The following is a 72,089-nucleotide window of genomic DNA, read 5'->3' as shown; positions in this document are numbered from 1 at the left end:
GTAGACTTTTAAACTAGAAAAGATTTTTAGCAACCATCCAGAACACCCTTGCAACATCCCTGGGGTATTTTTCCCAAACAACGACATAACTCGCGGCTGAACTATCATAGTACGATGCATTGTTTGGTAAAAGAACAATGTATTGACGAGTGTTTTCCAAAACCGTTATTGCTTTGTCGCATATCCATCATTTGAACCACATTAGAAATATCGTAAAACGTCCATAATGACACTCTAAATGGGGTGGAGTAACAACTTCTCTAGAGAAAACAAAACATAACTTTTTCCTGCAAATTGTATTGTTTTACACGCACACGTATATATAAAAAACAATATTAAGCTTTGCTAAAAACATTCATTCGTTTTCCATATTAATCAAAATATATGTAAATGGCACATATAGGGTCAATGTTTCCTTCACAAATATTATGAATATTACATATTCTATTCTAAAACACAAAACAACTAACAAAAAGCACATTCTAATCTAACTTACAGTAGGCTATTTATTAAGAAATTTCAAACATTCTACTAATTATTATAATTATTGTTATTATTAGTATTGTTACCCAAGATATTGTTTTTTAATTTATTTAATTTTTTTGAAAAGTCTTTTACAGATTTGACTTTCAAACCACTGCAGAAATGTTCAAACCAATAGGCTCATGTCATATGCAGAGGGCTACATATACATTTCTCAATAAATAGCTTACAATAAATTAAAACACAAGCTATTTTCACAAGTTTTGGAGACGTAACGTAAATTCTGCTTTTCAAATAATAGGTCATCTACAGCTTTCGTCATGAGCCACAGCTCGAATGGAGCGCAACTGTCAATATGAAGATCGCTAAAACTGAGCTGTAAAAATTACTTTGAAAGTAAATTACACCTAAGAGAGATGACTTAAAAAAAATATATATATATCATTCCAAATTTAAACATTGGACCAGTCAAAATGAATATAGCATAGGGGGGATATCTGGGAATAGCACACAGCCAGGAACTATGCTTCTAACTACAGCTCTAAAGGTGTAGTTGCAAGCGTACAAGTTTGCGATGCAGTTTGCAAATGATGGAATGATGGATTTGGAAAAACGGCAAATCAAGGAAATATGTTTGTAATGACGGAACTTGCGACCTTAATTGGCTAACAATGGCTTTCTGAAACACATCCCAGATCATCAAAACAACCACAAAGAACATCTTAGAACCCCCCAGGTCAATCCTAACATCCACCTAACACACTCTAGCAACCACTCAATACTAGGGTTATCCTGACCAGTTTTTTTTTGCCCTTGAGTCTGAGTCATTATATTTTTGTTAGTATCTAATGATACCGAAACCCAATACGATACTTCTATAATACATAAAAAAGAATAAAGAAGAGTGAAGAAACAGATCCAGGATGTTCCTTATTTTTTATTTCATCCTTAACATTCAACAACTCTGTTAACACAAATAGCACTTCTGTGAGGTAGCTTAAACAATCAAGTAATAAATAACATCAATTCTTCACTTTTGGACTTTAGTGCAACAGAAAATATAAAACAAATCTAATGTAAAAACAAACAGCACCTTAACGTCCGATTCTGATTGAGTCTGAAACAGCGGGATCAGGCCCGATTTCCAATTACATGATTACTGAGGATGTACCGATCAGGTACAGTAAACTCTAGTGCACTAATTCATATACCCAACACATCAACTAGGCCACCGTAGCAGCCATCCCCAAGATCCTAGTAATCACTCAGTACAATACATCCCTGCAACCACCCAGTAGAGTACACAGTATCAAACACATAGAGCACTCCAGCAAACTACACAGATGATCCTATAGCAACCACCCAGAAAGGAGGAACAATACTACAATTAACTTCTTCACTTGTATGCACAATTCGAATTAACTTCTTTAAGAAACACTCTCAAAAGTGTGAAAGGAGTAAGATAAAACAAAACCCATTCAAGCAGTGCTGAAAGCTGAGCATTGTCCTGTTCAAACTTGAAGCAACAAGCCAATTAGGGTGGAGCAGCTTTTATTATTGCGGCCACTTTTGTGTCGAATCAGCCCCCGCGGTATGAGGATGTGGGATGGTGTGTCCTGATTGTCTGTCTGTGTCAGCACAGTTCAAATGCCACTTTCAATCTGAAGGCTTTATTTCGCATTCCACATTCACTCTGGGCCATTATAAACCTCTTAAACCCGTCCCAAAATCTCCTGCCTCTAAACTTAAGTACATGTTTATGTCCTGTGCAAGTGGCCAGTGAGACATGGTTGGAGTTCCAAAACACTTAGCCTCATTTGATGAAGAAGAACGTAAACAAGGGAAAAAGGAATCAATCGTTTACCCATAAGCAACATAGCTAACATTCCAACTGTAAATCAAGCGCTCGCAATTAAACAATAAAATCCACATTAATCAAAAATAATAGATGCAGCCACAAACATGTGCTATCCAAACTAATGCCATTCCAGTGCCTTTAGTGATCTTTGTAGTATTTCAATGGCATTTCAAAGAGAGTGAAACCTTATCATTGAATCATTCAATAAGCTTTGTAAAACTTCTGGAAGGTCAAATGAAAAACTGGCTTCTACAAGCAAAGCAGAAATATGTTTTTTAATAGACATTTATCACATGTTTCCTCCTAAAATGGTACTGAGATTGATTATGTTGACTGCTACAAATATCCTGGAAATTTACATAAAGCAATAGCTCAAAAAGGTTAACCTTCCTGTCGTGTTTGGGTCAAATCTGACCGATTTACAACTTAAAACACTCATTAATATTATTTTTTTATATCTGATTGCCTCAAGGCCTTATGATATCCTTCACACTATGCACTTGGACATATAGAAGTGATGATCATCTCTTTCATTAAGTTTTGAGTGTTTTAATTAACCTTGTTACACTTGTGGTGTTCCCGGTCCAAAATGACCGCCATAGGAACTGACTGGGTATCCAGACTATATTCACTCATCAGACCGTACAAATTGATACCAATCTCTGGGTCTAGCAGGAGCACTTTTAGCTTAGCTTAAGTTAAAGATTAGACCATTAGCATCTCGCTCAAAAATGGCTAAAGTATAACTAGTGCTGTGTCCTTAATAACTGTCTATACCCTCATTCACTTTTCCCTAGTCCACTAATATAGTGCAATTGAAGACTGAATGAAAATTTGAGCACTCAATACACAGCAAAGGATACAGTTTGTTGGTGCGTTGCCGGTTGATAAATAATTCAATTGGGTTAAAATGTTAATTTCTTTGATCAGATCCTGTGACAGTTATTTTAGCGAGCTGTTTTTTGGTAATGAAGCAAAGTATTTTGATTTCTGTCATCTATTGTTCATTTTGTAATACATCTTCATGGGCTATTTGTATTTTTACTGCAGTTATTTTATGTTTAATTATATAATTTTATGTTAAGCACTACTTTAAGTTCAAAGTTAAATAATGTTGGTTAAAAATTTCGTGCTAATTTAAAAGCAGTTAAAACAGACCGGTCAATTTTGAACGGGAACACCAAAGTAAGGGGTGAGATGGGAACATGACAGGAGGGTTAAACCTGTATTCGTTTTCTTTAGAGAAACAACTCGTCTATTACGCACTCTTCAAGGCAGCATGTGGTCAAATTAACACTATTACCAATTTTGGATTATAGGGATTTGATTTACAGATAAGCTTAAAATACTCTCCTTCACAAACAGGATGTTAATAACCATGCAGGAATTTGTTTTGTTACTTGTGCACCAATTAATACCCACCGTCAACTGTAGTCTTTATTGAATTGGCCTTCTCTTCAATCACTTCGACAATCTCATTGGTTTCTGTTTATTTACAAAACTCTTATTGGGAAAGCTCCACTATATTTACAGTCACTTTTTAACATTCAGAAAACATCTAGTGGTTTTATAAATCTTTGTATACCCAAAGTTTGCACTCCATTTGGCTGCTACTCTTCAGTTTTCTGCTGTTGATGCTTGGAATCATCTGCAGCAGACGGGACGGGACGTTTATTATTTTAGGTTTATTAAACGGAGATGGTCATGCAAGCAACAGCCAACATAGGGACAAACAGATGTATACAGGCAATCCACAGTCGTGGTCATTATTACAACATAAACAAACAAACAAGGTGAGGGTCAAAAACACGGCAAAGCAAGGCAAACGCATCAAAATGTTTACAGTGACAGTATAATAAGACTCGTGTGTGTGTGTGTGTGTGTGTGTGTGTGTGTGTGTGTATTAGTGCTGTATTTAAAGTCTATGTTATCAGTTGTGAAAAGCTTCAACTGTGTGTGCAAGCAATCAACCAGGATATGAAACTAGTGAGTCATGCAGTGCATGACTGGACCTTGTAGTCCATACAATGGCAGATTTGTATTTCTATGCGATCTGTGTGTTTACCAGTAATCTGCCAGGATTAGATCGCTGGTGATTGTGACACAGACCTCAAAGCTCAACACTTTTATTCCCCTACAATCTTTTAAAAATTAAATACAGTTATTAGTACAAGATCACTGTGCTTGTTTTGTTTGTTTGTTTTGTTTTTCCCTGGTTTTATATGTTATTATCTGCATCTCTGAAATTGTTATTGTATTATGTTGCTGTTGCTGCATATTAGCTTTTTATTTTGCCTCTTGGCCAGGTTGTTTTCGTAAATGAGAACTGGCTCTCAATTGACCTGCCTGGTTAAATAAAGGGGATTATTATTAAATATCTGGGGTCTCATTTACAAAAAATAAAAAATAAAAATATAAGATTTTTGCAGTTTGTTCAAACTACTTATTTAAAACGAGCTGAATCAACACGATTCTTCAGTTCTTTGGGGGGACAACTTAGATGTTTTATGTTCAATCCACTTAAATTTGTAAACTTAATACATTTGAGTTGGGACAACATGAATGAATTGTGTGAAACCCTACATTTTTTTACAGTGAATGTTTATTTATTTCTAAATAATTATGGCTCATATGTTCATTTAAAGTGGTTTAGTATATATATATATATATATATATATATATATATATATCACAATCTTCGAGTGGAAAAGTGGTTTCCACCCCCATTTTGTGCATAAGCCACACTTATAAATGAGATCCCAAGTCATTAAATAATTAGATTAACTTCCGTTTACCATTGGCTTGGCACAATATTATACTTAGACACAGTAACACTTTATTTTGATGGTCTGTTTGAGTATTAGTAGACTGTCTGCTTAATATCTGCTGATACTGCTCCTTAACAGACATTTAACTGACTATAAGAAACTCCGCAAGTACATGTCAACTAACACTAACTCTAACCCTAACCCCAACCCGAACCTAACAGCGTACTTATAATCTAATGAGAATTAGTTAGCATGCAGATGCAATGCAACTTAAATTCAACAAACGGACCATCAAAATAAAGTGTGATCGACAACAGTAAAATATTACATACAAATCAGTTTCTTCTCAAATCTGGGCTGGATTCCTTTTTCTTGTCATATATCCTTGAATATTGAAAAGACATATAGTTATTTACATTTACTGGAATGTAACCTCTTCCATGTCTTACAAATGGTGAAGTGTGGCCAGCATTGTTGGATAAACCATGTCCAGTTATGTCCAGTATCCACAGTACAAACATCTAATCTCCACTCAAGAAGCCTTTCCGTCATCAGATGTGATAATAGTACTCAGTCCTCTGGATCAATGTAAAAACCAGCCAAAAACACAAGCTTAACCCTGAAATCAATATAGCTTTTAGCACTCGATGACATGTGAGAATACAATTCTGAAGCTCAAGCCTCTATCAAGAACGCCAATGCACAGATAATGATTAGATGGCTAATTATACAATAAAAAAGGCTGCTTTAAAGTTTAAAATCACCTCTGCCAAGATAAAATAATAAAATATCTATGGAATAATGTCAAAGAAAATACTTATTCTTATACCTGTAATTCTTTAAGTACATAACAAAAACAAAAACTCAAAAAAAAGTGTTTATCAAAGAAGAAAAAAAAACAATAAGCAATATAATAAACAATGTTAATTAATATGTTACTGGTCAGTAAAATAACCAGTGGTCACAAATATGTAAAACAAATTAATAAAAAGTCCCATTATATAATATTAACAAATAAAACTTTTGATTTTATAAAATGTATGAGTGAATTCTGGTTAACATGATCTTAAAATGATAGTTACAGCTTAAAGAGCCATGAAACGCCCTCTGTCTCAGCAGGGTGTTTTCACACCTCTAGTTTGAAAAAAGTCAGGAATGTGAGTCCAGCTTTGTTTAGGTGGTAATGTTGAGTGTTGAAAGAGGTAAGGGTTTGTACGAAAAGGGGAGTTTCAGTATGTGCATGGGCTAATTTTCTCAGAGGCAACACAAATACACGTTTGCTCTGGAGTTTTATGTAATTTCCGATGTTTCATTCTCAGTTTGTCAACTTTAACTGCAGTTTTGCACTTTCACTTTTATTCAGGAACATTTCATGCATGCCCCCTGTGACAATCAAAATATTGGATACAACTATGAACTGCCAGAAAAGTGTTGCTTTGATGGAATTTGATACCGCATGGCGAAACGGAGAAAAACAAACTCAGCATTTCTCAGTAGGTGCGGAGACTCTGTAGGTGTAAATGGAATCAAAACCTTTGTTGCAGCACATTTATAAACGCAACACTGATGACCCATGTCTTAGATTAATTCTTCTTTCACTTGTTTTAATTAGGGTTGTAAACACAACGTGGCGTCTCTCTGCCGTCTGAACACTGTAACAGTATATTATAATCGTTATAATGTAATTGCTATGTTATGCATATTAATGAAGTTGCACCTCACACACAATAGAGCACGCTGATTGGTTTGAACCAAGTCTTTCTCATGAATTAATGCAGAAAACATAAAGACATCACATTGTCCTGGGCTGCGTTTCCCGATAACGATTGATCTTAGCACTTAAGAGCGTTTTCTACGAGTCATTTTGCGAACGTTCGTTATTGTTTCACGTGCGTTTCCCAAAAATGCACTTAACACAATTGCACGTAGCCCAGCTTTAAGTGCAACTTAGGAGTCGCTATCCGTTTGTTAAGTGCTGAAATGTCACGCTATAGAATGGCTCGTTATTGTTGCACATGTTATAGCAATCCATATAATTCTTCTTCTACTTGTGTGAATGTATATTCAACTCGAATAACATAAAAAAAAAAATATTTTTGAGCCAGTTTAAAAACATAAATTAACTGGAAATGTCGTACTGTAAAAACACTGTCTTGCTCCAATCTCGCATAAAACTAATTCTAACAGTCCTTGCCGGAAATGACATCAGCATCATTTTCGATATTTATATGAAACCTTAATTAAGTAGAATTATTTATCAATTTCTTTATCAAAAATTGCTTATCTCACATCAAAATAAATAAATAAGTAAATAAATAAATAAATAAATAAGCTCTTACATTTATTTTTTTCTTTATTCATTATTATTTGTATATTGAATTGTGTAATGTGTAGAAAATATAAATGAATAGAGATATACGTACAAATAAAATGAATAATGACTTTGAAGAGAAGTAAATTGTAGGTGCAATTTGCCGGTTGTCCAGCAGGTGCCCTCATAACTCTGTCTCCTTACGATGCACTTAAGGCTTTACGATTACTCCAGAGCACTTGTAGATCCACTAAGATTTTCAAGTGCTACTTAAGTTACGATGCTTTTGGGAAACAGACCGTAATATTAAGATCAGTCGTACGATCATTTCTACAAACTTCTTAGGCTTACGATGCTTTTGGGAAACGCAGCCCTGGCCTGTACAGACATCCAGTCTCCGAGCTGGAATCTACACAAGCATCTAATTGCTGTGACGCAGCTTCCAAATTTCTTTTTAAACCGAAAGAACAAATTTTCTTGAAATAATAAAAAAACAACTAATTTTTTCACTTTTTTGTAAAAAATATGTGTCCTATCAGTGTTTTTAGCAATGTGGGACATTTATAAGGCTGTTGGTGTTTTGTATTCCTTTATTAAAAGTACATTAACAAATGTTATTTTTCATTGTTAGTTTGTTAACTAATGTACTTCATGTTAACAAATGGAACCTTACTGTAAGTATTTATAAATACAGTTTTAATACATTCACATATAAGAAGGATATGTCATAAAAGTCTGACATTATATGTGTTCAATTCTGATATTTCCAAAAACATTCCCATGCAATTTGATGTATTTTACTTTATCTTGTAACTGAAATGTCATTACAAGTGTTTCAATCACTTTGTACCACAAAACATTGACCTGAATCTGCTGTGAATCTGAGCACACAGGATCCAATCAAATCACAAAATGTTTTATAATCCTGGCCACTCAATAGTGCGGAACTAGAACACCTTACACTGAGTCTTCAAGAAGGTCACAACTACAGACCACAGTTTGACCGACTGCTGATAACTCAACACTTTCTAACCCAGAGTGGTCTCTATATATACGGCTAAACTTTCGTTCACACTAAAAGAAGCCTGAGCATTTTATAAGATGGTCTGAATGAGTTCATCAACCGTTTATGTATAATATAATTTCAAAATTTCACACAGTCACTTTAACTTGACAAGAAGAGAGACCTCAAGCCTCGAGGCTGTTTATTTTTTCTCTTTTTTTCTGCAGCAGTTGAAAGCCTTACGAAAGGCCACTCTGTAAGCTGATTTCCTCTCTGATTGCGCAAGAGCTCAATTTAAACTGGGACAGCACCACTGCTTAATTCCCCTTCAGTGCTGGATTAGCGTGTGTCATTACAATGATGCCACTGTATGATTACCTGGGTTTATTATGACCAGCATTAAATAAAACATGGGTATTTATGCATGCAAGGATTAGAATACTATTTCACATAAATGCCTGCACTATGGAATGACATGGTCCTGTCATGTTAAAGATTCCTTGAAGAACTATCTATGCCAATAAAGCAGCTTTAGTGGTCACACTTTATTTTAATGATCTGTTTGTTGAATTTAAGTTACATTGCATCTACATGCCAACTAATTCTCATTAGATTATAAATAGACTGTTAGGGTTGGAGTTGGGGTTAGTGTAAGTTGACATGTACTTGCAAAGTTTCTTATAGTCAGTTGAAGGAGCAGTGTCAACAGATATTAAGCAGACAGTCTACTGATACTCAAATGGACCATCAAGATAAAGTGTTAACCTCTTTAATTTTAAGAATTATTGAAAAAAAAGGATAGAAATAAGTTCTTTGGGGAAGTTTTTTTTATGCCTTCACTGTAAAAACAACTGTGAAAAGAAAGAAAAAAAGATAGAAATAAAGAAGGAAAGAAAGAAGTTAAGATGTAATGTTATATGTATATATAAAAAGAATAAATAAATAAATAAATAAATAGGAAGGAATGAAGGAAGAAAGAAAGAAAGAAAGAAAGAAAGAAAGAAAGAAAGAAAGAAAGAAAGAAAAGTAGGAAGAAAGGAATAAATGAACGAATGAACAAATTAAGAAAAAAGAAAGAAAGAAAGAAAGAAAGAAAGAAAGGAAAGAAGGAAAAAAGGAAGGAATGAATGAACAAACAAATGAAGAAAGAAAGAAAGAAAGAAAGAAAGAAAGAAAGAAAGAAAAAAAGAAAAATGGAAGGAAGGAAAAAAGAAAGAATAAATAATAATATAATAAATGAATGAATGAACAAATTAGGAACGAAAGAAAAAAAAGGAAAGAAGTAGGAAAGGAAGGAATGAATGAACAAACAAATGAAGAAAGTAAGAAAGAAAGAAAGAAAAAAAGAAAGAAAGAAAGAAAGAAAGAGTGAAGGAATGAAGGAAATAAAGAAAATTAAATGAAGGAAGGAAGGGAGGAAGAAAGGAAGGAAAAAACTAAGGAAATAATTAAGGAAAGAATGAATGAAGGAATGAATGAATGAAAGAAGTAAGTAACGGATGAAGGAAAGAATAAATGAAGGAAAGAAGAAAGAAACGAATGAAGGAAAGAAGGAAATAAAGAAAGGAATGAATGAATGAAGGAAAGAATGAAGAATAAAAGAAAGGAAGGAATGAATGAAAGAAGGAAGGAATAATGGAATGAAGGAAAGAAGAATGAAAAAAGAAAAAAAGAAAAGGACCAAACGAGGGTAAAAAAATATATTTTTGGTTTTAACAACACTATTATGAACTATTAATGCATGATCTAAACAATGAACTCACAAAAAAAGGAGAAAAAGAACAGAAAAAACATTAAACAAAAATGGCAGCAAAAACCAAATTATTTACATAAAGCTCACGCAGAGCACCACCGTCACAACACATCAAGTCAAAGGATGGAAGATCATCTATAGCTTTAAAAAAATAAACATAAAAAAAAAAACTTTTGTGTCACGATCACCAGCGATCTAGGCGTTGCAGATCGCGGGAAAACAAGCATTATCATCAGGACTACAATTCTGCCACTATATAAACTACACATCCCAGAATCACTCCTGCTACAGCTGACAGTCATTCGAACACTGACAGATACAGACAGCTGGTAACTCATGATGGACTGATTATCTGGACTATATATTCACCTCTCAAGCACACACACACACACACACACACACACACACACACACACACACACACACACACACACACACACACACACACACACTCACACACTCACACACTCACACACACACACACACACACACACACACACACACACACACACACACACACACACACAAACACACAAACACACACACACACACACACACACACTGCTGAGTCTTGTTTTCTGTAAGCATTTCAAAGCGTTATTTCCTGTCTAGCCTTCCTGTGTTTTGTTTATTGTTTATCCTGTTTGCCTCCTGCACTGATCTCTTGCCTGCTTTTGAGCATGTTCTTTGGATCGTCGATATCAGGCATGTCCAAACTCGGTCCTGGAGGGCCGGTGTCCTGCAAAGCTTAGTTCCAACCCCAATCAGACACACCTGGGCTAGCTAATCAAGCTCTTACTAGGCTTTCTAGAAACATCTTTGCAGATGTTTTGAGGCAAGTTGGAGCTAAAATCTACAGGACATCGGCCCTTCAGGACTGAGTTTGGACACCCCTGGTCTATATGCTCCACTTTATACCTGTTTTGATTGCTGCCTGCCTGACTACTCTCTACCACACGTGGATCTTCACCTCCGATGTCCTTGTCCCTTATGTTACAGTTTGTTTTGGTAATCTTCAATCAAAATCTGACTATTTGCTTATGAATTTGAAGTGGCTATTTTTCTCTGCTGACATAACTTTGACAGCTTCAGCCACAATATTCTTAACCACACTCCTTTTACCAATAATTTGCTATAAGGGAATGAAAGGAAAGCCCTGCCCCTACTCAATATTTAATTTCAGTTATAAGTATCTACATACTAAAATAAAAGTATCATCAACAGCGTTTGTTTTTTTAGGTGTTTATTATAACACAGACAACATATACAGATATTTTAAACACTTTCAATAGTGTTTTACGAAAATTCAAAGGGTTTTCTTTAAAACGATACCAACTTTTTGCATTTACAACTCTGCATTTGGATTTGGGAAGCTTTTAAATTTGGGTAGGCAAAATCCAGGCGGAAATCACAAAATAGCAGCAGAGTTTAACTGGTTAAAAAACTAATGAGTTAACTTAATTCCTTTATGTTGTCCCAACACAAATCGATTGAGTAAGTAGCAGTTCATGTGCACATTACATCTTTATATTGGCATCTGCGATTATATATAAACAGCATCAATCCAGGTATTGTCATGTAACCTAGTTATCTCTCTTGGCTTAATGACAAGAACATTATTTGAAGTAGTGAAGGAAACTATAAGAGCATATACAAGGTATAGGGGCATTTCATCAGCAAGCTTATCAACCCAGTATGCATTACTATTTATAAACTCTTAAGAAGGTCTGTGATGGGTTTAAGACGACAGGTGGACATGTTTGTGTTGCTGCTGGGTTACATCACTTTAACATAGTGTAACAATTCACACTGCCTGTTGTTGGAACCGCAAAATGTTCTTTTTAATATGCAGATAAAAAAAACATACAATTTACCAGCTAACATATGATATATTATATAGTAAAATTATAGTTCATATAACATTAAGAAATCTGTCATCATTTACTCACACACTTGCTCCAAATCTTTCTTTTTTTTAAACATTATTTTAAAGAATTGTGAGAAATGGTTGGTCATTGTGCTATACATATATTTTTCTTTTCAACTAAGCATGTCAATAGGTACCAGTTTCCAACATTCTTCAAAATATCTTCTTTTGTGTTCAACAGAAAAAAGAAACACATAAAGGTTTGGAGCCATTTGAGAAAATCAATGGTGAGTAAAATTTACATTTCTACTAGAACTCCCTTTAATAGATAAATAAAGAATATATAGTGGAAATAAATAATGCATGTATTATTATATAGTAAAACTAATATTATTAGGTAAAATAAATATTACATTTGTCAAAGTGGCTTTTTATATCCGACCTGATTATTAAAATCATCAGAACTGTCAATTGAAATCTAATGTACTAAAGTTGAATCAGATGTATTAAATGATATTCATGACTTTTAAAACTATTTAAACTTTAAACTTTAACTACTTACAAGGTTTGGAGCCATTTGTGAAAATCAATGCAGAGTAAAATTTCCATTTCTATATGAACTTCCTTTAAATGAACTTACCTGTTGTTTTATTCGCATATAAAAACTAAGTAATAAAAATAAAAAAGTATAAAATAAAAAAAACAATAAATTTAATTTACCCTATTGATGTAAGCGTGAATAAGGCCGTAATTGCTTATTTCATTACTTTATATCCAAAAGGCTTTAAAAAAACAAAATATATGCACATAAAACAAGTGAATGAATGTGTAATATAAATGATATTACACTGCAGTTAATTCATTTGGAGGCTACTTTTATCTGACCATTACAATGGCTGTCAAAACTATTGCAGTAAGTTGATTCAGTCAAATTAAATAGTCCTTCTTACTTAAAAACCAATAAACTAGTTGTTTTAAATTTTACAACAGTATGTGGTCTACACTACACATTAGATGCTAAATATACTGTTTGGAATCTATTTCACTGATTGACAATTTAAAAAGAAATAAAATATACATTTTGTTTCTATTTATAACCCACATTGTCTTGTCCATTTTCCCAATGTCGATTTATAACAAATCCAGCAGGAAAATATTGCGCCCTAATAAAATAATTAAATGAAATTTTGACATACTGATTAGTACTCAGTATAATACTTTATAAGTACATGTTATCACCACTATTTAATGCTAATATTGGTAGCACTGTATTTTACAGTCCTGTTCTGCATGTAGTTATGCGCTTACAGTAATTACAAATAACTAGGGATTAATCCTCAACCCACCCCTAAACCAACCCATGCAGTTACCTTACATAACCCAGTATACTCTCTACAGTGCATGTGCGCTTACTGAAAAATAAATTCAACAATTAAACCCACATATCGGACTACCCATATGAACAAATACCACAGTAATTTATAGGAAATACTATAGTTTTTGAGCCATACTATAGTAAATTACTTGAATTAATTTGTTGTGTTGATTGTATTGTTGTATACAGATATATTCATTCCTTCATTCATTTTCTTGTCTGCTTAGTACCTTTATTAATCTGGGGTCGCCACAGCGGAATGAACCACCAACTTTTTCAGCAAGTTTTAACGCAGCGGATGCCCTTCCAGCAGCAACCCATCTCTGGGAAACATCCACACACACACTCATACACTACGGACAATTTAGCCAACCCAATTCACCTGTACCGCATGCTTTTGGACTGTGGGGGAAACCGGAGCACCCGGAGGAAACACACGCGATCGCAGGGAGAACATGCAAACTCCAGACAGAAAGGCCAACTGAGCGTTGTATGTATACACACACATACAGTATAGTTTAGATGCAAAAACCTCTAAAAGCCATTTAATATTTTCTTCTAAATTTGCATTTTTTTTTTTACTCCTGTGTGTAGGCTCTGTAATTTAACCTTTATAGTGACGAATATATATATAAACACACACACATATTACATAGTGCTATATAACCCTATAATATAGCAATATAACCCAATACTGTAGTTTTATACAAAACATTGGCTTTTATCAACTGTTTTATCAACCATGGTTTAATCAACTGTAGTAAAAACTAAAGTAGGCCTATACAGTATTTTTTTTTTACTATTTATCAGTCTACTTTAATATACAGTATAATACACTTTACTCTATGGTTTGAAAAAACTACATCATTTAATATAAAATAAAGTATTTTTAGTGGTGGGCAAAGATTAATTGCGATTAGTCCAAAATCAAACTTTTTTTCCCCCTGCGTTTGTAGATATAACATGTATAAATACACTCAAATAATTACATTTGCTGCTTGCTCATAATAACTATTTAAAAAGAGCTGAAACAAAATAATTCTGGAGGTTCTTTTGGGGACAACTTAAATGTTTTATGTTAAATTTGTATGTATGTATGTGTGTGTGTGTGTGTGTGTGTGTCTGTCTGTCTGTCTGTCTGTCTGTCTGTCTGTCTGTCTGTCTGTCTGTCTGTCTGTCTGTCTATCTATCTATCTATCTATCTATCTATCTATATAATTATACAACAGTTCTGTCTGGTTCTTGAATATGATTGTCTGAAAGCCATGCAATATTCTGTAATTAACAGCACTAGTACAGCCTCGTCATCCTTCTGTATTACTACACACTATGGTTCACTCAACTGAAGTAAAAACTAAAATAGGCCTATACAGTATTTATTACAGTATTTTAAAGTATTTATTACAGTTTATCTATTTAATAATTTTCTCGGACATATGCATGCGTGTATTAATATGCTACATAAATAATGCATATACAGACACACGCATATAATAATAATTATTATGCAATGTTTGTATGTAATAATTATCATGTCTGTCATTAATAGCTAATAAACAAGTAAGCTTAAATGGCTGTAAAAAAAACTTCGCACATTCCCTTCAGTACAGCAAATCCCCCCTCTGTCTTTCCAGTGACATCATTGTGGTGTCCATAGGTGGAGCTGTGGAGGACAAAGAGAGGGACCACACATCCTCAAGTTCTCAGCTCACACAACTACAACCAGAACTCCACGCGTGACGGCAGAGGATCAACAACGCACGAGGATGCCACTAACACACACTCACCAGCACATTTCTGAGGTCTGTCCGAAATAACCAGCAAATGGTGACCGGCGCGGTGGACGCTGAACGGGAGTAAATTCACCGGAGGAGGCGTAAAGAAACAACCGGGGAGCGACTCTCATTTAACAAAGCGCTTTTCTTTGAGTGTGGCTTTTTCGGGTGTAGGATTTTCAGTGGATTCTTTTGTATCTGGATTGTTCGTGGAGGGAGAGAGCCGGGAAGCGGTGTTTCATTGAGCCATGAAGAAGAACAGTTCGTCAAAGCGGGTGAGAAAGACACCGAGTCCCCTCTATTGTCAGTGAGGAGCGCCGCGAGCCTTTGTGCACTAGTATATGAACCACTGCAGAGCATACATACTGCTTCACTATACTAAAACTATCTTTAGCAACGTTTTACAATTACATTTGCCAAAAAAAACGTAATTTTTTGTTGTAGTTGCAAATGTAAAAGTCGATATCCTCTCGCACTGTAATGTTAGTTGACTGAATAGCGGAAGAGCAATGCTGACGTTATTCTATTAAACTGAGCATGAGTTGTTAAACTACAGTTAATGTGTCAAATGGGAATAATGATAACACAATAATAGTATTAACAATAATAATAACCAAAATAAAATCTGGCCTACTTGTCTGCGTATTTTGAATTTAACAATATATAACTGTTAGTTATATAAACACTGGTTGTGTGTAGCAGCCTACTACTAGAATATAGATTTTACATTTGGGTTTTAAGTGTGCTGTTTATTATGTATAAAGCTCTGGTCAAAAGTTAAGAAGCATTAAGATTTGTTAGAAGCCTCTTCTGCTCACAAAAGCTGCATTTATGTAATCCAGAATGGCTCTTTAAGACTATTTCTGCAAGAGTTGGTTTTTAAAATATTTTACTTGAGTCTAAATTATATTAAGTTGCATTTTAAATGTATGGAAGATTTCACATAGATTTAATAAATTCATTTTTAACTGAACATGTCAGACTTTAAATGTTGCTAATATAGTTTTACATTGATTATATGTTAAATTCAGCTTATTTAATATATATATATATATATATATATATATATATATATATATATATATATATATAAATATATATATATATATATATATATATATATATATATATTTTTTTTTTTTTTTTATCATATATATATATATATATACTGTTAAAAAAATATACACACACACATACATACATATATATATTAATTGAACACATACATTCTAAAAACCAAAAAGAATTGAAAAACTTTAAAGAATTGAAAAAAATGTAAAAACTGGCCTATTTGTTTTTAAATATACAAATCTAAAATATAGTTATTCACTGGTTGTATTTAACAGCCTACCAAGTTAGTAAATATGGATATTAATTTGGATTATTTAGTATGCTGTTTATTATGTATAAATCGCTGGTCAAAACTTTGGAAGAATTACGATTTGTTAAAAGCATTTTCTGCTCACAAAAGGTGCAGTTATGTAATACAGAACTGCTGTTTACGATTATTTCTGACAAAGTTGGTTTTTAATATGTTTTACTTAGATTTAAAAGATATTAACTAGCATTTTAAATCTATGGAAAATTTCACTCAGATTTAATAAATTCATTTTTAATTACACATTTTAGCCTTTAAATGTTGCTAATATAGTTTTACATTGGTTATATGGTAAATGCAGCTTATTTACTGTATAATTTTGATCATATACGCTACTGGTCAAACATTTGGAAAAATTAAGGTTAGAAACAAGCTTAAATTTGAAACTGATCATAGTCAGGAACCAACTGAAGCTGTCATCTAGAGGACAATATTACAGTAATCTGTGTAAGAAAGGCATAATATAGATATTAATTTTAGGTTATTTAGTATGCTGTTTATTATGTATAAAGCTCTGGTCAAAAGTTAAGAAGCATTAAGATTTGTTAAAAGTCTCTTCTGCTCACAAAAGCTGCATTGATTTAATCCAGATTGGCTCTGTACGATTTTTTCTGAAAGAGTTGGTTTTTTAAAATATTTTACTTGGGTTTAAAATATATTATATGACATTTTAAATATATGGAAGATTTCACATAGATTTAATAAATACGTTTTTTCCTACACGTTTCAGACGTTTAATGTTGCTAATATAGGTTTACATTGGTTATACTGTATGTTAAACTCAGCTCATTTACTTGACTAAAGTGATCTTACTATACTGATCTTACTATATTCAGGAAACAACTGAAGCTGTCATCATCAGGGCAATATTACAGAGATCTGTGTAAGACAGGCATTTTGCTATAGTAAAAAAACATGCATTGATATATAAAAACTAAACGCTACCCCACCTAAACAAATATGAATGATTAATTCATTTAAAACATTCGTTCTAAAAACCAAAGGGAAATTCCCAAGGGAACCCATGGTTTGAAAATGCTAATCCTCTACTACGACAAACTGCACTATTAACATGCACTATTAATGAGATGATTAAATTACTGTCCAAAATGGCTAAAAGCATAATAAATGACACCTTCAATAAATTTCCAGCAGCCGAAAAGTGCATACGTGCAGAATTACATGCATATAAATGAGCAGTTAAATGTCTTTTACACAATAAAGACTTATCAGAAAGAAATTTTGGTCTTTTTTCACTATTTTCTATGTACACAGCCTTTTAGCTTATCACACTCAGACTGCAAGATCTCAACCCTGGTAATAAACAAACCCCTGAGGAAACACTGATGTGTGTAGTGTTTGTCCTGTGTGAGAAATCTGACTAGGCAGCAGGAATGTGATATGATCTACATGACAAAGATATTGTCTTTAAGAGAGGCTCCCCCTATTTTAGAGATTATGTATCAAACCTAGTCAACAGCCTTTTCAAGCTGCATATTGAGCATCATAGACCCAAAAAATGCTTGGAAACATACAATTACATCATAACTCACTGCTAAGGTGAAGTCTCATTGGCATGTCTGTATTTTCTCTCTCTAGGGCCCTCAGGATGCCAATCAACAGCCTGTGCAGCCCGACAAAACTGGCTGGATCCGCAAGTTCTGTGGCAAAGGAATTTTCAGGGAAATTTGGAAAAACCGATTTGTTATATTGAAAGGAGACCAACTCTTAATTTCTGAAAAAGAGGTTCGTTTTAGACATTTTTTATTTATTGCTGTTGCTTTTCTCCACGTTATCATCATTTGATTAATGGGATGCTGCGTGTGGCTCAGTCTTCCAGTGATATTCGTTACCACTTTCAATATGTGTGTGTTGAAAAGCGAGTAATGTGTCTTTAGTTGCCTAAAGGCATGGATAGGTTGTGTGACATGCTCCCAGAAAACCACAAACAAAAATGGAAATTCAATCCATGCTACTTTAAACATTATAAAACAGCATGGCTTTGACTGACCTCAGAGCATTAAAAGAAATCTAGTATTATTTAGAAATGATTCTCTCAAACTGAACAGGTTTCACATTCAAACTATACAGAACATAATTAATAATAACAATAAAGGTAACACTTTACAATAAGGTTCCATGAGTTTGGTGATTTATTTATTTACACGAACAATTAACAGACAACACATTTATTTGTTACAGTTTTTATTCTTATTTCTTACCCTTAGTTCTGAAAATAAAGTCATTCATTGCTTGTTCTTGTTAACTCATTAACTAAATTAACTTTGGATTAACTAAAACTTTGGATTTTAATAATAAATTTGTACATGTTGAACTATGATTAATAAATACTGTAAAAGTATTGTTCATTCTTATTAAATGTTAGTAAAGATATTACCTAACGGATATTATTGTAAAGTGTGACCATAAAATGTTTGTTGATAATATTCAGTATATGCAGATAGACTTACTTAAAGGGGGTGTTCCGCTATGATATCATATTTTAAACTTTAGGTGATGTGTAATGTAGCGGTGTGAAGATAAACAACATCTCTGAATGTAAGATGCTTAAAGTTCCATGCTAAGGGAGACATTAGCTTCTACAGAGTTAGCTTGGCAAAGCCTACAGCGAATGAAGTTTGGGGACTACAAAAAATACATCCGGGTTAGTGAGATGACAAAAGCTTCAGGTTACACACATTCACCACGCGTATACACCTCGCATAGCAAAAGGGCGTGGCCAGAAGTGATGTAATGTTACAGCAGAGAAAGCTAAAATGCCGTCTAAACACTACTATTTCCACAGAGCTTCTTCTGTTTCTGTATTTGGGCTTCCAAAGGACACAACACAAAGAGAGATGTGCTTACAGTTTAATTTTAATTATCTTCCAGATAATTATAAAATATATAGCTAGCATTTGACAAAGGACAGCTTCCAGAATCTCTCCCAGTTCAGGGCTGTATTAGTTTAAAAACTTTTCAAAGGAGCAGCTCCAAACATAATAGCAGAAGATGTGGATTGTGAGCCACAACCTGTGAGTATTTTTATATGTTAAAATTGATCTATTACATGCACAGTGTCTAGCGTTACGGCATATTGTAGCAAGGATGTAAACAACGGGAAATGCTGTTTGGCACCACTAACAATTTAGCTACAAATTAATATTTATCAATCAAACCGCTGTAAACACCCACAATCTTCAGCAGCACTGCAGTGTCTCTCTATGTGGCTGCTTTCCCTGCAGTCTACATCCCAAATAACGAACTCGCAAAAGATATGTGAACTTTTATATTACTTACACATGCTTATTACTAATAAAAGACACTTGTCAGATGTTATTTTAGATAGCAGGAGTGAGCTTTAGCTGTGTCCTTTTCATTTTCTGTCTGATTCAGGCCCAAACTGATTTGGCTAACGGCTAAACTGACTGACAGTATTTACACAGCGCAAAAGCATGTGCTTATGGAGGCGTGACGCTTTTCCTGGTGATGTGGAACTGATCCGTGATTCACATTATGTTAGCTGATCAATCAGAGCCTCTTGAGGGCGGGCCTTACAGAGGAACAAGTAAATATGTCAGTCGCTTTCATGTTAGCTGAGTAGCTGTATATAATAAAAATAAGATATATGAAAAAATCATGTGATTTTTTTTTACAAGTGAACCATGATCACACATTGCTATGCATCTTATAAACAAAATCAAGCCTTAAAAATACACTCTGGACCACCCCTTTACTTAATATTATTTAACAATGCACAAGTATCCAGTATGATCCAAGTCAAAGCATGTTAACCAAGTCAAAAAACAAGGTGTTTATGCATTCATAACATACGCAGAAGAAAAATATAACAGTGATTATATTGATGAATGATTAATCATATTCTGAATGTGACATATAGGAATTTATGGCATTGGCAAATAGTTCCAATAATGGAATCACAAGTTCCCTTAGTTGTTCCTCAAAGGAGCAACACATAAAAAAGATTACTTACAATCATGTCTTTTGATATGTATGAAAATAGATGGTAAGAAGGAACTGTCAACCTACAAAAAAAAAAGAAAAAAAAACATTCCATTAAGATCATAAAAGTAGTTCATGTGACTCATTCATCTTTACTGTATGAAAAACTGCAGTTTAAACTTTCTAACTAAATAAAAAAACTCCTTTGTGTTCCACAGAGCAGGGAAAAGTCATGCAAATGTATAATAACATGAGGGAGAGTAAACAATCAACTGTTTGGATCTGAATTTTTTGGTGACTGTGTCCCCTTGATATTTTTCTGTTCAGGTCAGACTTACTGTGGTGCACAGACCTACATCTAGGCCCTGTTTCCACTTGGTATAAACATGTGTTTTCAGTGATCTGATCACAAGTGGTCAGCTGAGACGTGCTTCCACCTGGCACTAATATGTGTTCTGATATGCCTTTTGTGCGTGCTATTTTGACACAGCTTGTGGGAAAACAGGCAAATGAAAAGGATGCAGCTATGATTTTGGCTGTAATTTGTTTTGGTATAACAAAGTGAAATATGAATCCATGATTTTGCTACGTTATCCCACAGCATTTAAAGGAAAAGTTCACCCAAAAATCATTTACTTAGTCTGCTAACTTCTACCAAACCTGTTTGAGATGATTTTCTTCAACTGAACGCAAAAGAAGATTTTTTGTAGGACGCTGAAAACTGTTAATCATTGATTTGCATAGTAGTTATTCCTACTATGGATGTCAATGGTTATTTGTTAACCAATGATTTTTCATAATATCTTCTTTTGTGTTCAGCAGATAACAGAAAATCCAGCCTGATCTCATGAGGACACATAACTATTTTACGCTTTGTCAGTGTAGTGGCTAATTCGTATGAATTCGTACAATTTCAGTTAGACCTGTGCGATTTGGGAAAAATACCTAATTGCAGTTTTTTTGAGAGATGTTGGGATTGTGATTTGATTTGCGATTTAATTTTGTAGCTAAGATTCAGCTCAATAATCTGTATCATAGCTTTTTACTGCTAAAATGCAGTGAGTGTTAGTAAAAAAAAATGGAAACTAAAAACATTTATTCAAATTTTTTTTTTTAATTCTCCACTACACTTCCTAATCTGTAATTGCCTCTCTGAATATCACACTAACTGTACAAAAAAAAAAAAAAAAAAAAAAAAAAAAATACTAATACTACTAATACTTCCCTTCTTAGACTTTACAGACCTGAAACTTGCTTATAGCACTTATTCATTGTTGCTCTTGGTTGTGTAAATTGCTTCCTTGTCCTCATTTGTAAGTCGCTTTGGATAAAAGCGTCTGCTAAATGACTAAATGTAAATGTAAATGTAATATATCCAGAAATTTCATAAATTTTTCTCTAGTACACATAAAATGAGCTTACCTTTCTGTAAACAAGTTCAACTCAAATTAGGGAGATAATGTAGCTTATTATACAAAAAAAAAAAAAATATATGATTATAAAAATACAGAACACTCAGCAAATTAACATAGCTAATAAGAGGCAGAATGAAAAGTTCTGATTGGGCAGAATGAAAGTGTGCCCACTCAATTGGCTAATAAAGTCATACACAGTTGGCAGTCATGCATTTGCTCTGGGTGGGGGAAATAAATAATACATATATATTCCATAACGCTGCCTCTTGCGGTTAACTACAGAAATTGCAACGTTTAAAATTGAGATTTGATTCCGATTAATTGCACAGCCCCTAAGTTCAGTCTTACGAAAATGTATGATTTTAAAAAGGAGGTGTGGCACATAATGTCGCCCTTAAACCCAACTGTCATTTGGCGATAAGCAAATTGTACAAAATTATATGAATGAGATCATACGAATTCATACGAACTAACTACTAAGTCATAAAGCTACAAATTGCAGTAAGATCAAGTTGGAAAATCAGAAAGGTTTGGAAAAATTTAGTAAATGGCTATTTTAGATGTTAATTTTTGGGTGAGGCAGTGGCGCAGTAGGTAGTGCTGTCGCCTCACAGCAAGAAGGTTGCTGGTTCGAACCCCGTTCAGTTGGCGTTTCAGTGTGGAGTTTGCATGTTCTCCCTGCCTTCGCGTGGGTTTCCTCTGGGTGCTCCAGTTTCCCCCACAGTCCAAAGACATGTGGTACAGGTGAATTGGGTAGGCTAAATTGTCCGTAGCTTATGAGTGTGTAGATGTTTCCCAGAGATGGGTTGTGGCCGGAAGGGCATCCGCTTTGTAAAAACTTGCTGTTGGTGGTTCATTCCGCTGTGGCGACCCCAGGTTAATAAAGGGACTAAGCTGACAAGAAAATGAATGAATGAATGAATTTTTGGGCAAACAACCACTTTAACCAGTCGAGTTTACATACACCACAAAAATAAAGTCCAATGTAATGCAATTTTGACTGCCCAAAAGCGGTACAGTGGTCCCTTGCTATAACGCGGTCCAATTTAACATGCTTTTTTCCTACAGCACATTGTGTTCTGTGTTCTGATTGGCTGTAGACCATTGTCAATCAATTTCCTCTGTGCTGTGTCTCCTGTACAGTACAGAATGCGTTCAGCTTTCTGAAAATGTTTATGCCTGTCTGAGAAAAGTGTATAAAGTTTGTAGTGAGGGGTTTTACTGCCTTAAAACATCTAGAATATAATTGTAATAAACTAAAGCAGATTACTTCGCCTATTGTGGGTTACTTTTAGAATGTAACTGCCATGAATAACGAGGGACAACTGTATTTAGTTTAATCCACATTGAATCTTACTATCGAGTGTAAACAAGACTTTATAGTGCTTAAAGGGATAGTTCACCCCAAAATGAAACTGTACTATTTACTCTCCTTAAAGCAGTTCCAAAGTTATTTTTTCAATATTGCTGAACACAAAAGAAGATATTTTGAAAAAAGCTGAAAAAACTCCAATGCAGGAAAACCAAATAATATGAAAGTCAATGGTTTGAACTTCTTTTGTGTTGAACAGAAGAAATAAACTCAAACAGGTTTGGAACAAGTAAAGAGTGAGTAAACAATGACAGAATTTACAGTTTTGGGTGAACTCCCCCTTTAACACCTTCACCCAACTGCAGACACATGTGATGAATGGCCAAACACGGCAATATGTGAACCTTCAATCAGCAGTCATTTCCAAGTCCACTGTCAGCATGTGCTTTCCATACGGTGGTCCCCTTCACTTCAGGATGAACAGTTTTCTCTGAGACGTTTAACAAGTTCAGCAAGCATGAAGCAATAGAAAAGAGGCTTTTTTTCTCAGGAGCGAGGCTGATTTACTGCAGTGTGGGAGGACGAAGGGAAGGAAAGCAGGACTGAGGTTGAGTCATGGTCACGCAGAAGACTGTTTGCTGTGCTCAGCATCAGATCAAACAATGCCGAGGCAGCATATGGGATCTGGCTCACAGCTCAGAGGGAGGATTGACCCTTTTAGTGCTTAACAGACTGAGGTTTCATCATGCTGTCGTCTAGATGTTTCTCTCCAGCTGTCTAGACGGACAACAGATTTTAATGATCCAATGCTGTTGTTTTGGTATCATGTTTCCTAGGAGATAATGCCAAAGCGATCCTCGTATTTATAAGGCATTATGAATATCCCAGCCTTAAGTGATTAAATATATTTCTCGAGTATACGTTTCGTTTTTTAATACTGTACTGTGGCTAATGTTAAATGAGTAGCTCATTTCAAAATGAAAGTGTTGTAGGGCTGGGCGATATTACAAAAATAAATTAGCATAATATCATGTTTCATATCATAGATAATTATTGAATATTTTTAACAATACATTTAGGAATATTAGGATTTTCAACCACTTTATTTTAATTCACCAATATTCATTCATTCATTTTCCTGTCGGCTTAGTCCCTTTATTAATCCAGGGTCGCCACAGCGGAATGAACTGACTACTTATCCAGCAAGTTTTTACGCAGCAGATGCCCTTCCAGCCACAACCCATCGCTGGGAATTATCCTCACACACACACACTATGGACAATTTAGCCTACCCAATTCACCTGTACCGCATGTCTTAGGACTGTGGGGTAAACCGGAGCACCCGGAGTAAACCCACACGAAGGCAGGGAGAACATGCAAACTCCACACAGAAATGCCAACTGAGCCGAGGTTCGAATCGACCCAGCGACCTTCTTGCTGTGAGGCGACAGCACTACCTACTGCGCCACTGCCTCGCTCAAGTTGTGAAGTTAATTGACTATATTACTCCCTATGCTAAATACTACTAGTGGAGAACTAGTGGCTTGGGTGCACAAGAAAAGAAACCAAAAAGAAACAAAAAAAAGCTACTCTGGGGACATCCTTTTTTATTTACAATCTACTCACTTCTGCTATACAGCACTCTTTTTTGCATGCGTTGTTTGTTATTCTGACCTAAAGTGACAAGCACAAGCACGTGGTTTACAATGAGTTTTGTGCTCTCGAAACTAAGTAACCATCAATTGTTTTCTCAGAGGATGACAAACCATTGCTGCCGCTCTGATGCAAGTTTATAGCACTGCAGTGTTTGGGTGCGCTGTGTTTGTCTGAGGTAACTAGTCTGCCGTTATTACTGAAATGTGTATATTCTACACAAAATGTGAAGCAGATTGGTTAGTTCTGGTTACATGAATCATAGTGCACTTGCGGCATTCGAAAAAGTTCAGATGTTTTCAACTAGGTGCAGCTGAAAACTGCACGTGCGTCACTTGTGCACGCTTGCACAACATGTGCAAGTTGCTCCAATGTGTGCGTTGTCCAAGTCGCGTGCCTTCATTGAAAATGACAAACGTACACCCTAAGCTTATTGGCACTGATACAAAGGCGCACACTCAGCAACCACATTTTAATAAAACTATAGCGCTTCATACCGAAACTACATGCTGAATCCTTTTTTAATCTATATTTTTAAAGGTGTCCGGTCAATAAATATTGATACCAATTTCAATGCCTAGACCTAAAATGTTGTCCTTGATTTCTAAACACATATTTCTTACATTCTTTGTACATTCACGTTTCTTGAAGTTAAAGGCTACTTGAAAACATCACATTACATACACACACACACACACACACACACACAAACACACACACACACACACACTCACACACACACGCACACACACACACATGCATGCACCCACACACACACCCACACACACACACACACACACACACACACACACACACACACACACATGCACACGCACACACACACACACGCACACACACACACACACACGCACGCACGCGCACACACGCACACACACACACGCACGCACGCGCACACACACACACACACACACACACACACACACACACACATAAACAAACAAACAACGTACTGGTTGATCAATGTTTTATCCAAACACTTACTTTTTCTTTTTTAAGTTATTTTAGGGGCCTGACAAAAGTAGATTGTTGAAAATGGTTTTTCAAAATTACATTCAATAATATAATACTAAATAGGAATTTTGTTACTAGGATCCATATTTCTCGTTTATTCTAAAGTGATAACAAAATATTAAAAAATAAAACATTATAAAACAAATGAATTGTTCGCAAAAGGATTAATAATTTACCATTAAAAATATATATGGAGAATTTTTGTCTCATGCTAATTTGTTAGGAAAATTTCACCCAAAAATAATTTACTCAGTCTTTACTTTTTATATCTCCTTTTTATTAGTCCTTTTTTTCAATGGGCAGCACGATGGCTCAGTGGTTAGCACTGTCTCCTCACAGTCACAGCAAGAAGGTTGCTGGTTCAAGTCCCGGATGGACCAGTTGGCATTTCTGTGTGGAATTTGCATGTTCACCCTGTGTTGGTGTGGGTTTCCTTTAGGTGCTTTCTGGTTTCCCCCACAATCCAAAGACATGCGCTATAGGTTATTTGGATGCACCAAATTAGCTGTGTGTGTGTGAATGTGAGAGTGTATGTTTGTTTCCCGGTACTGGGTTGCGGCTGGAAGGGTATCTGCTGCGTAAAACATACGTAAAGCAAAACATGTTGGAATAGTTGGCAGTTTATTCTCCTGTGGTGACCCCTGATTAATAAGGGACTAAGCTGAAGGAAAATGAATGAAATAGTTTTTTATATATTCATTATATTTCTCGTCTGACTTGTCTGAATTCTCTAGACCCTATTGATTTTGCTCAGGTTCCACATTTATTGTAAATTTATTTGCTTTGTTGCACATTTGAATTGTTGCCAAGTATTAATTCCAAGTTAAATTGCTTTGAAAAGTAAAAAGCACACCTTCCTTTACCAATCTGCAGGGTTATGGGGTTTCTTGAAATCCCAAAACGTAAATGCAAGTATGTGCAATAGCGAGCAGGACTAATAACCCGCAGGCTGTTCATTGTGTGTGGTTTCACTTAAATCAAATTGGCATATTTCAGTCAGGTGATAGGAGACTGAAGGACAGCATTAAGCTGAGAATGCATCCTGAAAAAAGAAATCTTCCAGAACCGCTCTCAGGAGCAGATGTTATGTTGTTTGGGGTCAGATTCCTGGCTGTTGATGTGGCAGATGTAGAGCTAACAGAGGAGGAGAGCTTTTCCCCACTCCTCCTCACATATTCTTGTAAATGTATCTCTCGTTTCTCTTTTGTGATTCCAATAAATCATTATTTCACGTCACTAAAAACTTCTTCTTACCATAAATGTCACATAGCAAGAAAGCAGAAGAAGACAAGAGCTGTCTGAGTTTTGTTTGCCCACTCAAGGCCATATATGGAAACTGTGGTCTTTATGTTGAAAGCATCTTGTATTGTTCTTCTGCTTTTTTGGTGCCATATGTATAGATGGTAGATGTGCGTGTACAGGGGACAACTTGTTCTTGAAATATTACTTCCTCTTTTACAGTGTCCTGTTCTCCTTGGTTCATCTGGTTTGCTTGCTTATAACGATATTCCTACGACAGCACTGAGATCACAGTTTTTCCATTTTCCAATCAGTATTCAACCTAAACAGAAAATTATTTTAAATATATTGCATTTAAAGTTGTGAAATTGTTCAGGGAGTACTGCCAGTTATGTCAACAGGATTGTGTGTACTTGCTGTCTTTGCAGTTTGATCCTACTTGAAAATGTATCTGTCCTGAAAGTACAAGAAACCCCAAAATTCTGAAAATGTAGCCTTATACATTTCTGGAGATTGCGAATTATGTAGCCAGAAGTACATATGGCTGAATTTCATCTTTAAAACAAACGATACGGGGCGGTATGACACCGTTTCTTTTCGCGCTCATCAGCTGACCGATGTTCCCAGGCCATATGGATGGTTTTCCATGGTGGTAAAAATCTGGCGAGGGCTTTTCTTTTTCTGGATTGGTTTTTAAAACTGTCAGTTGGGTTTAGGGAAGTGGCTGGGTGGGTTAATCAGTGCTTTTAAAAACACTATTGGTTGGGTTTAGGGAAGGAGGAGGGTGGGTCAGTTGATTGGTCAGTCAGTCAGTCAGTCATTTAGTCGACAGCAGTCTCTGGTAGATTTATGTGAGAACAGAAGGTGCGAATGGCATTTGCGAGAGAAATTTGAGATCTCAAAAAGCATGCACGGCAGCCTCTTTCGCCATAACAAAGACTGCAAAAAAAAAAAAAAAAACAGCTCCTGGGACGTATTTGGCGAATACGGCAAATATGTACATATACAAAAATGTATATAGCGGGATGTTACCAGAAATGAATGGGTTGGTTTTTTTCAGTTTGTTGTACAACAGAAGTAAGAAATTGAAACAGGTTTGGAACAAGTGGGAAATTAGTAAATTATTACAGATTTTTAATTTTTGGTGAACTATACTTTTAATTAACAATTATACAGAATTCAAATTTGGAACAATTAAATTTCAGTGGGCGGGGATACACAACAGCATTTTCTGAAAACGGCCTTAAAATACAAATTTCTGAAATTGAGTTTCAAATCATAAGTTGCATTATTTGTTAAGATTATTGTCTCCATCTAAATGACAAAAGAGTGATTTTTTGGAAACTGTGATGTAATCTGTTAAACATATTCAGTCTTAGACTTGCTCAAATACCTGGCAACCCAAAACAACATGTATGTGCATATTTGTGTGTAGTGTTGTATTTTTGGATTCAGTAAACTTCTAATTAGCAGCTTATTAATAGTTAGATAGTAGTTGGGTTTAGGTATTGGGTAGGATTAATTGCTAATAAACAGTTAATAACTTTATAATAGGCAGGTAATACACCAGTAGTAAGTGGTGTTAATTGTTACTTAAACTAAAGTGTTACCAAATATTATGTTAAAATATTGTGTGTGTGTGTATATATATATATATATATATATATATATATATATATATATATATATATATATATATATATATATATATAGTAGTAAACATTTGAAGTGGATCAAAACATTTAATCAAAGTTGCCCTATACAACTATTGAACAATACCCATTCTTATCTAGTAATATTGACTACTTTATATATAAACACATATAAACTTATAGCTAATAAATATGAATTTATATGTACATATTTGTAATAACAGTAGTTGAAAATACATGTAAACTGCCATTTTCGAAATATATGTTGCATATATGACATATATTTTGTATATGTGGAATATAAACGTGTATACAGCTTGTATACAGAAATGCTTTCTGGGAAAGAAAATCAAGCTGTGGTATGGCCCAGCCAATCACCTGACTTGAATCCGATATAAAATAAAAAATACAGATCAGATTTGATAGACAAGAGCCACAGAACCATCAAGATTTTAACACTCTATTGAAGTTTGTGAAAAACTCACATCTGAGCAATTCATTTGACTTCATTCTTCACATGAGAGGTATCTTTATGCTGTCAAAAAAAAGCTTTTTATTAAAAGAATTAAATAGTAGTATTTCAGTAGCACTTTCTTCTTGTGTCATTTCATTGTTATTAAACTATATTTTCAGATTTTTAAAAATTTGTTTTATTTTTATGTTTGTATTGTTTGAGTTTTTACCAAAATCTGGTTCAATTCCATGTTAACAGCTCCTTTAGAAATATTATTCCCAGGGAAAAAAAAAAGACCTGTTCAATGTTTATTTTCCCCGCTGTATATCACATACTTAATTTGCATATACTGCAATATATCAGATTTATATATGGGACATAATATGTCTACAGACTTTTCTGTACACAATATATGTCATATAAGCCAAAACGAAAGACTTTTTTCTTTTTACGTTTGCCATCTGCATTCTGTAAAGTAGTAGCGAGGCGCAGTTGTTCAGCTACATTAACACAAGTGAGTGCCAAATGAAATCAACGAATGAATCATTTCACATGTCAAGACCGGCACTGCTCTGACTCGCTTGCTGGAAAGTGAGATCATTGGAGGCTGCTGTGCCCTGTAGACTCATCAAACCATTTCTTTTTCTCTGCCTGATTTCTGAAAGCATTTTCTTCTGTTTCGCAAAGTATCACAAGGGATTTTGGTCACACTGTGTCAGATGATTATTGCTGCAATTGCAACTTCCTCTAAAGCATTCAAAAGCACTGCAGTGAGAAATTCCGGTTTGCTGCAGGCTGCTTTTACTCCAGAACAGCAGTTTGAAAAGAAATAGCATCACAAAGTTCAAAATTAAAAGCTTGTTAGGCTGTAATTATAAACTTTACTACAGTGGTTCTCAGCCGAGGGGTCACGACACAAAATGGGTACAAGTCTGTTGTGGTAAGAACTGAACTAAAATAAATGTTTAAAAAAAGTCACATCTTGAATCTGTCTTAAGTTTAGATTGTAGCTGCTGGTGTCTAAAATACTTTACACAAAAAATTGGGTAATGCTAAATACAGATGTAAACAGGGTCTAAAATGCTTTGAACGAGTTCACCAGCACAGGTTTCTTTGAAAATGCACTTTTAAATTAGAATATGGAATCTGAATCATTACACAATAAAACATATGTTGTAGCAGACCTGGGCATTTTACGGCCCCCAGGCCACATACGGCCCGCTGGACATCTTTGATCGACCCGCGTGAAGTATTTATTTAATTTAAATTCAACCACAAACAAAGCCTTGCAATCCGCAGGTCAGATATTGCGAGTCAACAAAAGGGGAAATTCACATATTTTGAGTGCTCAGTTTTGTAATCCAAATGCTGACACGCAGGTTCAGTGCGCAAATAGAAAGGGACCTACATGCAGTATGTCACACTTACGTTTTCAGGCGCAACGAGTTGAAAAAAATGGAAACATTTCAGAGCGCCATGAGCGAACCACGAGTCATGGGACAGGAACCAAGCAGACAGCGTCACACTTTGTGTGGAATTACACAGTAATAAAGGTGGACTAATTACCTCAGATTAATGATTTAACAAATTCAGATATACAGTTGATGCCCTCTCAGAGATGATCATTACATCACACACCCACCTCGCATTCAGCTTCACTTTAGTGCACTTGTTCAGCCCAACACAGGCTAGAATTCTCTCACTGAACATAAAAAAAAATTATGAATGAATTAATAAATAAAAAATTAACTAAGGTGAAGCAATCAAACAAACAACCCTGTGGCAGTTATATAAAATTGATATTGGGATGTTGGTCTTTAAAATACTTTAGTGTAAAATTGATCCTTTTTTAAAACTTTAGAGTAGGGATGTGCGATATGGGAAAAATATAAATTTTTTGACAGATATTGTGATTTTGATTTTATTTGCGATTTCATTTTGTAGTCAAGCTTCAGCTCAATATTCTGTATCGTAGCTTCTTACAGCTAAAATGCAGTGAGTGTTAGTTAAAAAAGGAACTGAACAGATATTAACTTAAACGTTTATGCAAATTTGTTTGTAAAAAATCCGAAATTAATCATTTAAGTTTCTCTAGAGCAAACAGTAAACACAAATAAAACAACCTTTTCTTTCTGTGAACAATTAAAAAAAAATGTAATTAGGGGCATAGTGTAGCTTATTTACAAACAAAAATAATAATTATAAAAACACAGAACACTCAGCAAACTAATATGGCTGATAAAAAGCCGTTCTGTAACGTATATTGTCTAAAACAAAATAATTATCACTAGATGCTGCACAAAATATCATGACATTACCGTACAGTGGTACTCCAAAATGGCTAAAATAGGTGCGAGACGGAAGTGTGTATATCTCCTATCCTGCATTTAGATGAGTTTTATTAAAACTCTCTTTGGTCAATGCATTAAAAGGCACAGTTTCTTCAGCGAGGTAGAGCATTATTGCATTAATTATCCTCTGGGTAGGGTTGCACCAGCTGTTCATAAGTCCTTTCTTAAAATGAAAGGTAAAGTCCACACTAGGGGCTTTGTAACTACTACCTAGTTTGTAACTACATTTTTTTTTAAACGTTCTTAAAGCAAACTGTAGATTATAGGTTGTAAGCTCTCAGTAAAGTCATGCGTAGCCACATTGAATGACATCATATCCAATAAGAAGCATTTCAATCGGTAAAGTGCTTTAAAATTCTGCAATTATTGCATCTATATATAATTGTCCTTTGAAAATGGAATGAAAAATTACCTGCATCACGAGCCACAAATGCATGTGATAACACATGAAGTTATCAAACATTAATCTTTAGTTTTTTGTGACTTTGAAACCAAAATATTCCCTTATTGCTGAAGTCCTGCTTTTATTCGATATGATTTAGTCTATTAATGCTTTTGAAGTGGCAGACGCCATCATCCCACTCGTCCGCGCTTTCCGGTTTGTTTGTTGTTGTTTTTTTATCGTATTGTTTTTTTATCCACATAGTTCGGTTGCACAATTTTGATTGGGCAGAAAGAAGGTGTGCTCACTCAAATAATATTTTATATCGCAGCCTTTTGCGATTAACTAATCACAACGTTTCAAATCGCGATTCGATTTCGATTAATCACACAGTTTTTTTTATGAATGTTTGTTATAGTTACACAAATTAAATAAAAAAATTAACTGCATTGGTCTGGCCCTCTAAAACTGCCTAATCTAATGTGGCCCCTTGGCAAATTTAACTGCCCACCTCTTTGTTATGGGAAGAGTTGTAAGAAAAAGCACTAAATCAAGGTATACCTACTATGCTTTAAACCATTTTTTCCCAAGAGCACATGTACCATTATGAATAAAACTTAAACCCCTTTTCTCTTCCCCAGCTCATCACTCACCAACCCAAAATACTATAAATTCTGAGTGTGCCTCATACAGTGTGGGCTTAACAAACCACCTGTAGAAACACACACACACACTCTCTCTCAAAAAAGACTTACTAAATTCTCTGAGCACAAACAAGTTACTTTGTATTGCCTCTTCTTGTTGAATCGCTGAATGCCTCCTCAATTGTAAGTCGTTTTGGACAAAAGTGTCTGCTAAATTAATGTAAATGTAATGCTTATGTTGTACAAGGAACACATGGATTATGATCAAAATCATAGCTGCCATCCATATCCTTATCCTATTCGCATGTTAATATTAGGTGTAAAAAGGGATAAACTCTGTCATTGTTTACTCGCCCTTCTCTTGTTTAAAACATATTTTTTTTTTTTCTTATGTTAAACAAAAAAGTTGATATTTTGAAGAATGCTTGTTGTAGCTGGTATCTACTGACTTCCATGGCGATTTTCACCCTGCTATTTGTTTAACAGAAGAAAGAAACTCATAAGTTTTAAACCACATGAGGGAGAATAAATGATGATATAATTGTCATTTTTGAGTGAACTGTCCCTCTAAATGTAAAAACAATTGTAAAATAAATAACTTCATAAGTAGTTTTTCAAGATCTCTTATATAACTTATAAAGTAAATCTGAAACATCAACTTATTTTAATAAGTTTAAGTAACAGTATATTTTGTACAACATACTTTTTTTAGCCTGCAAGTTCTCTCATGCAGCTTTTATATCATAAATCAGTATCTGCCATTTTATTGACAGATTTACACTTAAAACATCTTACAGTGAATTTTGCATGTGTGGGCTGAAGGGACACATTGCCAAAGAGCATTCATTTCAAATTCCTTTTCAGGGTATTTGGCTTCTGCGATGATGCCACCTCTGTCGCAAGAGTTTGTGGTTCTGATTGACATTTATGAAAGGTTAAATGGTTTACGGAGAAAGTAAATATGAAATTGAATAGCTCAATTCAGAACTTCATCGGTCCTTTGAAAGACAGTGAAACATGAAACGAACACTGTGAATGGTCCACCTGCTCTCAAAACAAAAGAAAAAGAGAAAATTCTCCAGAATACAGTTTAGTTGTTGAGTATATGAGCATGTTTCGCATTTTCAAGCGGTTCTGTATCTTAGTATTTCAGTGTTAAATACATCTATCAATAAACACCACTGTTCAAAAATATGGGGTTAGTATGATGTTATATTTAGCAATTAAAATCATCATAAGTGACATTTACACAGAAAAAATTTCCATTTAAAATAAACGCTGTTCTTTCTGTACACCCAGGAAACCAAGGCTGCACAATATATCATTTGAACAGCGATATTGCAATGTCTGGATGCACAATAGTCACATCGCAAGATTAGATTATTTCCACAACATTCTGACACTCGATGACACTCGAATACCCTGTCAGTAATGTCTTGAGGCTGGGAATGAGCTTTTTTACAGTGTCTGTTATAATGTTAATGTTGTTTTTGTGTGTTTACATAGATCAATATAGCCACAGTGTAAATGCACAGTACAGTTACGATCTTATTGCCACATTATATCATTATGATAACATGATATATGCCTTCAGTGATTTTCTGAAGATAAATACCAAAAAATAACACAACTGTAATAACTACAGCAGTCGCCATCATCAAACTCATATTTAGTACGACATATGATGACGTGTGCAGGTGCTGTAGTGCTGTTCCATTTCTTGGGGGTACACTTCGAAGCCCTTCCCCTTCACACTCTGTTTCAAGGGGAAGAGGGGTACAACAATAGAATTAGGATTGGGCCTAAGTACATTGTATTTATATTTTAATGTGCTAAGTATATGTTTAAAGTGGGACAGATTATTGAATATATTTAAAACTGCCAATGCTTAACTATTTAAAGGTTCAGGACACCCTGGATAATTTTTTCTTTTTTATTAACAGATTTGTGTGAGTTGAGCATCAGTTAAGACAATGTTAGCATCTGTCAGCTTTAATTGTGGGGAAAACTGGATAATTTTGAGCTTTTGTCAGCTAATTTCAGCTTCCGGGTTTAAAATGATTTTTAGGGCGGGATCAAAATTGGCGATGTAGCGCAGTACTGCAAGTGCATTGATGACGTGTCAGTTTCTCATTATTATTCAAAGCGGAGTTTTCTTATCCTATGAGAAGAGCCGGCTCCTTAATTATTCATGAGCACGTACTTTCCGAAGGCAAGGCAGACTCAGACGCAGACCTGCCAGACCAGTGCCAAGTTCAAGCTGTGAGACACGGACCCACGGCACGCAGTAGCCGTTTATGAAGGCTCGTATGTGTTTGTTCCCATGATCCATGGGGTTTGTTGCATGTTTTTCCCCGGGATCCTGTCAGGGCCGATCATACAGCAAAGCTGTGTGTGTGATGCAAGCATTTTTGTCGGGAGAGCAGCACGAGAATTGGAGAATGGCGGATGTTGTCTTGTATCAGGTGTTCATTCACATTCAGACACATCGCCGTGCTGCTGTGTTTGCCTAAATCCTCCAGATTACCAGCAGGACTAATGGTTAAAATAGATAGGTCAGGAGACCTGCTCCACTGAGTCTGCATTTAGATCTATGATTCAGACCCAGGGATTGAGGGAGAAGTCCTCATTTATAGTGTGTACATGAACACGATTATCTTTATAATGATATAAATTGTGGTTATGTGTATATGAAATTACGAATAACAAATGTAGCAGGGCATTAAATTACTGTTTATTTCTTTGCATTTTAACTTTGAAAACTATAAACTCATGCGTCTCCTCACGGTTTGTCTCATTTTGTGAGCTAGCTTCATTCGCTCACGTTCTCCCCTGCTGGTCACGCCCACTCCTGCCCGATGCTCGCGGAGCTCCACGCCCATTACATTTACATTTACATTACATTTAGTCATTTAGCAGACGCTTTTATCCAAAGCGACTTACAAATGAGGACAAGGAAGCAATTTACACAACTAAGAGCAACAATGAATAAGTACTAAAGGCAAGTTTCAGGTCTGTAAAGTCTAAGAAGGGAAGTATTAGTAGTATTAGTTTTTTTTTTTTTGTACAGTTAGTGTGATATTCAAAGAGGCAATTGCAGATTAGGAAGTGAAGTGGAGACTAAATAGTTGAGTCTAATCATGCATCTTTTGAAAAAATTCTGAAGTAGACTTTAACCAAAAGTGGGGGGTGTCATGGCCCTTTAAGTATTTAAATTCTGTTATTTGAACTGTAAAGTTGTGTTAAAACCATTGTAAACAGCAATTCAGTATGACTAACTGTACTTTAGAATTTCCCTTTTAACTCCCTTTATAATGGTATTACTGTTAACACAAATTTGTGTCAAACTGATTTTCTCTGGCATTCGACAGCACGCCACAGATGCTGTTTGTAGAGCTCGTTTTTTTTTCTGAACCCGGAACATTTTTCTAACATCACACATGATAAAAATATTGTTTACGGCTCCAGACAGCTTTAGTTACATAACAGAAAGAAGCATGATTACAGAGTGCATATCAGACAGCATGGCAAGACTGTGAAATTATTCTCACAGTAGTACTTGTTTCCTTTCGCTCCTGCTGTTTGGAAAGGGGAAGGTTTGTCAAACCTTTTTCTCCGACTGTCTTTTGGTTGTTTAGGATGCTATTTGTGTGTGACGCTGTGTGTGTCCTCCGCAAAATGAAGCGCTTGTTTAAAACTTAATGTACATAGTATTAAATATAGATGACACTTTATTTGCAGTTAAAAAGGTCACCGAGGCGAAAATTGCCTTGTTGCTCGAACATTTGCCAGCTCAGGCAGTTTGAATAGTCAAGTCTAAATAAAGCATAAAAACATGCTGTTAAATTAATATATAATCACTCATTTAGACTCAAAGCTGCGCCTACTCAGTTTAAAACAGCAAAGAGCAAAAGTAGTACTTAAGTTCACATTCATTCAATGATTTTTTTTCTCAGCATGGTCTCGGATTACAGACTTTTACAGTGGCAGATTTGTCCCCAGATCCATCAGGCTCATTTTACAGCTAATGCGTTTGAAATAAAGATCCTCAAATAAAGCTTTAATGTGGTATCACGCCCCATTTTTACTTCAGATGGATCGTTTTAAGCCTCCTTTTGATTCACTATTTCGTGCATTAAAAGTCACAGCAGCAAACTTGAGTATAATCTTGAATCTAATAGCATTGAATCGTTCTAATGTCCGGGTTTTGAGTGCAAATGTACTGTGCTCCGACGGTCCTCTCTTGCAAAAAGAGGACTGGATCAGATTGCTAGTTAATTGCCGTCTTTGTACTGCTGGAACAGTAGATGTACTATTTGTACAGGCTTTCCCTGTGGTGACACCCCATGGTGCAATGGGTGTGATGCCAGCACTGCACTGTTTAGCGGCTCTGGGCTACAGCACAGGTCCAGATGTGGCCTTGTGTTGATAGATAGCGTTTTTTTTAGGCCTCAGTTTAGCGCTAATGGAAATTGATTATGACTTAATGAGAACTTTTGGCAGGTGATACCAAATCAGACCCTGATGTTCACTGTGAATCTGGGTTAAAAGGCTCTCTACTTTCATGTTTTGCTCAGTGATGTTTACTAGCCATGTTTTGACGTCTGTCCCAGTTAAAAGTCAGCACCGTTGCTCATCTGGATGTCATTTACTGATGTTACTGACACAACTGGTCGAAACCAAACACAGAGCTGAAACGCTGTTTATCCTAAAAATGCGGTAACACAAGTGGTAAATACTGTAAGGACACACAGTGTAATCAGTAAATCGGGATACGCTGGGCCAAAAAAAGCGTATTCTATGGAATTAAATTGTCTGTTTTAATTTAGTGCTGTTAAACGACTAATGGAAAGTCGTTTACAAAATAAACTATTGCGTTTACGAATTTTTTTGTGTATTGTATGGTATGCATGTGTGTATGTTAGAGCTGCACGATTCTGGATAAAATGAGAATTACGTTTTTTTTTTTTTTTTTTGCCTAAAATAAAGATCACGATTTTCTCACGATTCTGTAGATGTAAAATAAAGGTTAATATGAGTGGGCTATTATTATTGTTGTTGTTCTTAAACATGTGGTAAAACAGCAATAAGCTTTGTGTAGTTGTACTGTTGGTTAAAACATTTTAACTTGAACAGACTTTAGATTTGTCCTGGTCACTAATGCTGATGATAATTTTGTTGTTGAATTTTTGTGTTATTGTGTCAATCTGTAATTTTTTGCTTAAAATTTGTCACTGACGTGATTTTCGTGAATACAGAGGACTGGACAAGGGTATTTTTGCATTTTGGCAGGTTTTGGATACTTTTTGGGCTGGAATCGGTCAGCTACATCTGGCAACACTGTGTGCGCTTTCGGTTTCATTTCACCTTTTATTTACAGTCTATGCAGGTTCTGTTCACTAAAGTAGACTTCATTCAGCGCGCGCACGCCCTCTCTGTGATAACAGCTGACGGTCAGCTTGCGTGTGATTTTGTGGTCGCAAGTACATTACATGAAGACAGAAATGACATTTTTGGGGTAAATTGTATCTTATAAATACAGTATGTGACTCTTTTAACACCATTTGGAGGTGTCCAAGTTGCTGATCAACATATGTAAAACAATGTGAAGACTTGTGCGGCCACTTTTGCTTCTCTCCTGAACTTGAAAATACAATTGACAGAAATGCTGGATTAAGATCGTCTAGGGGGTCGAATCGAGATCGCGACCCTTTTACGATTTATTGTGCAGCTCTAATATATATACATACATACATACATACATACATACATACATACATACATACATACATACATACATACATACATACATGCATGCATACAGTTAAAGTCAGAATTATTAGTCCCCTTTGAATTTTTTTTTATCTTTTTTAAATATTTACCAAATGATGTTTAACAGAGTAAGAACATTTTCACAGTGTGTCTGATTAAGAAAAAGTGAATAAACGTGTCTTGTTTGTTTGTAAAAAGTATGTAACATGCTGATATGAAAAAGTCTGACAGTAAAGCTTAATGTATCACATCATATCATATCGTAAACACTGAAATGTACCAAAAAGTACTGAAATCATCTATGTACTTTCTCCCGCAGGTAAAAGATGAGAAGAAAATTCAGGAGGTGGTGGATCTCACAGACTACGAGAAGTCTGAGGAGCTACGTAAGGCCAAAAGCAGGAGCAAAAAGAACCACAGCAAGTTCACGCTTCTGCGTTCACGGCAGCCAGGCAACACGGTCAGTCTCTACAGGACACCGGGATAACGCTTAATGGCTTTACGCTCCAGTCAGCACTACAGCACTGCTGGGAGGCTTCATTAGTCAGTTTGCAGTCATGCTGTTAGACACTGATGACCTGTTGCACAACTCAGAGATCTGTCTGTTCATACACATTCACACACTTTGGACAAAAAACTACATTAAAAAAGAGGAGCTTATTGGCTATAGGACTGCACAATATATTAATAAACAATCGCAATAACAGTATATGCAATACCATATCACAGGGAAGTGCCTTAAATTAAATAGTTGGGTGTAATGCGTTCCACAGTAATGCGTTTCTGTATTCTAATTACATTTTTGGGGAATGCAGTAATGTACCGAATTACATTGTAAATTTGTGTAATTTGATTTCAGTTACTAAAGTCAATGTAATTGCGTTATGTTAAAAATAGAGTTTTTAGAAGAAAAAATGCTTCTTTTAGATAATGTTTTTCGCTGTAGTTAGTGAGCAAGTGCTTTTAAATTGCTAAGGATCGCAAGCTAAAATAGTTGCTGGTCAGAGTGGTTGCTTCTTCAAGTGGAAATACAGACATAACTTTGATTTCAATAAGCGTAAAAACAAAAATATTGCTGTGAAAGGCAGTCTTGTCCAGTCTCTCAAGAACTTTCCACTGCTTTTAACTCGACTAGCAACTTGTTCGAGCACTTGAACAGAAAGCATTGTAACCAAGGAGGACACAGCACCCAAAAACACAGCGGCTCGACTCAGCCTAAACAGGCTAAATTGGATTTTTGCGCAGGATTGTGAATGAAGATACCTTTTGAATGTGAAGAGAAGCATAGTTGCTTATGGAGTCGTTCAAGTATCACGTCATTATTGTGCACAAGCTTATTTCCAATGGAGGCGCGGTTTGCATACATATACATATTGGGAGAGCATATTGCGCATGCTCTCATTTTCCAGGCACATCAGTTGAAACCCTGAGTCACTTCACAAGAACTGTCCGATCAGTTTCATGCTTTGTATGGAATATACACATTTCGGTAGACTAATTACTGTCGAAGTCTGAATTATTGTTTTACTTTGATAGTCATTGGCGGCTAATATAATTTCCCTGCAAAGAAACTGTTTTCTAAAATTATATTACTAAGAAGAAAGTCTGAATGTGTCAATATAAAACCGTCTTCACCCCAATGCAATATTTTATCCAGTTAGTGTATGACGGTTGGTATAATCAGGCGGCACTCTTCATCGCAGTGAGCGTTTGTATGGGCGAGGATGTCAGTTTCCAGAAAAGAAAAGTAGGCAGGAAATTAAGAGTTTTCAAAGATGATTAGACAGAGACGTATGAGTTCATTTCGCTCTAATCTAGCACAAAACTGCTCTGTTTTATTTCTATTTCTTTATATGAGATGTATAGCATCTTTACACGCCAAAGTGGAACATAAATCAAAGTTAAAGCGGCTTAAATTTGCAAAAAATTTATATTTACTGTACACTAACCGTTAAAAGCATCTTTACACTGAATTTTGAGCAGACACAGACCCGCTTTAGGGCTGCCTTAAATCAGCCGCGTTAAGAAGACTTTAGACTGCTCTATATATTGGCACCATGTTACTTTTAAGAAAATAAAAAAATTATACATTGACACTTGTCATTTAGCCACTATTATTAATGTATGTTCAGGGCTCGAATTTAACTTTTTTACTTGGTAGCACCGGTGCTCCCAACTTCAAATATTTAGGAGCACCAAAATAAATTTAGGAGCACCAGAAAAAAATTAGGAGCACCCACCAAAAATGATTGAGCACCGCTGCAAATTGCTTTTTAAGGGATTTATTGTATTTTAAAACAACATCAATAGGACTGACAAAAACCAGAAACAACTATCTAACTAATGCTGCGAAGACATTGATATTTGTGTGCAATAATTCCAAAATGAATGTCTAATAATTATAGAATATTAATGATGATGAAAATGACAATAATAGTAAAAATGAATTACATTTCTCATTATGATACTGCCTTGAATGTGCATGAATGTAGGTTATCTGCCATAAAAAGTCTGTTACTTTATGAAAAATAATTGTATAGTTTGCATCAAACAAAAATGAAGCATTGCCTTAAGAAATATGTATTTTGTACTGCTGTATTTATATGCATGTCAATTTAATAAATAATATTTCTGCTACAAAACAAACAAAAGATTATAATAAATCATTCAATTCAATGATGAAAGCTGCAAAGCAGTCATCAGTAAATAAATAAAAAATAAAATTAATATACACCTCAAAAAAGAATAGACAAAAGAAAGAAAGTAAAGTCTCACTTCTATCACTCTTTAAAAGTTTTGGTTTCAGTTTGTGTCAATTTAAAGGTTCAGTCTGAGATGATCTTCATTTTTCTGTGTTAGTGGAAAAGCAGGCGAGTCAGTCGACCCAATTTATGAGCAGGCAGCGCAAGATTCTTGCGATGACCACCGGCGGAATACCGCTGTTTGTTATGAGACGCAGTTTCAGTGTAAACTTAGAAAAGGCGGGGTTCTTTGGCGATGGTATTAGATTAGACTTTTAGCGGACATTTGCGCTGAACACGCAGTGAATGCAACGCATGGAGATTCGGGCGCCTTCTCCAAGAAGCGCGTACTCGATTGATCTCAGCTGGCGGATCATTATTCACCACGTGACGTGTCATGATCGCTCTCATCTGCACCTCAATTTTAGGTGGGGTTTGCAAACCTGTGTGCTTTAAGTTTTTACTCTTCTGCCGTTTGCATTTCCCCGTGGTCATAAAAGCTCCTTCCCTGTCATCTGACAGCGAAATACCTTGAGTGATTGACAGCTAATGTGAACCAATATAGCGGCAGGGAAGAGCGATTCAGCACGTTTTTACAAAAAATCAAAACAGGTCGCACTACAACCATTATCTGCAGTCGCACTAATGCGCCCAAATATATTATGAGGTCGCATAGATTAATTTTCGGGCGCATATGCGACCAAACTGGTCGCAATTTCGAGCCCTGATGTTTATTCAATGGAAAATGTGTTAAACTTTTTTAATGGTTGATTTTTGTATGTGCATGTTTATTAAATTCAAGTTTTGTAATAACCAATTATTACTGTGCTTTGACATTGATGCTAATTCAAATTTGAAATTTTGAATTGAAACCTTGATAATCCCTGATAACAGCAGTAAACAAACTGCTTCATTAAACCGATGATTCAAGAGTCACACCTGTTTGCAAATATAGACTTGTGTGAACAAATACACTAAGGCTCGAGTCTAAAACACATTGATCATAGACAACATTAGACAATAAATTGTACTCTGGCATAGTTGGCACACCAGTTTCCAAGCACAAACTTGGATCGACCTCTGTAGTCCTCCTATCCTGTGTAATTGGCTTTCAGTAAGAACAGCTCAGCTTATTGCTTTCACTAGCACACCAATATCCTTCCTTAGACCAACACAAATAGTACATCTAACCAAGGCTCCTTGTTTCTTAAAGGTGAAGTGTAATGTTTTTGGATATTATATAATTAAAATCAATATATTATTTGAAGGTTTAATTTAATTCTGCCTCCTCACAATACTGTTAGCCATTACAATCTAAAGACCATTCAAAATAAGACACTGAATTTAAATTTAAAATGATATTATGAATTCAATTTTAAAAACATAATTTTTTATCTACTGGCTCAAGAAACTGGATAGGAATGGGGGCAAGACTATCTATATTTGGGATTTTTTTAGAAATTTAAAAAAAATATTCTGCACTTTATTTTTAATAAAAAATAATTAAAGGGTTAATTCACCCAAAAATTAACCTTCGTTCATTATTAACTCGCCCTTCACTTGTTCTAAACCTGTTTGATTTTCTTTCTGCTATTAAAACACAAAATAAGATATTTTGAATAATGTTGGTTGCTGGCACCCATTAGCCACATTTCCAAAGTTGGGCCACTGTGTGTAGGAAGGCCAAATTCATGTTGCGTTTTTACTGTCGGGCTAGTAGCTCGCAAGGCGGCATGCAAACCCCACCCCCAGAACATTCCCTGAGTTAAACGTCACACAACCCGCCCAGTTTAGCTGGAATCAGGCAGGCAGATAAAGCACACCATCGCATCATTAGGAAACAATAAAAAATGAAGACAACAGAAACAAACAAATGACACATTACTGTACAGCATTACATTATATGTCTATACACACAGGCCTTTGTATTTCATTCATTATATTTATTTACTCTGTGACCAAATGTTGGCATTGTGAATCTAGTGGTCTTGCCACTAATGGAGATATAGATTTCTTATGTGCAGTTTTCGAAAAACTGTACAAAAGCACGCACATCCCTCTTAACTGGGTGCTCAGCCAAAAAACGCAAAAGGTGCGAATTTAATAAATGTTTATTTTTGGAGCTTTGGTGTTGCCGCCTTTGATGAATATTTACGTGCAGTTTTTCCAAATCCATTTGTAAAGCAGTGCTGCGCAGAACTGGATGACAGAAAAGAAGGTCGTTTCTGATGGTTTCCCTCACCCAAAAAAATACTCTGTTTGCATGATTTGATTTGAAACGGTTTAATTTATTTGTATTGTATCCTCCTAAATTGTTTTAGCTTTTGTTTGTTAATGTGATTTTTATTATATCCGATATTTGTTATTCTTTAAATGATTTCAATATAGCTTAGGCTATTTTATCTAGATCTGTCTTTCTGTTGTATTGTTGGCTCACCCTATTAAACTTTTACAGATATAAAAAAGCGGTTTTACAGAGAAATTCAAGCAAATATTATTCCCACCCCTGCCCTCTAAACAAGATGAAATTACATTCATCTAAGAGAAAAACGAAAAAATAATAACAACAACAATAATAATAATAATAAATAAATAATAATAATAAAAAACAGAAAAAAGAACAATTTAAAAAATTTAAAATAAAATTGAAAACAAAATTTTAAAAATAAATAAATAATTAAATAATTAAGAAAATAAAAAAGCTGTACAAAATACACATATACCTTGATAACCCAATATTACAAACATGAATCCTCAGGTATTTATACAATATATTTATTCACAATTGCTTTGCAATTGAAAGGCCCTAAGATTTAGATTGACAGTTTGTAGAGATACTGACATGCTCAGAAAATAAAATCCCAGAGTATTTTTACAACTATGGAAGATGTGCCAGCAGCTAGCATTCTTCAAAATATCTTCTTTTTGTACAATAGAAGAAACTCATAAAGAAGGGACGATAAATGATTAAGTACATTTCTGGGTGAACTAGCCCTTTAAAAACTTCATATTTAATATCACAGTCTCTTGCATTTTTATCAGAAACAGATTTTCCAGTGTCTGAATTACAGTATTTGTAAAAAATTAAAGTATTTCCCCCCAGCTGTCTAGACTTTACATCACATTTTGGGATTTCAGAGAGCCAGGAGAAACATTAAGGGTTACATCTGAACAATCCTTTAAAATCCAGCACTGAGACAAGGGGTTAATCCCCAGGAAACAAACATGGAGGGTCTTAGCAAAATCCAGCATCACCCACCCTCCCGAAAGCAGCACTACATGGTTAATAAGTCCCTCTGCCCCACATAGAACAGCTGTTGCACATGCAGCTCTCTACGGGGGAGCCACCCTAATACATGACCTCACCAACACCATCAACTCGTTTCTCTCGCTCGCTGATGATTTCTGCATGCTTTTAAACAAGATTTTTTTTGGTGTACAAGGAATTTAGAAGTTACAGGAGCCGTGTTTATCACATTTGTAGCATTATGTGGTTTAATAATTAACCAAACTGCTTTTGGTGCTGTAAGAAACACCCTAGCAACCATTAGCAAGAGAATAAACATGCTGATCACCTTTGGGAGCGTTTACATGACATGTTTTCAAGTAAAAACGTATGCATTTTGCCTGTTCATTGACATGACAATAATGTTTTGGGTGCCTGAAATGTTTTTGAAAACTGTACCATTTTGTCTCTGAAACTATAAAAACAAGATTTTGTGAAAATGAGGTTATGCATATTTTTAGAAGTTTCTAATGATCTCCAAAGGTGTATTTTGTCGTCTTGGAATTATAAGGTTCTATCTGCGTTCAAATAATTTTGAGATATTGAGCTTCAAAGTTTTTTGCTTTCCAATATGTGTGTAGCAGTTCTCTTTCATACATTAACATGACAGAGACCCTAAATGTACTCTAAATGTAAATCTAAATATAAATGATCAAAAATTTCTTAAATGTGCAAATTGGGGTAAAACAAACAGGGTGGATTCTTAAAAAATTCAAGAACAAAATTTGACAAAATATTTCATGTTGTTATGCACAGACCTTTACTTCACCTTTAATCATTCATTTCCTTCAATTTCCTTTGGCTCAGTCCCTTATTGATCAGGGGTCACCACAGCGGAATGAACCACCATTGTTGTGTATGGTTTGAGGACTTGTTTCCAGCTGTTTGTGTAAAGTTGTAGGACATTTAAACTTGCTTTCAGTTGTGTATAATACTAGAAGTTGTTTAGCCACTGTTTCCTTGGTTACTATAAGAGCTTGTGCAGCGAACGCAGACGCGGTTTCGCGTCGTCCGCCTCAGTTTCGGCCCTTGTTTTGACTCGGGAGGCGTGTCCAAACGCCAGGTAACCACTATATAGTGAGCACGGTAGCATTAGTCGGCAGGAGAAGCACTTTAGCAGCATCTAGAACAGCAGCCTGTAAGTACATTTAAGATTTGTTTCAGTTGTTGTGTATGGTTTGAGGACTTGTTTCCAGCTGTTTGTGTAAAGTTGTAGGACATTTAAACTTGCTTTCAGTTGTGTATAATACTAGAAGTTGTTTAGCCACTGTTTCCTTGGTTACTATAAGAGCTTGTGCAGCGAACGCAGACGCGGTTTCGCGTCGTCCGCCTCAGTTTCGGCCCTTGTTTTGACTCTCGAGGCGTGTCCAGCTGAATTCAATCAGCTAGTGCTTTGGGGGTTATATAAACAACTAGTTCACCGCGGCAGCGGTCGTGGCAGCCTCGTGTGAAGACCGACGAGTGTAAAGACCATCGACTCTACCTGCGCGACTCCACCGAGCTAAGACACCGACAAAGCACTTGAGTACTTTACTGTATTGTTTTACTTTACACTTATTTTTTGTTGTCAGTGCACTTTTATTATGTGTTTTCTAATTCCTGTTGTTACTAACACTCGCAAAACACGGGAGGTACGCTGCAGGCGTAATCCTCACAACCTTCGTTCAATACATGTATCTACTATTTCACAACTCTCTCTCTCCGTGGGCCTCTGGAACTGTCAATCAGCTGTTAACAAGGCTGATTTTATTACCTCCATAGCTACATATTCTGACTATAATCTCATGGCTCTAACTGAGACCTGGTTGAGGCCGGAGGACACTGCTACACATGCTACTCTTTCTGCTAATTTCTCTTTTTCCCACACTCCTCGTCAGACAGGGAGAGGGGGTGGGACTGGACTACTAATTTCCAAAGAATGGAAATTTACTCTGATACCGTCCCTGCCAACAATCAGCTCCTTTGAATTCCATGCAGTCACCATTATCCACCCCTTCTACATAAATGTGGTTGTCATCTACCGCCCACCAGGTAAATTAGGTCACTTCCTAGATGAACTGGATGTTCTTCTCTCATCTTTTTCTAATTTTGCCACTCCCTTATTGGTGCTAGGTGACTTCAACATTTACGTTGACAAACCGCAAGCTGCAGACTTTCAGACTTTGCTTGCCTCTTTTGACCTAAAAAGAGCACCTACTTCTGCTACCCACAAATCAGGTAATCAGCTAGACCTTATTTACACACGACACTGCTTCACTGATCAAACAATAGTAACTCCACTACAAATATCTGATCATTTCCTTCTGTCTCTCAACATCCACATTACTCCTGAGCCGCCACACACTCCAACACTGGTTACCTTTCGCAGAAACCTACGATCTCTCTCACCCAACAGACTATCCACCATTGTTTCAGACTCTCTTCCTCCATCTCGCAAACTCACTGCACTTGATTCGAACAGTGCCACTAATACACTCTGCTCCACACTAGCATCATGTCTAGACCGATTATGTCCTCTTGCATCCAGGCCAGCCCGTGCCAGTCCTCCTGCACCCTGGCTCTCAGATGCTCTCCGTGAGCATCGCTCAAAACTTCGGGCTGCAGAGAGAATTTGGCGGAAAACAAAAAATCCTGCACATCTCTTAACATACCAAACTCTTCTGTCCTCTTTCTCAGCTGAGGTTACTTCTGCAAAGCAGACGTATTACCGTCTGAAAATCAACAATGCCACTAATCCTCGCCTACTTTTTAAAACATTTTCCTCCCTCCTCTATCCTCCTCCTCCACCCGCATCCTCCACACTTACTACTGATGACTTTGCTACATTCTTCTGCACCAAAACTGCAAAAATCAGTGCTCAATTTGCTGCACCTACAACAAACACGCAAGATACAACACCAACACCACACACACTCACCTCTTTTTCTCAGCTCTCTGAGTCTGAGGTGTCCAAACTTGTGCTATCTAGCCATGCAACCACCTGTCCACTCGATCCCATTCCCTCTCATCTCTTGCAAGCCATCTCTCCTGCAGTCATACCAACACTGACTCACATAATTAACACATCTCTTGACTCTGGTTTATTCCCCACTACATTTAAGCAGGCTAGGGTAACCCCACTGCTAAAGAAACCCAACCTGGACCATACGCTACTTGAAAACTACAGACCAGTATCCCTGCTTCCATTCATGGCCAAGATTCTGGAGAAAGTAGTGTTCAATCAAGTCCTGGACTTTCTTACTCAAAACAATCTCATGGACAACAAGCAATCCGGCTTTAAGAAAGGCCACTCAACTGAGACTGCCCTGCTCTCGGTCGTGGAGGATCTCAGACTGGCTAAAGCAGACTCTAAATCATCAGTCCTCATTTTGCTGGACTTGTCAGCTGCTTTTGACACTGTCAACCACCAGATCCTGCTATCTACGCTTGAGTCACTGGGCGTTGCGGGCACTGTTATACAATGGTTCAGATCTTACCTCTCTGACAGGTCATTCAGGGTGTCTTGGAGGGGAGAGGTGTCCAACCTACAGCATCTAAACACTGGGGTACCTCAAGGCTCTGTTCTTGGGCCACTTCTCTTCTCCATCTACACATCATCTCTAGGACCAGTCATCCAGAGACATGGATTCTCCTACCACTGCTATGCTGATGACACCCAGCTATACCTCTCTTTTCATCCTGATGATCCCTCCGTTCCAGCTCGTATCTCAGCCTGCCTGTTGGATATTTCACACTGGATGAAAGATCATCATCTTCAGCTGAACCTCGCAAAAACGGAAATGCTTGTAGTTTCTGCCAACCCGACTCTACACCATAACTTTTCAATCCAGATGGATGGGGCAACCATTACTGCATCCAAAATGGTGAAAAGCCTTGGAGTAACGATTGATGACCAACTAAACTTCTCTGACCACATTTCTAGAACTGCTCGATCGTGCAGATTTGCACTCTATAACATCAGAAAGATCCGACCCTTCTTATCTGAACATGCAGCTCAACTCCTTGTTCAAGCTCTTGTTCTCTCCAAACTGGATTACTGCAACTCTCTACTAGCTGGGCTTCCAGCTAACTCTATCAAGCCTCTTCAACTGCTCCAGAATGCAGCAGCACGGGTTGTCTTCAATGAACCTAAACGAGCACATGTCACTCCGCTGCTAGTCCGTTTGCACTGGCTGCCAGTTGCTGCTCGCATCAAATTCAAAACTCTGATGTTTGCCTACAAAGTGACTTCTGGCCTAGCACCTTCTTATCTGCACTCACTTCTGCAGATCTATGTGCCCTCCAGAAACTTGCGTTCTGTGAATGAACGTCGCCTCGTGGTTCCATCCCAAAGAGGGAAGAAATCACTTTCGCGAACGCTCACGCTCAATCTGCCCAGTTGGTGGAATGAACTCCCTAACTGCACCAGAACAGCAGAGTCACTCGCTATTTTCAAGAAACGACTAAAAACTCAACTATTTAGTCTCCACTTCACTTCCTAATCTGCAATTGCCTCTTTGAATATCACACTAATTGTACAAAAAAAAAAAAAAAAAAAAAAAAAAAAAAAAACTACTAACACTTCCCTTCTTAGACTTTACAGACCTGAAACTTGCCTTTAGTACTTATTCATTGTTGCTCTTAGTTGTGTAAATTGCTTCCTTGTCCTCATTTGTAAGTCGCTTTGGATAAAAGCGTCTGCTAAATGACTAAATGTAAATGTAAATGTAAAATGTAACTATTCCGGCATATGTTTTACACAATACTGGGAAACACCCAAACACTCTTTCACACACACACACACACACACTCATAGACTAAGCTCAATTTAGCTCAGTTTAACCGGAGCACCTGAAGGAAACCAACATGAACAGGCAGAGAACATGCTAACTCCACACAGAAATGCCAACTGGCCCAGCCAGGACTCGAAACAGCGACCTTCTTGCTGTGAGGTGACAGTGCTAACCACTGAGCCACCGTGCCGCCCCACTTTTAATTGATTTAATGCATTGTTAAAAAAAATGCATTTAACTGGACAGACAAGGCGTCAGTTTCCCACGATATTCCCCTTTTAATGGTCAAAGTGATGTCAACAACAGGACAGATACGTAGCATAGGGCACATAGCAGAGTGTTATCTGCACAGCTGCAGCATCAACAGAAGGGCCGCCTGTCAAGGCTCCAGCACACTCTTTTTGGAAGACTTGCAGTGCTGTTGCCTAATATGGTGCTTTCAGCCTCATGCTGTTGCTGCATCAGCTGTCCATACACACAGCCATATGGCCATACCTGCTCATTTATGCTTGGCTCACTGCATGTTTGTGTCCATCCAGCAGAAGACTGAAGGAATTTTAACCATGTCTGTAGGCAGAAAATAAAATGCCCGCAGAGTTCAGGACAAAAGTGGTTATATAGCAAACTGTACATTGGAACAATTCCATGCAAATGTCAACCTTGCCATGAAAGAAATTAGTGAAACCCTTTCTAAGCTTTTTTGTGTAGGCTCGTATTTTACAGTACTGAAAAAAAAAATAGACTGAAAAAGATATGGACGTAGTATCTGTGACGTCACCCACAGGTTTCTTAGAGGTGCAAATGAAGCTGCAAGTGGGTGTGGCCAACCATAACCATTTTGTTCACACGTCATCGCGCCGACCAGGCATAACCAAAAAAGGGCAAAGAGGCGGAGCGTGAGCGAAGCTACAGATTCCTGCTCGAATTTTGCTTAAATTGGATTTTTCTTTGAGAGATACTTCATTATCTGCGATTCATTTGTGTTCTGAGCACATGCGCTTGGTTGTGTACTATATCAATAAAATGTTTAGTCTTTTAAAAACGTTGTAATAAAATTTTCTACGGGTGAAAAATGCGAATTGCTTCCAAATACTTAAACAAATATAGTCTGTGTTAGTAAATGCAAGACTATTGAAGAAATCCAGGCATAACACTGTATGACAATGCTTCAGATGACTGTTCTATAGCCTACAGCTAATCAATCTGTCAGTTTCTAAAGTGCATTACAGGTCTAAAGAGAATTATAAATGATCAATTATCTTAAAACATATACATTTATAGATACGGTATATACAGTAAGTATATAAGAATTGCACTCACCTGGGAAAAGGAATGGCTTGTGAGCACAATTAAGTGCACACAGCATGCCATATCACCTGATAATTGTAAGAAATAATCCCACTGACTGTGTAAAGCCACACAAAACAACACAAAAATACGATATGTCGAGTTTAGCAGCAAATCAGCCAGAATCAGCTGAGGTGACCTAACAGCCACCAGCGAGACCTAGCTGTCATTCAAGTGACCACGCCCTTAATTATGCAGATTTTATATAACTTAATATAAAGGAAACAAAGTTATAAAACAAATCACCCCCTCACAGTTGTCATGAAGGATGATATTAGCTTTATACACCAAAATCGTTCTTTGTACCAGGCTGTAAACACCTTTTTTTCTGCTGTAAAGTTGGTCACTTTAACAGTGGGGTCAATAAATATCTGCTCTATTATGGAGCCAGGACTAGCAGAATTTCAATGAATTGCAGTTCTGTATTAGCTTCCCAAGGGAGAGTGGGATGTTGCTGCTTGGTAAAAATACTCAAAAATGTTTCGATCAAGGTTTTCATACAATAATATTTGATCTACCAAAGTCATACAAGTGGCAATTTTACTTCTGTCACATTCTTAACAGAGAGACGTCACATCCATAACGAAGCTTCTTCCTCATTTGAAACTTTTTCCTCAGAAATGTCAGATAAAATAAAATCAATCATTTTTGTTTTATAGTGAGCCAACTCTTATCTTTTTAATTAGCTTCATTCTTTTGGGTTGTGCACTTTAATTCACAGAATTTCTACAATGTATTTTGTATACTGAACCTCGCAAACTGTTTTGATCACATGCGTTATGCATGTTTAATTTCTTCATTTCACAATACAAAAAATGTTTACAGATTGATATATTTCTGATCCATAACGTTTAGTTGTTTTGGGAAATATAAACTGATGCTTTCATATGGTGGTAACATACATTCTATGTGAATTTATGTTTTGAGATTTTACCTTAAACGTTACATCCATAATGCTGGAATTGCTTGTTTGCTTTGTAACCTGCATGACTCCATATTAAAGCATCTCTCATCCTCTGCATATTAAAGCATCTCTCATCCTCTGCATGCAGGTCCCAAATCTGGTGTTTCTAGCCGTCAGTCCAGAGGAGAAGGAGTCATGGATCAATGCGTTAAATGCAGCCATTACCAGGGCCAAGAATCGCATATTGGATGAGGTGAGCTACACAAACCTTCCCCCTGTTTGTTATTGCTGTATTTTCTCCCAGGCCAGTGGTATATTTACAACTTAAAGGTGCAGTAGGTGATCTACCAAAATGCTAACCACTTAGCATATTATCTTTGGACGGTGGCGAGGGACTGTGATAGTGTGAACCCACTAGTTCCTGTCATTCGCCAGTTTAGCTTGTGTTTAGCCGGCGGCGTGCAGGAATTACATTTATTACTAAGCCATACTTACATGCTATTTCAGAGCAAATATTCAGAGTAGCAGGGTAAACAGTATGGGAAGGCTGTCATTGTTCAAAAATGAACCAATGTGAATATAAAGGCAACTTCAGCTCAATAAAGCAGGTTAGGCTGAATTTTTTTTACTACATTTGCATTTTGTCCACACACCTAGTATGGTGTTTGAGTGCTCCAGACCTTCCCTTACCAAAGGTTTAACTTTAAAATGTGTAAAAGTTAATTGCTGGTTTTATACATCATTGACTTTTAGACATACCGTTAATATATTTTAATTGCATAACAATGCTCAGCTTACAGTCCACAACACACTACATGATCACAAGGACTTTTGAACCTTGCCCGGTAAGGAATCACCCAGTAGCAACCATTCAAAGCACTCTAGCAACTACATAGCAAAGTACTAAAATACTTAGAAAACTTGGCAACGCACAGACAGCCACACACAACATCTTAGAATGGTGGTTGCAATGGCAACAACAACAACCAACTGTCCTCCTACTGACTGCATTCCTAAACGTTAAAGCACATGATGTTGAAGCACAGTAGCCAGAAGGCATTTAAACTACACCACTATATTTGAGAATTTGGTTTGAAGGCAAAATATGATGTAAAAAGCAAGGTAAAAGTCAGCTGATCAATTTTTTTATGCAAAGCACAATACGAGGATGCAATTTCAGTCACACAAAGCAACTGAACCTGATCTATTCCATAAAATGTATGAGTTTATGTGTAAGGACATTCAATTAAATTAATTTTAATGTTTGAAATATATGAGGTATACATTTATAAGTACCATATTAGGAACTAAAAAATAAACTATAGGTTTTTTTTTTTTTTTTTTTTACAGTACTTGCATTACTCAATACACAAAATTACAATACACACACTGGCCACTTTATTAGGTACACCTGTTAACGCATATTTCTGATCAGCCAATCACTTGGCAGCAACTCAATGTATTTAGTCATGTAGACATGGTCAAGACGATCTGCTACAGTTCAAACAGAGCATCAGAAAGGGAAAGAAAGGTGATTTAAGTGACTTTGAATGTGACATGGTTGTTGGTGATGTCAGAGAAGAATGGCCAGTCTAGTACAAGCTGATAGAAATACAACAGTAACTCAATTAACTACTAGTTACAACTGAGGTATACAGAAGAGCATCTCTGAACGCACAACACATCGAACCTTGAGGCAGCTGGGCTACAGCAGCAGAAGACCACACCGGGTGCCACTCCTTTCAGCTAGGAACAGGAAATTGAGGCTACAATTCACACAGGCTCACCAACATTGGACAATAGAAGACTGGAAAAACGTTGCCTGGTTTGTTGAGTCTCGATTTCTGCTGCGACATTCGGATGGTAGGGAATGATGGTCAGAATTTGGCCTCAACAACATGAAAGCATGGATCCATCCTGCCTTGTTTCAGAGGTTTAGGCTGGTGGTGGTGGTGGTGTCTATCGACTTTTGGATGAGACGTTAAACCGAGGTCTTGACTCTCTGTGGTCATTAAAAATTCCATGGCACTTCTCGTAAAGAGCAGGAGTGTAACCCCGGTGTCCTGGCCAAAGTCCCTCAACCGGCTTTTACAATAATTTCCTTCCAATCATCCCTATCTTCTGAATTGGCTCTATCACTGTCTCTCCACTCCACCTATAGCTTGTGTGTGGTGGGCGCACTGGCGCCGTTGTCCTGTGGCTGCCGTCGCATCATCCAAGTGGATGCTGCACACTGGTGGTGACCAGTGACCCCCCCACATGATTGTAAAGCGCTTTGGGTGTATGGTCATACACAATAAATGCGCTATATAAATACACATTACATTACATGTTGTGGGGGGTATTTTCTTGGCACCCTTTGGGCCCATTAGTACTAATTGAGCATCATGTCAACGCCACACCCTACCTGAGTATTGTTGCTGATCATGTCCATCCCTTTATTAACACAGTGCATCAGTGCTGCAGTAGAATAACGTGCCATGTCATGAAGCCTGAATCATCTTAGACTGGTTTGACATGATAATGAGTTCACTATACTCAAATGGCCTCCTCAGTCATCAAAGCTCAATCCAATTGAGTTCTTTTGGGATGTGGTGGAATGGGAGATTCACATCATGGATGTGCAGCTGACAAAGCTGCAGTAACTCTATTTTGTCAAAAACATTGAGGAATATTTCCAGTACCTTGTTAAATCAATACCACAAAGCATTAATGCAGTTCTGAAGGTAAAGGGGGTCCAAACCAGCACTAGTACGGTGTACCTAATAAAGTGGCCGGTGTGTGTGTGTGTGTGTGTGTGTATATATATATATATATATATATATATTTGTGTGTGTTTGTGCATATAAATTATTATATTAAAATATTAATTTTAAAATAAACTAAATTATTTATTTGGCGAAGCAGTGGCGCAGTAAGTAGTACTGTTGCCTGACAGCAAGAAGGTCGCTGGTTCGAGCCTCGGCTCAGTTGGCGTTTCTGTGTGGAGTTTGCATGTTCTCTCTGTGTTTGCGTATAAACTTGCTGGATAAGTTGGTGGTGCATTCCGCTGTGGCGACCACGGATTAATAAAGGGACTAAGCCGACAAGAAAATTAATGAACGAATGAATTATTTATTTATAACATTTAAAGGCTTTTTTTCCACTAGACCTTCCTGTTCTTTGAGTATTCACCTAGTAACCATCCAAAACACCATACAGCAACCATAAACAGCCTGAGCACCTGTGTAACTGCATAATGATGCTCGAATTAGCATGGTGGTTGTGGGTATTTATTTGTTTTAATTTAAACTTGACCCAGTGTGCATTTACCTTGCAACCACACACAGCAACCAACATGAACAAAAAGAAGCTCTGAACACTTTTGTAACTGCATAGCAATTTTCAAGCAACCACCCACAACTCCTTAGCAGCACAACATTTTCTTTAAAATAAATGTACTTTAAAATATATATATATAATGATCAGAATCCAGACTGTCATTTACAGATCCTTGGAGAATCTTGTAATCGCCCAACCTCTCTTCCTTCCCTGATCTTCTCAGTTTGTTTGCGCAAGGATTTGCTCGATTTAAAAGCGGGTCTATAATCACACTCGGCACACAGTGGGAGAAAATGAATCACTCCACCAAAAATAGATGGCAGTCACGACTTTCAGCGTTAAAGCAGTTAGATCTGAGCCTAGCTTCACCTTCACCTTCAGCTAACGAACAACATTTAATCTGGTAGAACCGTCCATGCTGTCAGCTTCCTCCAGTTTAACACCGCACATGTTGTGGGAATCCAGCCTGCGACCGAAAACATACACAGGAACGGTTGAGGCAGGCTAAATATGAGAAAGCACACTCAATGTACACTAGAGATTAATTTAAATATATCTGAGAAACTGTGTGCTTTCCTGTTCACATGTGATTGTGGTGTGCTTCAACCCCTACAGCTAGCGGAGTTAAACAGACAGGCATGTTTTCTCATACCACTTGAAATGGAATGAATCAGCACACCACAGCAGCCCAACAGATCTTCCTCAGACCTAGTTTGGTATACAAGTAAAATAGATTATGGGGACTAACAATGGTCAAAAATGTTTAAGTAAACCTTGTGAAGTACATCATTTTACAATACACAGTTGAAAATGGCATAAATAACTATGTGGTAAAGGAATGTGACAAAGGAATGTTAAATTTAAAGGGATAGTTCACCTAAAACGGAAAAAGCTGTTATAATTTAGGCCCCATTTACACTGTCAGGTCTTGATACCCAATTTCGAGTTGTTGCCTACAGTATATCTGATTTTTTTTGCCTGTCAGTTTACACGTTCTTTTAATTGTGACCCATATCTGATTCATGCACTTGCCATACAATTTATGATGTCGCGCATGCGTAAAGGCGGATTCTAGCATCTGCACCACACGAGCCACGATTGGAGAAGAAATTGTCTTGCTTTTAGCTCTGCGAAATATGCGAAGATCACCCAACTTTAAAATGATTTTAAGGCGGAGGCTTGCGCGTATGGTTTATATATGGTGTCCTCTACCATACAGAGGAATTTGTGGGTAAGAGAGAGATCTCAGGTCTTGTGGAAGCAAATTGTGGCGACTGACCACTTTCCTCTTTCGTGTTTTCTCTGTTGTTGATGTTTACCGCATCTGCATCTCAACACGCTTTTCCTTCAACGTCATTAAACCGTGGAGAAGTACCACATTGTCGCAAGTGACGTACAAAACAGAATGCCTCAATAAATCTGATCTGCCTGTTTACATGACAGACGCATTGTCACACATCTGATTTATTTCCACATATGAAGAAGGCCTGAAATCGATCTCTGAATATCCGAATGCATGCATTTTTTTCGTGTTTACACAATGTCATAGAACAGATCCGATCTGTCACATATGAGCAAAATATAAGAATTGAGTTACATGTGACTGGCATGTCAATTGGGCCTTACCCATTACTTGTTCCAGACCTGTTTGAGTTTCTTTCTTCTGTTCAATACAAAAGAAGACATTTTGAAGAATGTTGGAAACCTGTAACAATTGACTTACATAGTATTTATTTTTGCTACTATTGGAGTCGGTAGTTAAAGGTTTTCAGCTTTCTTTAAAATGTCTTGGTTACTGTTCAAGAGAAGAAAGAATTTTTTTTCTTTTTGCTTGCGTTTTTCGATGACAGTTAACGCCTCGTGACTAAAAAAAGGGCACTAATGTGACCATACATACCAATGAACAAAACGGCAGGTGAAAAATCAGCATTTTTAAAAGGCGCTGCTCTCATTTTTTTTGTTCCGTTTCGTTCTGTTTTTTCGTTCATTCGATTTTTTTTTTGTTTTAACACACTGCATCAAAAACTTCTCCACCAATTAGACTGACACTTTTGTTCACGTGTCTGGAGCTGCTGAAGTTATAGTAAACACCACTTGGAGCCACTCAAGCACAAAACTACCGAGGTGATCCCAGTTTCTTTTCATTCAATGAAGAAAAATCACACAAAGAGGCAAGATTTGGGTCCACTGTCAAAGGTACTGAGATGTATCTGTTTCTGTTGGAACGACTGGATTTCACATTTAAATTTTGCTAAGGGTTACTGTCAGAAATTTCAGGAAACCAGTCAGGCAATAAATTTACTCAGGTTTCCTTCCAATTGAAGGTGTTTACTAAATTCTCATGTTGTATATCAATAAACCCCGGTAAAAAAACTGCTGCTTCTTTCTTTCTTTGCATCTCGTAATATAACTTAAAACAGTCTAATAAAGGCAGAGCAAACCATCACAAACAGGAGTAGGGGTGGAATCAGCGGATGTACAACTAAACATATCAACATCAACAACTCTACATGTATTTGAGCACTATTAATAAATTGTATTAAATCAAATTATGGCTCTTACACTAAGCCAAAGTTAATGCGACTCCAGTTGACAAGCTTTCGATTGCATTTGACAATGATTTATGTTTTATATGTAATGTCAACACGCATGTGCAGACTATTCTGAAGGGTTGCAGAATTGAAACCATAGGATGTGCAAGGTGATCAGCCACTGACTCGCATATGTCTGTAAGATGGGCAAGTGTGCTAAAAAAAGTGCAAACACATAAATTAAAAGTCTGATCAATTTTAGCTTTTAAAAAAATATATATACAATAATAATAATAAAAAAAAATTAAGATCATCCAATTCTTTTTGTGATCAGGCTGGTTTGGTTTTTGCAAATACCATGTCAGAGCACTGCTTATTCAGTGCCAAGCTCTGCTGCATGTTTAAAGTGTGAGAAATGTGTAGGCAGGTTTAGTAACCAGACTTAGGGAATATGTATTCTCCAGCTACAAGCAACATGATACACAAATATATACTATATTTTTCAAAAGTGCACTAGCAACCGTGTTAGTGCGCCCACGTTTTATACATGAGGTACTGGTTTGAATCAAACTTTGAAGGGGCGAAAGTTGAACCAGTGGGTTACATTGGTGCCATGACCCAGATGAGAGTGAGGTTTAAGGTGGTGAGTCTAATAGAGAATCGGAATGTGTCGCAACAGTGCAATATATTCTGGGTATTTAGGGCAAGGGTGCCTGATTCCTATTGATCTCTATTGATTTAGTGTATCATATATAAACTAATCAGCAATCAATTGTACGTGGTTGCGCTACAAATCATCTTTGCAACTGTTTACTTGTGGCAGCTCGTTGATACCCTGTCAGTTACAGACAAACCTTTTTCATCTATTTGAGTGTTACGAAATGCCTATTATCTGCTTCTCAGACACACCAAGACAGTTTTTAAAGGTATATACGCATTAGTCCATTTCAATCAGAGTGTTTTTTTTCTGTTGTGATTTTTATTGATTTACATTGTGCGCTCCACGTAGATTCCCGAGCTGTACGGTAGCCTGCTACTAATAGTTATGCAAATGAATCTGGCCTGAAGTGGCTCACACGTGACTGGCACATGAGGTTGAAGTCTTTAGCATCCTTATAGTTTCATGTTGTACACTATCTGACATACATACCTAAAGTCTTGTCGGCGATCCTAGTTCTAAAAAAGCTGAATTCTAGAAGCAACAAAAAATTACTTGACTTTTAGTTGATCATTAAGAAAAGTGGCAGAAGGTTGATTTTTCCAATGAATCATCTGTTGAACTGCATCCCAATCATCACAAAAACTGCACAAGACCTATTGGAACCTACATGGACCTAAGATTCTAACAGAAATCAGTAAAGTTTGGTGAAGGAAAAATCATGGTTTGGGGTTCATTCAGTATGGGGGCGTGCGAGAGAACTGCAGAGTGGATAGCAACTTCAACAGCCTGAGGTATCAAGACATTTGTGCTGCTCATTACATTACAAACCACAGGAGAGAGCAAATTCTTCAGCAGGATAGCGCACCTTCTCAAACTTCAGCCTCCACATCAAAGTTACATCAAGGAAGGTCAAGGTGCTTCAGGTTTGGCCAGCCCAGTCACCAGACATGAACATTATAGAGCATGTCTGGGGTAAAATGAAGGAGGAGGCATTGAATATGAATTCAAAGAATCTTGATAAACTCAGAGAGTCCTGCGAGAAAGCTTTCTTTGCCATTCCAGATGACTTTATTAATCAGTGATTTGAGTCATTGCAGAGATGTATGGATGCAGTCCTCCAAGCTCATGGGAGTCATACACAATATTAACTCTTTTTCCACTGCACCATGACTTTATATTCTGTAATTTACATCATTTCTGTTTAGTGACAAGACTTTTGTCTTCACAAAGTCAGACCCTACTGTCCTAATTAAATCATTAAAAATCAAGGCATGATCATTTATTTTGGCAAAATAAGCGTGATCTAGAGGCCTTTGACTTTCATATAAGCCACTTCTGATACCAAATGAGCAACTAAAAGTCAAGTTATTATTTGTTGTTCCTAAAACTTGGATAGGCGACAAGAGTTTTGTCAGGTAGTGTAGATGTATTCGCACATGGAGAGGTGGGAGCAGAACCAGAGGACTTACATAAACAAACGCTTTGTGTAGCAGCCCTCCCTTAGCCCATAAACCCTTGGAAAACATTGTAAGCTTAGCCATACACTTCTGGCCAGCAAACAAGCATTACAGTTTAAGCTTTCTAGTAAACAACAGTCTCTGCTCACACATATGATGAATCATATTATTTTTCCGCCGTAACAAATTCTCAGATTATTTCCTCTAGCTTGTACAGCCATCTTTGCGTAGATCTGCTTGCATGTTCATAATAAACAAATAATACACAGACTCATTGATTGGCCAATCGATATAGCACTCCTGCTCCTGTAGGCTGGTGTGAAACATGTAGCTGTTAATAGTTTCCATGTGACCGAGTTGTTCAGTTGGGCTTCATTGCAGCTCTCTTTGTTCGACCCCTTTAGGTGACGGTGGAAGAGGACAGCTTGTTGGCCCATCCGACGCGTGACAGAGCTAAAATACCCCACACTCGCCGTCTGCCCACCCGCGGGCACCTCATGGCCGTGGTAAGCAGTCCATTTGCTCTGGATGTCAACTCATTACATGTGAAAGGCTTGTTGGGAAATGGGAAAGGACTGAAATAATACATTCAAAAGAGTCCTAGAAAATACTCTCATTCTTTCATACTTCACTTTGAAGACAATTTAGGTTTCTAAGGGTTTCGTTTTTAATAGGGATGCATGACATTTATCAGTCAGAAAAATTATCGGGCAATATGAGTAAAAGTTACATCATTTTTATTTCTTCTAAAAATAAATAAATAAATAAAACCCAATAACAATATTTGTTAAAGTGCACTTGCTGGAAAGATCAACAAATCAGTCTGACCCATCCAGGAATTATCCAGATTTCCAGTGCAATTGACTGCTTTTGTCATAATCTGTAAGCAAGTCTCCATCGGCCTGAACATGTTTCTTTTCAGCGAAAAACAGTGCCATTGCTATCTTCAGCTTGGACTTGTAAAAGTTTTGAATGAAAAGAGAAAGAGAATTGATTGTGAAAAAGCAGAGGCTACGTTGTTAAACTAAATCATTTATGACAGATCTCAAATACGCCATACATAATTTTAAGGAGGCACTTTTTTGAGACTATTACTACTTACATTTTTTCTAAGTTGATAAATGTCAATACATTTTATTTACGCATTTGACAAGTATGTGACTGAGTTTATATGCCTAATTCTAATATTAGTTTTAGTAGTTATTTCTAAATAGTAGTATTAGTAATTATTAGGGGTGTAACGGTTCACAAAAATCATGGTTCAGTTCGATACGACACAGTGGTGTCACGGTTCGGTGTGTTTATGATACAGCAAAAAAAGAAAAAAGACAGAGGATTTATCTGATTTTAATTTTGTAATGTATTAAAACTAACATAAAAGTGTGATCTTGTTTTTTTTCTTTTACTTTAAACAGTGATAGAGCTATACTTCTGGGGTTTCTGCTTAGCAGCAAATAAAACAAATCCTTCTTTATATTCAAAACCAAAAAGCTTCCTATAAAAAATAAATATAACAGTGTACATGAGTTGATATGCTCAAATATTACCTCTAAAATAGCTTGCTGTCATAGCAGATTTTATTGTTTTTTTTCCACCACTGTCTTGGTGGAATCTGAAGAGTAGGGCTGGGTATCGTTTGGGTTTTTTTCGATACCGGTGCTAAATCGATACTTTTAAAATGATCCCTGAACCGATACCTTTTTAGCCACAAAATTATGGTGGATGACCCTAGAAAAATCTTTTATTTGACAAAATCTTTAAAAAAATTATTTTAATAGAAAAATATAATTTAAGTTTCAAGTAAACATCAATTCATATATTGTATATTTGAAATACGTTAATTTACTTCCTTTGATCATTTGTTGGTTAGCATGAATTTAAGATTTGCAATATGAAATAACATTCGCTTGCTACTAAACTGTGGGGGGCGGGAAAGGGCCACATACTTTTGGGAGCACATTTTAACTTGTATATCACAAAATACTTAAAAAAAATAATTCAAAGTCATTTATTTCATGCATTACTCTGCAGTCTTCATAAACAAGATAATTAAATAAGTTAAACTCAAAATAATCTTCCTTGTTAATTTACTTGACAATTTGTACTGGTGTAGGATAACATTTCTAACATTCAAGTACATGGTACATTGTTGCACCTGTAAACTTTAACAGACAGGCCTACAGTTGAAATCAATTTATTTTGCCCTCCCATTCATTTAAAATAATGTTTCTGAAAATTTTAACAGTGTTTCCTAAAAAATATTTTTTCTGGAGTCATAATAATTCATATTTCTTATTGTTTATTTAGTGAATAAAATCAGTTTTAAATAATAATAATAAATTCTTGGGATTTTTAACGACCACAGAAAGCCATGACCTCAGTTTAACGTCTCATCCGAAAGACTGTACTCACTGAGCAGTAGAGTCCCCATCAATATACCGGGGCGTTAGAGCCCACACAGACCACAGGTTCAGCTCCCCCTGCTGGCCTCTTCCAACAGCAACCTAGCTTTTCCATGTGGTCTCCCATCCAGGAACTGATCGAGTGCAGCCTTGCTTAGCTTCAGTTGGCGACCATGTGAGAGTTGCAGAGAGCTAGCTAGTTTAATTAACATGGTCAATGCAGTATAACATTGCTACAATTTCAAGTAGCCAGTGCTCCACATTTAGACTTTTAACCGAAGACTAATTTGCAGTCCATAGTCCCTGGTCCCATTTATATCTAATAATAAGTCAGTACAAAAATCTTTAAAATATCTTCAAGTAGTGAGGACTGAGGTTCACTATAGTTTAGCCAGAGGTGCTAAAATATCAGTTTATATTTGTATGGGTGCACAAACAGTACATTATATGAACATTGTACTTAGTGATTAACTGTATTTATATTGGAATTGGTCTTAATTATCAGTTATTGGTGTGGGTTTAAATCTTTCATATCATGCATCTCTAATTTTTAAGCTTACCATATCACACTAGTAGGTTTGATTTCTACATTAAACCTTCCAAAAGACCCCTGTCTTAATTCTCATCAACCTTTTCAGGCTTCTACCACAAACTCAGACGGCATGTTGACGCTGGACCTCATCCAGGAGGAGGACGTCCCAGCAGAACAGGGTCAGGCCTCTGGTGAGGATACTGTGGATAAAGCCTCATCTCAGCGTTCCCCAGATTCCCAACCCTCCAACACGGACACCTCCAAGCTGTCATGCTCCAACGAGATTGCAGGAAAGTCCCAAAGCCTGCCGCGGAAAAGCGAAAGCGCCTTCGACTGGTCGGAGAACCACCGGACGCCACAGCTCCGCAAAAAACCAACAACATCTGAGAAGAACCGCTGTGCCTCCATGGACGAGATTCTAACGCACTGCGAGGCACGAGCTCTTCCTCACTGCTCCACGTCTGCACCCGTGCAGCCCATCAGCCAGCTCCAGGACCTCATCACACTGAAGCTGGAGAGAACTCAGGAGCTGCTGACCGAGGTGCGGGCGCAGGGCAAAGGAAAGGGCTCTCCGGCTGGGAAGAGCTCCAGTCCTGAGGGCAAGCGGAAAGAGGCCGAGCGGCTCCTAGAAGAGGCCGCATCTACATGGGGTCAGGCTCGGGACGTCTTGGAGGAAGTGAAAGAACTCCGAGCTTTATACAAGCAGCTTGACTCTTCTGCCACAATCAGTCCAACACAGAACGGCAAACTGAACAGCCCTCAACAAGCCAACCACCGAAAAAGCATGATGTGAGGTCATCTTTCAATGCACTCTTCCTGCTTTAGCATTGCTGGAATCAACGAACACCATGAGCTTTACCTGTATGTACGAATTGTTCAAGGGCAAATCTAGTTTCTTCCACTCCCTTATATCAACAGAAATCCAAGGGCCGGTGGGTTTTTACGCAAACACAAACTGTTGCGCTATATCGGTTTTCACAGTGGTGTCAACGGGGGACTGTAAAAGCTTCAGGGTGAGAAACAGCAGATGGCGGTTGTCATCACCAGTCTTTCGCAATGTGAATGTTTTCATAATACACTGGAGGAGCTTAGTTTAGATCTGGCCAGGTCTGTTTTACTCCATGGGTCATTTTTGTATGTAGTAATAATAATAATAACTCCCAGCACACTTGCTCTACTGTTAACACAATCCAAGCTCATAATAAGATGCAATCAGCCAAAGGCGGATTGGCGGAAAGGCTCACGGAAAGAGCACTCGTCACATGGGCTCTTAATAGTGAACAAAGCCATTGAACATGAACACAGATGACGTCTGGTGCCAGTGTTGAAGAAACAGCTGCCATTAAAGACGAGGCTCCATGCAGTAAAGGAAAGGATGAATAATAATTAAACATTTGCACTATATGGAGAATGCTGTAAAACGAGAGTGACACTGGCAAGCTATCTTTTCAAACCTAAGAGGCAGAACAGACAATCTACTGTAGGGAAATATGGGTCGTGTAGCTCAAAGTCTTTACACCTAAGTGGTATTTCCGAAAAAAAATGTTGGTATCTTTGGAAATCAAAAGCTGCCTTAGAGTATTTTCAAAAGGGCACATGCAAACTGCATTTTAAACTCTGCAAAGTCTCTGAATGAACGCTTGTATGTTTCAATTTTCAGAAATTTGCCTACAAGTTGCCTGCACCGCGAGAGATGCTTTTAAAGCAGGATTTTATTATCGCTTGCGCTTTGCTTTGCAGGCTTTTTTTTGTCTTTGGGGGAACTATGCAAGGTTGCATGGGAGAATCTCATGAAACTTGTCAAGAGCATTTCACAGAATTTTTTTTACAAAGAACAGAATCTATATTTCCTTAGGAAGTAAATGCAGGAATTTTATTTTTTTGCATATGTATTTTTTTATTTTACGCCATTTGTTATGGACATTTAGGCCCAATCCCAATTCTACCCCTAATAGGGCTGTGCGATTTGGGGAAAATATCTAACTGCGATTTTACTACAGATTTTGTGATTGCGATTTAATTTTATAATCAAGATTCGGCTCAATAATATCTATCGTTGCTCCTTACTGCAGTGAGTGGTAGTTAAAAACAGAAAATGAAAACATATAATCTTACGCCAACATTTACTTCAAAAGTTCACACTTAGCTGATGATTGATTATAAAGCTTGTTTGTCATGCTGTCCTGGGAGAGACCCCTGAGCTCATGAGCTCCTCGAACCCGGGGCTCCCATCCTGTTTGCAGGGCGAGAGGGGAGTTTGAGCTCAGGTAGATCTCCAGAACTCCCCTGCTGTCGTAGCTAATGAACAGATAGTGATTGCTCTTAAGAGATAACTACTTACTAGGAGCATTTGGATTAGTCAATTAACTCAAGTTGCATGTTTTTGGATGGTGGGAGGAAACCGGGAACCCCAGGGCAACCCACATAAGCGTGTGGGGAGACTTGTAACCCCGCACAGAAATGCACAGCTGGCTTGGTAAGAACTAGAACCAGTGACGTTCTTGCTGTGAGGCAACAGTGCTAACCGCTGGGCCACCATGCCACCCATCTAGGAAAGGAGGAGGAGTAGGGGTGGAAAGGAGGATTCTTCATAACGAAGATGGCTGTTATATGGACATTAGGGTATTTCAATCGTCTAATTGGTAAATCATAAATTGAATAATGCAGGACCAGCTGTAAGCAATCATAAACATATGATCCTCTCGAAATTAGTTTATAAATAAACTTTACTAGATCGAGTGTGACTAGCAATACTATCAGTTGATTTTTTAGCAAGACACTCCTCATATACCTATACGCATCTGTGGTGCTTTTTTAAACCACAATATTCCATATTACTGACGTGTGTTTTTTCTTTGATATGAATTCGTCTGTTAATACTTCTGAAGCGGTAAACACCATCATCCCACTTGTTTTTATTATTGTGGGTGTTCCATTTAGTGCGGTTGCGCAATTTTGATTGGGCAGAATGAATGTGTCCTCACTCAATTGGCTAGTAAGACTGTCACACACAGATGGCAGTCACGCTTTTGCTCTGGGCAGGAGAAATTAAATACATATATATTTCAAATCGCAGCATCTTGTGATTAGCAAATTGCCAAATTTCAGATTGCATTGCGATTAATCATGCAAGTTTTGCGCATTCACGTGAAGGGGTCGGGGTGTCCCAATTCTCTTTATCTTGAAGGCGTAGGGCTAAGGGGAAGGGTTAGAAATCCCTTAAAACAGAGATTTTTCAGGACCACACTATAAACCAAGGAGTACGAACATTTCCCAGAATATCTATAACGACAGCATGGCTGCACACGGACGTCAGGAGATGCACAAATTAGTATTTTTGTCATTATTAAATTTTTCTACAACAAACAGGCATATGTGTTAATACATTCATAACTGCGTTTGTGTTTTACTGTCATGCTTTGAAAAAAACTGCTAAAATAAAAACAGCTAACATAAAAACCCATCTATAATCCCTAATAATAACTCCTGTATAGTAGTCCAGCAACATTCTGTCACTCGATGACACTTAAATACTCTGTCAGAAAAGTCTATTGGCTGGGAATGAGCTTTTTACAGTGTCTGCTATAATCTTAATGTTGTTTTCGTGTATTTACATTAATGAATATGATCACGGTGTAAATGCACAGTACAGTTACATCTTTTTGCCACATTATATCGATATAATAACATGGTATCGTTGCCTTCGGTGATTTCCTAACATAATAAACACCAAAAACATAACACAACTTTAATAACTACAGCAGTCGCCATCATCAATGTCATATGTAGTACGAGCTCCCTATGACATATGATGACGTGTGCAGGTGTAGTGGTGTCCCATTTCTTAGGGGTAAACTTTGAAGCCCTTCCCTTCACACTCTGTTTCAAGAGCCAAGGGGAAGGGGTACAAAAATAGAATATGGATTGGGCCCTAATGATAATGGTCATGCAGAATTCAGTTTCTTTATGCAGTTCGGGCAGTAAAATGTGGCATGCTTTCATGAGATTCCCCCACAAAAATGAGCTTGAAATAACCCACAGGAATCAGGAGTTACTGGCAGTGTGCAGTACGCTATTGCATTCAACAACCAAAGGGTACGTCTTGCCAGTATAAAAACCACCTTGTTTTACAGTTAGTAGCTAAATAATGTGTTTGCACAATTCTATTGGTACAGGTCAACCTGTTCTGTTACGAAGACTTGATTAAAAAAACAGTGTTATATTTTTTGTACATTTTATTGTAAAGTGCTTTTTTTGTTTTTGTAGAGAAAGACTTTGAGGAGAGTTTTTGCTTTTAAAACGTTTGACTTCCCTGAAAACACAACTGGACACTTCCTCGCTTCTGGAAAGTACATTTACGCTTCCAAAGGTAATAAAGCACAAAGACGGTCATTTTGTTTAAGTACAGGTGAACGCTTTAAATGTCATTCATTACCCCTCTCATTTGAAATTCTATTGTCTCGCATTATCGCCACGCAGATGCCAAAGGTTTCCTGTACCTCGCACGTTCTTATCTGAAACACAGCGCTGCAGTTGTGGGATCTTTTCAGGTTTAATCAGATGAATTGCTTTTGTTTGGTCAGCTGCTGGTGTTATGATCTGATTTTTCTGACAGCGCCAGCGGAAGGTGAATCGAATTACCCGAGCATCTGTCAGGTATTAGATTACATAAACCCAATCTTTCCCACAGGAGAACAGAAACAAAAGCCAAACTACACCTGTACTTCAGCAGTTGTGCTCATTTACGACATGTTTACTTCATGTTGACTTTGTGATTGCTTAGAGATGACGCTTCCTTCACGCTTTTACTTTTGAGCTATTTATGTATGCCATACGATTGTTCATCCGCTCTTTTTGTCGTTTGATAAAATGTGAATGAAGAGGAAAATCTCTCTGTGTTATTGTGGTCAGACTAGTTATTTTGCATAGGGACGTTTCATTTGTGAGCTAGTGCGTCACACTGCCACTGGCGCACACAAAAAAAGGCTTATGTAATCAGAAAGGAACAAACAATTGATTGTACCATCGAGTCGGCCATTGAAAACCTGAATGTTTTCAGCATTTTTTCAATTCCGTTCTACATAAACACATGCAATCTCTCAGATGGACGCTTCATTACAAGCTGCTGGTCAACAACTCAGATACTCGTTTTCGAATCATGTTCAGATGGACGGTTGTAAAAATCTCTGTGTACATTATTTCACATTCTGTAGCTAATTGTAAATGGTGGTCGGTTTTTGAAGAGCAGAAACCTGTATGTGGCTATTTGTAAGCTCAGGACAGGAGAATCTCTGATGTACTTGAGACACAACCACTTGTGCAATTAAAGTGATCCTCATTTGACCTCCCTGAATTCCGTGTCTTCATATGTTTACTGCAAAATTAAAACAAAAATAACTTGTTTGTGTACATTCATTTTCCTTTAGCTTAGTCCCTTTATTCATCAGGGGTCGCCACAGCGTCTCTGGGCAGGAGAAATTAAATACATATATATTTCAAATCGCAGCATCTTGTGATTAGCAAATTGCCAAATTTCAGATTGCATTGCGATTAATCATGCAAGTTTTGCGCATTCACGTGAAGGGGTCGGGGTGTCCCAATTCTCTTTATCTTGAAGGCGTAGGGCTAAGGGGAAGGGTTAGAAATCCCTTAAAACAGAGATTTTTCAGGACCACACTATAAACCAAGGAGTACGAACATTTCCCAGAATATCTATAACGACAGCATGGCTGCACACGGACGTCAGGAGATGCACAAATTAGTATTTTTGTCATTATTAAATTTTTCTACAACAAACAGGCATATGTGTTAATACATTCATAACTGCGTTTGTGTTTTACTGTCATGCTTTGAAAAAAACTGCTAAAATAAAAACAGCTAACATAAAAACCCATCTATAATCCCTAATAATAACTCCTGTATAGTAGTCCAGCAACATTCTGTCACTCGATGACACTTAAATACTCTGTCAGAAAAGTCTATTGGCTGGGAATGAGCTTTTTACAGTGTCTGCTATAATCTTAATGTTGTTTTCGTGTATTTACATTAATGAATATGATCACGGTGTAAATGCACAGTACAGTTACATCTTTTTGCCACATTATATCGATATAATAACATGGTATCGTTGCCTTCGGTGATTTCCTAACATAATAAACACCAAAAACATAACACAACTTTAATAACTACAGCAGTCGCCATCATCAATGTCATATGTAGTACGAGCTCCCTATGACATATGATGACGTGTGCAGGTGTAGTGGTGTCCCATTTCTTAGGGGTAAACTTTGAAGCCCTTCCCTTCACACTCTGTTTCAAGAGCCAAGGGGAAGGGGTACAAAAATAGAATATGGATTGGGCCCTAATGATAATGGTCATGCAGAATTCAGTTTCTTTATGCAGTTCGGGCAGTAAAATGTGGCATGCTTTCATGAGATTCCCCCACAAAAATGAGCTTGAAATAACCCACAGGAATCAGGAGTTACTGGCAGTGTGCAGTACGCTATTGCATTCAACAACCAAAGGGTACGTCTTGCCAGTATAAAAACCACCTTGTTTTACAGTTAGTAGCTAAATAATGTGTTTGCACAATTCTATTGGTACAGGTCAACCTGTTCTGTTACGAAGACTTGATTAAAAAAACAGTGTTATATTTTTTGTACATTTTATTGTAAAGTGCTTTTTTTGTTTTTGTAGAGAAAGACTTTGAGGAGAGTTTTTGCTTTTAAAACGTTTGACTTCCCTGAAAACACAACTGGACACTTCCTCGCTTCTGGAAAGTACATTTACGCTTCCAAAGGTAATAAAGCACAAAGACGGTCATTTTGTTTAAGTACAGGTGAACGCTTTAAATGTCATTCATTACCCCTCTCATTTGAAATTCTATTGTCTCGCATTATCGCCACGCAGATGCCAAAGGTTTCCTGTACCTCGCACGTTCTTATCTGAAACACAGCGCTGCAGTTGTGGGATCTTTTCAGGTTTAATCAGATGAATTGCTTTTGTTTGGTCAGCTGCTGGTGTTATGATCTGATTTTTCTGACAGCGCCAGCGGAAGGTGAATCGAATTACCCGAGCATCTGTCAGGTATTAGATTACATAAACCCAATCTTTCCCACAGGAGAACAGAAACAAAAGCCAAACTACACCTGTACTTCAGCAGTTGTGCTCATTTACGACATGTTTACTTCATGTTGACTTTGTGATTGCTTAGAGATGACGCTTCCTTCACGCTTTTACTTTTGAGCTATTTATGTATGCCATACGATTGTTCATCCGCTCTTTTTGTCGTTTGATAAAATGTGAATGAAGAGGAAAATCTCTCTGTGTTATTGTGGTCAGACTAGTTATTTTGCATAGGGACGTTTCATTTGTGAGCTAGTGCGTCACACTGCCACTGGCGCACACAAAAAAAGGCTTATGTAATCAGAAAGGAACAAACAATTGATTGTACCATCGAGTCGGCCATTGAAAACCTGAATGTTTTCAGCATTTTTTCAATTCCGTTCTACATAAACACATGCAATCTCTCAGATGGACGCTTCATTACAAGCTGCTGGTCAACAACTCAGATACTCGTTTTCGAATCATGTTCAGATGGACGGTTGTAAAAATCTCTGTGTACATTATTTCACATTCTGTAGCTAATTGTAAATGGTGGTCGGTTTTTGAAGAGCAGAAACCTGTATGTGGCTATTTGTAAGCTCAGGACAGGAGAATCTCTGATGTACTTGAGACACAACCACTTGTGCAATTAAAGTGATCCTCATTTGACCTCCCTGAATTCCGTGTCTTCATATGTTTACTGCAAAATTAAAACAAAAATAACTTGTTTGTGTACATTCATTTTCCTTTAGCTTAGTCCCTTTATTCATCAGGGGTCGCCACAGCGTAGTGAACCGTCAACTTATCCAGCATATGTTTTACGCAGCGTATGCCCTTCCAGCTGCAGCCCAGTACTGGGAAACATCCAAATACACTCATTCTTTACAGACAATTTAGTTTATTCAATTCACTTATAGCGCATTTCTTGGGACTGTGGGGGGAAATCGAAGCACCCGGGAGAAACCCATGCGAACACAGGGAGAACATGCAAACTCCACACAAAAATACCAACTGATCCAGCCGGTACTTGAACCAGCAACCTTCTTGCTGTGAGGCAACAGTGCTAACCATTGCGCCATCGTGTTTAATTTAAACAAACCAACTAAATTTAGTAATGTTCAACTTCATTTGTTTGTTTAAATTCAGCCCAAATGAATTGTTTTCAACCATTTAACTTAAAAATTTGAGTAAATCCATGGAATAATCTTTAACTATTTTTTTCAGTGTATACAACAAAACTTTAAATGGCAATGACTGCAATGAAATATAAAAATTATATATTTATTCTTTTTAAATTTTCCAATGAAGACAATTAAAAAGGCAAATTTACAAAAAATTTTTAAGGAAAATGTTAATTTCATACTGTTTATCTCAAAATCAGGGCTATTATATAGTTAATTAAATTACATGAACTAAAATAAACATTAACTGAAATGTAAATTTTTTTTTCAAAAACTATATTTCTAATAAATTTTAATGTATTATATTAAATATTTATAATATACAATAATCTATTTTTATTAATTGTAGCTTATTTTTTATTCAATATTTTTTATTATTACAAAAGGTTGCCAAGGATATATGTCAAATAATTGTTTTTGTTTCATTTTATGTACTAAAACAAATAAAATAGTTAAAAAGAAACTAAAAATTTAAATAAGTGGGTTGCACGATCGCCTCACAGCAAGAAGGTCGCTGGTTTGAGCCTCGGCTGGGTCAGTTGGCATTTCTGAATGAAGTTTGCATGTTCTCCCCATGTTTGCCTGGGTTTTCTACGAGTGCTCCGGTTTCCCCCACAGTCCAAAGAAATGTGTTAAAGGGGAATTGGGTAGGCTAAATTGTCTGTAGTGTATGGGTGTTTCCCAGTAATGGGTTGCAGCTGGAAGTGCATCCGCTGCGTAAAACATATGCTGGATAAGTTGGCGGTTCGTTCCACTGTGGCGACCCCAGATAAATAAAGGGACTAAACCCAAAAGAAAATGAACCATAAATGAAAATAATAAAACAATTACTAATTCTTAAAAAAAAAGGATTTTAAAAAACAAATATTTTTCCTGTAAATGAATAACCGAAATTCACCAATTCATCACTAGTAACTATATTAAATCATGATGACATGTAATAGAAATTCATTCATTGTTAATTTAATATTGCTAGATGTAAATAACCATATATTTTTAATTAGTTACATATTTAAACATATGTATATACAGTGCTCAGCATATATAGTGTAAGTACACCACTCACAAATCTCTCTTTTAAATTCATATTTTTATAGGAAGCTATACAATTCTATATTTGTGCATATAGTCAGTGCTGAAGACAAAGCTGAAACTTATCTTACAAAATAAAAGGGTCTAAAAACTAGCACACCGAAATTTACGTTATAGAAAAATATTAAATACAAATTTAAAAAAGGGGAAAAAAATCAAGAGAAGCATTTTTTTTGCAATAATTTGCTTGAATTTAATTGTATTTTCTTTCAATTTCTAAAAATGTTTGGTGACTAAAATATTATTTGAATAAATATATCTGTTTAATAGTTTTAATGCACCTTTGCCTATATATTGCGTAATGGATACAAGTATTCA

The 72,089-nt window shown here is 36.7% G+C and overlaps 1 protein-coding gene across 1 annotated transcript; it reads left to right on the top strand.

The window, feature by feature from the left end:
• Positions 1-15,152: 15,152 nt before the first annotated feature.
• plekho1b (pleckstrin homology domain containing, family O member 1b) lies at positions 15,153-67,747 on the top strand. The gene is made up of 6 exons (NM_001326535.1): positions 15,153-15,468; positions 18,171-18,317; positions 38,760-38,900; positions 51,639-51,743; positions 59,865-59,966; positions 62,501-67,747. Exons 1-6 carry the CDS (start codon positions 15,442-15,444, stop codon positions 63,185-63,187), a joined length of 1,209 nt encoding a protein of 402 aa, NP_001313464.1. The 5' UTR covers positions 15,153-15,441; the 3' UTR covers positions 63,188-67,747.
• Positions 67,748-72,089: the final 4,342 nt, after the last annotated feature.

This window comes from Danio rerio, chromosome 16 (genome assembly GCF_049306965.1).
Source record: "Danio rerio strain Tuebingen ecotype United States chromosome 16, GRCz12tu, whole genome shotgun sequence".
In the NCBI taxonomy this organism is placed as follows: domain Eukaryota; kingdom Metazoa; phylum Chordata; class Actinopteri; order Cypriniformes; family Danionidae; genus Danio; species Danio rerio.
This window is presented reverse-complemented; position numbering and strand designations above follow the sequence as displayed.

Bases quoted from the DNA above. Each gene is read 5' to 3' on its own strand.
- plekho1b (NM_001326535.1), top strand. From the start codon at position 15,442: ATGAAGAAGAACAGTTCGTCAAAGCGG. The intron at 18,318-38,759 runs GTTCGTTTTAGA...TTTCTCCCGCAG, and splicing joins TCTTAATTTCTGAAAAAGAG to GTAAAAGATGAGAAGAAAAT. The intron at 51,744-59,864 runs GTGAGCTACACA...CGACCCCTTTAG, and splicing joins AGAATCGCATATTGGATGAG to GTGACGGTGGAAGAGGACAG.